The sequence below is a fragment of the Monodon monoceros genome, unplaced genomic scaffold (genome assembly GCF_005190385.1).
Source record: "Monodon monoceros isolate NGI ecotype Baffin Bay Population unplaced genomic scaffold, NGI_Narwhal_1 Super_Scaffold_7, whole genome shotgun sequence".
NCBI lineage: Eukaryota > Metazoa > Chordata > Mammalia > Artiodactyla > Monodontidae > Monodon > Monodon monoceros.
This window is the reverse complement of record NW_021703784.1, coordinates 98,827,754-98,891,867: the sequence shown is the minus strand read 5'-3', so window position 1 is coordinate 98,891,867 and position 64,114 is coordinate 98,827,754. Positions and strand designations below refer to the sequence as shown.

Sequence of the window (64,114 nt, the reverse complement as noted above, 5' to 3'; positions counted from 1 at the left end):
CGTCCCCTGATAACCACTATCCTAGTCTCTGTTCCATGAATTTTCTTTTCTTTTTTAGATCTGACATCTAAGTTACCTACAGAATCTGTCAATCTCTGTCTAACTTAATCTCACTGATCACAGTGTCCTCAAGGTCCATCCATGCTGTCACAAAGAGCAGCACTTCCATTTTTATCATGGCTGAATTATATTCCATTTTTTATACATATATCTTTTTCCATTCATCTGTGGATGGACACTTAGGTCGCTTCCATATCTTGGCTATTGTAAATAATGATGCAATAAACATGAGAGTGCAGGTAACTTTTCATTATCTTGCTTTCATTCCCTTTAGATATATGACAAGAAGTAGGATTGCTGGATTTTATGGTGTTTTAAAAAAAAAATTTTGTGGATCCTTCGTACTGTTTTCTGTAGTGGCTGTACCGATTTACATCAGCATCAACAGTGTACAAGTATTCCCTTTACTGAGCATAACTTATTATCTCTTGTTTTCGGATGATAGCTGCTGATGAAAATTAATCAATCTTCAATCAAAAGGGAGAAATAAAGAATTTTATTCGAGCCAAGCTGAGCATTATAACCCAGGAGAAAGCCTTCCAGAAAATTCTGAAGCCTATCCCGTTTGTTAGAAGTCAAAGGCACAGTCACATACATTTTTGAGACAAAGAATTTTGCATCAAAATGACACACTGACATTTTACACCAAGTTCACCAAAGATACATAGTCCAGTTCTGCACATACCAAGCAAGCAGCAGGTCACCATGACCTGTTAAATCAAGCATGCATTCCCTCCTTTCAGGAGGTCTGGTTAATGTATAATGCAGAAGCACATTGCCTACTAAGGAGAGCCCAATATGGGCAGAGAATATGCTATGCTTAAAATTTCTCATCCTGCCTTAAAACATAAATTTTTTTCCATCATAGTCATTCTAAGAGGTTGAGATGATTCCCCGTTGTATTTTTTTTTTTTTTTTTTGCGGTACACGGGCCTCTCACCATTGTGACCTCTCCCATTGTGGAGCACAGGCTCCGGACGCGTAGGCTCAGCGGCCATGGCTCACGGGCCCAGCCGCTCCACAGCATGTGGGATCTTCCCGGACCGGGGCACGAACCCGTGTCCCCTGCATCGGCAGGCGGACTCTCAACCACTACGCCACCAGGGAAGCCCCTCCGCCTTGTATTTTTGATTTGCATTTCCATGATGATTAGTGAATTTGAACAAGTTTCCATATACCTGCTGCCAATTTGTATGTCTTCTTTGGGGAAATGTCTATTTAGGTTCTTTGCCTATTTTTAAAGTAGTATTTTGGGTTTTGCTGTCGAGTTGTAGGAGTTCCTTAAGTATTTTGGATATTAAACTCTTATCAGATAATGTGGTTTGGGAATATTTCCAAGTCCGTTCTATGTAATACTACACAGCAATAAAAAGGAATAAAATATTGATACAAACAAAAACATACATTAATTTCATGTACAATATACTGAGAAAAAGCCAAATACAAAAAATATTAACCTGTAATTCTAATTATAGGTTAATAATAAACCTAATACCTAGTGAAATATATATTGGAAGAGAAGTGAGGGCTACGTGACAATTCTGACTGAGGAATGAGCACAAGAGCTTTCTGGATGATGGAATTAATCTGCCCCTTGAAAGGACTGTAGATGACACTAGTATATGAATTTATGCAAATACTAGGATTTGTACATTTGACCATGTGTAAATTTTATCTAATAAAGGAACCATAAACAACAACAAAATGATATGAATTGAAATGATTACTATAAACATTTAGAGGGTGATTACTAATAAAATGGTAAGAAGGAATATTACTTTGTACAGAATATGTGTATCATCTTATTTACTAGTATGTTATATTTTCTAATTTGGGTGGTGGTTAAACAGTTGTCTTTATAATAATTCTTAAAATCTACTTATATTTTAATATACCCTTCTGTATGTAAATTTCAGTGCTCACAAGGTTAAAAGTGTATATGGAATAAAGATGTCCTGCTGATAGCTATGCTAATTTTGAAAAAGGACAAAGGTAAGTGACTTTCTCACCCAGGTTTTAAAGATACATAAAACAAGTGAGTTACTAAAGTTAAAGAAACACTGAGTTATAGGAACAGGAGGAGACAAGCTGACCAATAAAACAGAATAGGTGTTTCTGAAAACAAAGAATCTGTTATATGATACAGAAAGCATAACATATAGAGAGGCTAGAAGATTTGTTTTAGAAGATTGTGATGGAAATATATCCCATTCTGAACACAAATATACGTGGATATCACAGCATTTGCTAGAGTTGAACCCCAATAGAACTTAAGATAATAACCAGGTTGGTGTCCTTGCAAACTACATTTCCAGATGGCCTTGCCAATTGGACTATGGTTCAGGCAGTAGGAGGTGATGGTAAAAGATTGGAGAGCAAGAGGAGAAGAGAAGCAGTGACTTCACCGGTGACAATATCTCCTCTGTTTCTCCAGCAACCACCATCTGGTACATTTCTTCCAGGCTCCTCTGGGTGACCCTGGAACCTGAACCTCCTCTGGTAGCACCAACTCCTCTATGTGTTGTCTAGACTTGTGGTAGCAGCTTCTTGTTACTGATGACCTAAATTGTCTTGCCACCCCTTGTTGGAAAATTTGCAACTTATTTCCCCATATTAAATCCTTCTTATTGAAATAAATGATATTTTATGGGTTATATGATTGGATCCCAATGCCTCGGGCTTTCTCATGTTCCTTTTATTCAGTATTCCACAGTCACTTAATATGTTCCCCAAACTCTTAATGTGCCAAGAATTCTTCAACGTGATACAACACAGAACAAAACATACCTCTTCTATTTGAATAATGAGGAAATAGACAATATTCAAATATATAGCTGGGAGTGCTAAGTGGTATGAAGAAGATGAAGCAGAACAAGGAAATATTAACATGTAAGGAGAATGCATAGGGAAATTCTCTCAAATGTGGTAACAGTTGGCTAGAGAACTGAAAGAACTAAAAAATTTTTGAAGTAAGTATTTTGTGGGCAAAAGAAAGGCAGTGGGAGTATGCCCGGTATCCTTTGAGACATAAAGGAAACTGGTGTGTCTATAACAAAGTTAGATAATATAAGAGAGGTAAAGAGACAGAGGGGAACTAAATCTAACATGGACTTGAGTGTAACAGTGTTGACTTTCATTCTGGATGAGTTGGAAGCCATAAGAGATATTTGAGCAGAGATTTGACATCACATGATTTGACATCACAAGATTTACATGAAGATTTATTTGGAGAAATTGGGGAGGGGATGATAGTCCAGATGAGAAATGAGAGCGACTTAGACTTGGGAAGTTATAGTGCAGTTAGGGTCAGCCAGATTCTGAATGTCATTTGAAGGTGGAGCAAGTTTTAAAACCTAGGGTTTACAGGAGAGGCTATGCTGGAGATGTAAATTTAGGAGCCATCAGTAAAGAGATGAAGAGAGTCAGTACACACAGAGAAGAGAAAATATTCAGGACCTGAGCCCTTCAGCACTCCAGTGTTGGAAGAGTCAGCACAGGAGAATGAGAAAGAGAAGCCTGCGATGAGTTTGTAAAACAAGAACAGAGTAGGGTTTGGTGGCCAAAAAAAAGTTTCTAGGAAGAGGAATTTACCAGCTACCACAAATAACCATTTGGATGTGAAAATATGGAAAACATTAGGATCTTAAGAAATTTGGTGGGGTTGAATATGTTATAGGAATGGGTAAAAATATAAATGGGAAAGAAAGAAATCAGAGAATAGGGCAGTAGCTGAAGGAGAAAGTGGGTTCATCAGAAGTTTATTTTATTCACTATTTAAGTTGGAATACTTCACTCCCTGTTTGTACTTCAGGGTCCTGGTGATTAGAGAAAGCTTATCTCATGCCACAGAATTCTTCTGTCTATGTCCTATTTTCTTGTCTCCCCCAAATTTGGGACAGCTCTGATCCCACTGGTATAGAAGAATATGTCTTTTGGTTGAGGGCAGCATCTTCCAGGGGCATCTTTCTTGGGAGGCCCCTTGAGAAGACCTCAGTTTTCAGCTCAGCCTTGCCTTACAGAAGTTTCTCATGTGGTCTAGGCACTGTATGTCTCCACTAAGCAAACATGGATATGAACCCTAATTTTGCCCCCTTGTAATATGGAAGGGTTTCAATGAGATCAAAGGAATGAACTGAATTCTGGAACAAATCAATGCAAATGTCTTTTTGTGTGTGTGGTAATATACTTTGATAATTTCCTCTTTATCATTTTGTATCTACTGTTAGGTTTTCCTTTCTGGTTACCATATTCTTGCATAAAGCTTTTTACAGTTTGGACAGTCTATTTTAAGCTGATAACAACTAACCTCGATTGCATACAAAAACTCTACAATTTTACTTGCCACAAAACACACATGGTATATGCTAATTGTGTCAGAATTTTCATTTCTTATCCTGTATTTATAAAAAAATATTTTATTTTTTAACATCTTTATTGGAGTATAATTGCTTTACAATGGTGTGTTAGTTTCTGCTCTATAACAAAATGAATCAGCTATACGTATACATACATCCCTATATCTCCTCCCTCTTGCGTCTCCCTCCCACCCTCCCTATCCCACCCCTCTAGGTGGACACAAAGCACTGAGCTGTTCTCCCTGTGCTACGCGGCTGCTTCCTAACTAGTATCTAATTTACATTTGGTAGTGTATATATGTCCATGCCACTCTTTCACTTCATCCCATCTTACCCTTCCCTCTTCCCGTGTCCTCAAGTCCATTCTCTATGTCTGAGTCTTTATTCCTGTCCCGCCCATAGGTTCTTCAGAACCTTGTTTTTTTTTTTTTTTAGATTCCATATATATCTGTTTGCATACGGTATTTGTTTTTCTATTTCTGACTTACTTCACTCTGTATGACAGTCTCTAGGTCCATCTGCCTCACTACAAATAACTCAATTTTTCTTTCTTTTTATGGCTGAGCACTATTCCATTGTATATATGTGCCACATCTTCTTTATCCATTCATCTGTCGATGGACACTTAGGTTGCTTCCATGTCCTGGCTACTGTAAATACACCTGCAATGAACATTGTGGTACATGACTCCTTTTTTTTTTTTTTTTTTTGCAGTATGCAGGCCTCTCACTGTTGTGGCCTCTCCCGTTGCGGAGCACAGGCTCCGGATGTGCAGGCTCAGCGGCCTTGGCTCACAGGCCCAGCCGCTCCGCGGCATGTTGAATCTTCCCGGACCGGGGCACGAACCCGTGTCCCCTGCATCAGCAGGGGGACTTTCAACCACTGCACCACCAAGGAAGCCCACATGACTCTTTTTGAATTATGGTTTTTTCAGGGTATATGCCCAGTAGTGGGATTGCTGGGTCATATGGTAGTTCTATTTTTAGTTTTTTAAGGAACTTCCATACTGTTCTCCATAGTGGGGGTATCAATTTACATTCCCACCAACAGTGCAAGAAGGTTCCCTTTTCTCCACACCCTCTCCAGCATTTATTGTTTGTAGATTTTTGATGACGGCCATTCTCACTAGTGTGAGGTGGTACCTCATTGTAGTTTTGATTTGCATTTCTCTAATGATTGGTGATGTTGAGCGTCCTTTCATTTGTTTGTTGGCAATCTGTATATCTTCTTTGGAGAAATGTCTGTTTAGGTCTTCTGCCCAGTTTTGGATTGGCTTGTTTGTTTTTTTGATATTGAGCTGCATGAGCTGCTTGTGAATTTTGGAGATTAATCCTTTGTCAGTTGCTTTATTTGCAAATATTTTCTCCCATTCTGAGGGTTGTCTTTTGGTCTTGTTTATGGTTTCCTTTGCTGTGCAAAAGCTTTTAAGTTTCATTAGGTCCCATTTGTTTATTTTTGTATTTATTTCCATTTCTCTAGGAGGTGGGTCAAAAAGGATCTTGCTGTGATTTATGTCATAGAGTGTTCTGCCTATGCTTTCCTCCAAGAGTTTGATGGTGTCTGGCCTTACATTTAGGTCTTTAATCCATTTTGAGTTTATTTTTGTGTATGGTGTTAGGAAGTGGTCTAATTTCATTCTTTTACATGTACCTGTCCAGTTTACCCAGCACCACTTATTGAAGAGACTCTCTTTTCTCCATTGTATATTCTTCCTTCCTTTATCAAAGATAAGGTGACCATTTGTGCATGGGTTTATCTCTCGACTTTCTACCCTGTTCCAAAGAACTATATTTCTGTTTTTGTGCCAATACCATAATGTCTTGATTACTGTAGCTTTGTAGTACAGTCTGAAGACAGGGAGCCTGATTCCTGCAGCTCCATTTTTCTCTGTCAACATTGTTTTAGCTATTCGGGGTCTTTTGTGTTTCCATACAAATTGTGAAATTTTTTATTCTAGTTCTATGAAAAATGTCATTGGCAGTTTGATAAGGTTTGCACTGAATATGTAGATTGCTTTGGGTAGTAGAGTCATTTTCACAATGTTGATTCTTCCAATCCAAGAACATGGTCTATCTCTCCATCTCTTTGGATCATCTTTAATTTCTTTCATCAGTGTCTTATAGTTTTCTGCATACAGGTCTTTGTCTCCTTAGGTAGGTTTATTCCTAGGTATTTGATTCTTATTGTTGCAATGGTAAATGGGAGTGTTTCCTTAATTTCTCTTTCAGATTTTTCATCATTAGTGTATAGGAATGCCAGAGATTCCTGTGCATTCATTTTGTATCATGCTACTTTACCAAATTCATTGATTAGCTCTAGTAGTTTTCTGCTAGCATCTTTAGGATTCTCTATGAATTGTATCATGTCATCTGCAAACAGTGACAGCTTTTCTTCTTCTTTTCCAAATTGGATTCCTTTTATTTCCTTTTTCTTCTCTGATTGCTGTGGCTGAAACTTCCAAAACTATGTTGAATAATATTGGTGAGAGTGAACAACCTTGTCTTGTTCCTGATCTTAGTGGAAATGGTTTCAGTTTTTCACCATTGAGAATGATGTTGGCTGTGGATTTGTCATATATGGCCTTTATTATGTTGAGGTAAGTTCCCTCTATGCCTACTTTCTGGAGGGTTTTTATCATAAATCGTTGTTGAATTTTGTCAAAAGCTTTTTCTGCACCTATTGAGATGATCATATGGTTTTTCTCCTTCAATTTTTTAATATGGTTTTTCACATTGATTGTTTTGCATATATTGAAGAATCTTTGCATCCCTGGGATAAATCCCACTTGATCATGGTGTATGATCCTTTTAATGTGCTGTTGGATTCTGTTTGCTAGTATTTTGTTGAGGATTTTTGCATCTACGTTCATCAGTGACATAGGCCTGTAGTTTTCTTTCTTTGTGACATCTTTGTCTGGTTTTGGTATCAGGGTGATGGTGGCCTCGTAGAATGAGTTTGGGAGTGTTCCTCCTTCTGGTATATTTTGGAAGAGTTGGAGAAGGATAGGTGTTACCTCTTCTCTAAATGTTTGATAGAATTCACCTGTGAAGCCATCTGCTCCTGGACTTTTGTTTGTTTGAAGATTTTTAATCACAGTCTCAATTTCAGTGCTTGTGATTGGTCTGTTTACACATTCTATTTCTTCCTGGTTCAGTCTCAGAAGGTAGTGCTTTTCTAAGAATTTATCCATTTCTTCTAGGTTATCCACTTTATGGGCATATATTTGCTTGTAGTAATCTCTCATGATCCTTTGTATTTCTGCAGTGTCAGTAGTTACTTCTCCTTTTTCATTTCTATTTCTATTGATTTGAGTCTTCTCCCTTTTTTTCTCGATGTGTCTGGCTAATGGCTTATCAATTTTATTTATCTTCTCAAAGAACCAGCTTTTAGTTTTATTGATCTTTGCTATCGTTTCCTTCATTTCTTTTTCATTTATTTCTGATCTGATCTTTATGATTTCTTTCCTTCTGCTAACTTTGGAGTTTTTTTGTTCTTCTTTCTCTAATTGCTTATGGTGTTAGGTTAGGTTGTTTATTTGAGATGTTTCTTGTTTCTTGAGGTAGGATTGTGTTGCTATAAACTTCTCTCTTAAAACTGCTTTTGCTACATCCCATAGGTTTTGGGTCGTGGTGTTTATTGTCATTTGTTTCTAGGTATTTTTTGATTTCCTCTTTGATTTCTTCAGTGATCTCTTGGTTATTTATTAGTGTACTCTTTAGTCTCCATGTGTTTGTATTTTTTACAGATTATTTCCTGTAATTGATATCTAGTCTCATAGCGTTATGGTTGGAAAAGATACTTGATATGATTTCAATTTTCTTAAATTTACCAAGGGTTGATTTGTGACCCAAGATATGATCTATCCTGGAGAATCTTTCATGAGCACTTGAGAAGAAAGTGTATTCTGTTGTTTTTGCATGGAATGTCCTATAAATATCTATTAAGTGCATCTTGTTTAATGTATCATTTAAAGCTTGTGTTTCCTTATTTATTTTCATTTTGGGTGACCTGTCCATTGGAGAAAGTGGGGTGTTAAATCCCCTACTATGATTGTGTTACTGTTGATTTACCCTTTTATGGCTGTTAACTATAAAACAAACTTTTATGGTCGTAATTGTTAACACGTTTTTTGGGTTTTTTTTTTTGTGGTACGCAGGCCTCTCACCATTGTGGCCTCTCCCGTTGCAGAGCACAGGCTCTGGACGCGCAGGCTCAGCGGCCATGGCTCACGGGCCCAGCTGCTCTGCGGCATGTGGGATCCTCCAGGACCGGGGCATGAACCCGTGTCCCCTGCATCGGCAGGCGGACTCTCAACCACTGTGCCACCAGGGAAGCCCTTATGCTAACTTTTTAATCTGGCTTTTTTCTTTTTTGATGTTGAGTTGTATAGGCTGTTTATATATTTTGGATAGTAATTCTTTATTGGTCATTATTTGCAAGTATTTTCTCCCATTCAGTAAGCTGTCTTTTCATTTAGTCGAAGGTTTCCTTTGCTGTGCAAAAGCTTGCAAGTTTAATTAGGTCCCATTAGTTTATTTTTGCTTTTATTTCCTTTGCTTTAGGAGACAGATTCAGAAAACACTGCTATGATATATGTCAAAGAATGTTCTGCCTATGTTTTCTTCTAGGAGTTTTACGGTTTCAGGTCTTACATTTAAGTCTTTAACCCATTTTGAGTTCATTTTTTATATGGTGTTAGGGAATGTTCTATTTTCATTCTTTTACATGTAGCTGTCCAATTTTCTCAGCACCTCTTATTGAAGAGACTATCTTTTCACTATTGTGTATTTTTACCTCCTTTGTCATAGATTAATTGACCATAACTGTGTGGGGTGTTTTTTTTTTACATCTTTATTGGAGTATAATTGCTTTACAATGGTGTGTTAGTTTCTGCTTTATAACAAAGTGAATCAGTTATACATATACATATGTTCCCATATCTCTTCCCTCTTGTGTCTCCCTCCCTCCCACCCTCCCTATCCCACCCCTCTAGGTGGTCACAAACCACCGAGCTGATCTCCCTGTGCTATGTGGCTGCTTCCCACTAGCTATCTATTTTACGTTTGGTGGTGTATATATGTCCATGCCACTCTCTCACTTTGTCACAGCTTACCTTTTCCCCTCCCCATATCCTCAAGTCCATTCTCTAGTAGGTCTGTGTCTTTATTCCTGTCTTACCCAAGCATCATTTCTTGAAGACTTCCTTCCTCCCACTGAATTTTCTGGTCCCCTTTGTTAAAAATCAATTGACTATAACTTTAGGGTTTATTTCTGTGCTCTCAATTTTATTCCTTTATGTTAAAGTCTATCCTAATGCCTGAATCACACTGTACTATAGATTTGCAATAACCTTTGAAATTGTAAAGTGAAAGTCCTCTAAGTTTATTTTTCTTTTCCAATATTGTTTTGGCAATCTGGGTCCTTGAGTCCATATCAATATTAATGACAATGATGTTATAAATTGACAATTAATGTCAATTCTGCCCAAAAGTAAGCCAGTTGAGATTTGGATAGAAATTTTGTTGAAACTATAGGTCAACTTGGGGGTATTGCTTTACTGACAACACTAAGCCTCCCAATGCAAGAATATGAGCTATCTTCCCATTTATGTAGATCTTCTTTATTTTCTCAGAACACTGTTTTTTGGTTTGCAGTGGACAATTCTTGCACTCCTATTAACTTTTTCTGTGTATTTTATTCCCTATGATACTATTGTAAATTGATTTTTATAAGATTTGTTTTTGGGGCTTCCCTGGTGGCGCAGTGGTTGAGAGTTCGCCTGCCGATGCAGGGGACATGGGTTCAAAAAAAAAAAAAAGATTTGTTTTTGGATTGTCTATTGCTAGTGTAAAGAAATACAATTGATTTTTGCAATTTATTTTGTATTTTGCAAAGTTCATAAACTCATTTATTACTGCTAACATATATTTAGTGGATCCTTGGGAATTTCTACATACAAAATCATGTCGTCTACAGATAAAGACCGTTTTGCTTTTTCTTTTCGAATATGGTTATCTTTTATTTATTTGTCTTCTCTAATTACCCTCATTAGAACTTCTAATATTTTGTTGAATATACATGATGATAGCTGACATCATTATATTTCCCCTGAATTTATGGTGAAGAAATCAGCCTTTCACCATTTAGGGTGAGAATTTCTGTAGGTTCTTTGTATTTGCTCCTTTTTAGTCTTGCTGGGGTGTAATTGATACACCAAATAACTTCACATTTTGTTGAGATTGTGCATATGCATACACTTATGACACCATCACTAAACTAAGGTACTAACCATATTGATCACCTGGAAAAATTCCCTTCTGTGCCTTTGTAATCTTTTTTTATTGAACACAACATAAGATCCACCCCTTTAACATATTATAAAATGCACAATGCCGTATTGTTAACTATAGCCTTATTCATCATGAATAAAAAAACTTTATACCCATTGGAAAACAATTTCCAACTTCTCTCTCCCCCCAGCCCCTGACAACTACCATTCATCCTACTCTCTGCTTCTATGACTTTGACTATTTTTAAAAACCTCATATAAGTGGAATCATGCCATATTTGTCATTCTGTAACTGGATTATTTCACTTATAATAATGTCTGTATGCTTATCCATGTTGTCCCAATGGCAGGATTTGCTTCTTTTTTATGGACAACAAATATTCCACTTTTAAGCAAGATGTAAACACTGACTTGGAACTCTAAAACTCCTCAGAGAAAAAGCTAGGGAAAAACTTTGACGTTGGTGGCAATGATTTCTTGGATTTGGCATGAAAATCACAGGCAACAATGTCAAAAATAGAAAAGTGGACTGCATAAAACTCAAAAGCTTCAAAAAGCAAAGGAAATAATCAACAAACTGAAAAGGCATATACACTGTTTACCAGGGTGAACTCCCTTTCTTTTGCTCACTTCCCATCTATTTTCTAAAAGAGTTTGTGAAGGATCCATGTTAATTCCTTTTAAATGTTTGGTAGAGTTCACCAGTGAAGGTAAATTAGACTGAGCTTCTCTTTGTAGGAAGTTTTAAAGTAGTAACTTAAGATCTTTAATTTTTATAGTCTTATTCAGATTTTCTATTCCTTCTTTGAGCCAGTTTTGGTAAATTTTGCCCTTCTAGGAATTTGTCCATTTCATCAAATTATCTCATTTCTTGGCATTCAGTTGTTCACAGGATTACCTATCTGCTCTTTTCTATTTATGATTTTAGAAACTTGAGTCTCTTCTAATTCTTTTCTTAGTTAAGGCACTTAAAGTTTATTCACCCTATTTTGTTCACCTTTTCAAAGAATCAATTTGGTTTCACTGATTGTTCTCCATTGTTTTTCTATTATCTCTCTCTTTTTTATCTTTGTACTAATGTTATTACCTTCCTTCTGCTTTCTTTGGATTTAGTTTTCTCTTCTTTTTCAAGTTCAAAGATTGAAGGTTAGATTACTGATTTGTGCTCTTTCTTTTTCTTTAATATAGTCATTTTCTTCCATGTCTTTTCCCCTAAGAATTGCTTTAGTGCATCCTATAAGTTTTGGTATGTTATGTTTTCTTGTTCATTCATCTTGAAAAGTTCTCTAATTTTCCATGTGATTTCTTCTTTAACTAATGGTTAGGTAGAAGTGTATAACTTAATTCCTCATATTTGTAAATTTCTCAAAATTTATATTGTTGATTTCTAATTTAATTTTATTGTGGTCAAAGAACATATTTTGCATTATTTCTGTCCTTTACTGTGTCTAAAGGCTTGTTTGATGGACTAATTTATGGTCTATTCTGGAGAATGTTCCATGAGCTCTTGAGAAGAATATGTACTGTGATGTTTTAGGTGAAGTGTTCTATACTTGTTAGGTCTTCTTTGTTTATAGCATTGTTCAAATCTTCTTTACACTTCCTGCCCTTCTAACAAAGGTTCTATCCATTATATTTAGCAGGATATTGATGCTTCCAACTATTATTGTTTGAATTTTCTATTTCTACCTTCAGTTCTGTCAGTTTTTGCTTCATCTATTTTAGGGTTCTGTTGTTACATTTATGCACATTTATAATTCTTATATCTTCTTGATTAATTGACCTATTTATCATCCTAAAATGTGCAGATTTTGCTTTAGTCACAGTTGTTGTCTGAAAGTCTATTTTGTATGATATTTATATAGTCACGCCAGCTATCTTGCAGTTGCGGTCTGAATGGTATTTCTTTTTCTATCCTTTTACTTTCAACCTATTGGTATCAGGTCTAAAGTACATTTCCTGTAGACAACATAGAGTTGGATATTTTTGTTTCTCATCCAGCCAATCTCTGCTTTTAATTAGATTGTAAATATTATTATTGATACAGTTGGAATCACATCAATTATTTTGATTTTATTTTTCTTTCTGTCTCATGACTATTTTATTCCTCTAGTCCTCTTTTGATACCACCTTTAAAGTAAATATTTTCTAGTGTATCATTTAATTTATTTAAGTATTTTAAACTCTTTTTTTTCTCAGTGGTTTCTCAGTAGTTGCTCCAGAGGTTATAATACACAGCATAAGCTATCAGAACCTACTTCATATTTATACTCACTGAATTCCATAATATATAGAAACTTTACTCCTATAGAGCTCTATTTCCTCCCCCATCCACTTTGTGCTATTATTTTTAAGACATGTTAATATATTACTATATATACTTTCACAGTCTAGAATAGTTGCCCCATGAGTTCTTTCATGGTGCATTTAGTCAAAAGAAACAGATTCAGTATGCTTACTCTATCTTCTTCAGGATCAGAACCCTCCTCCTTTTTGAAGGGAAGCTCTGTACCACAGCAAACTAGTCATATATGTTTAATTTTGGTATATATGGTGTATATATGTGTCTTTTAAAAACTATTTTCTGTAGATAATTAAGTTCTGTAATTAAAAATTTTTTAAAGAAAAAATAAAGAATAGGACAAAGGGGAAATTAACAGGAAGCAGAGAAACACATAAAGTTTGGTAGCAAGAGAGAGAAAGATGATGAAGAGGGAGAAATTATGAAACCATGCTCCATAGGATTAATGGAAGCTGGTGTTTAACAGAAATCATTGAATGCGTCTAACAGAGCAGCAGATAAGGGAACAGTTTCTTAGAAAACCCTCTGCTTGTAACCTGCCTTTACTGATTAAGCCTACTTCTTTTGTATTTTTTCCCCTTTCTCTAAATACAAACCCTCCAAACTTCATGAACCCTACATAATTTATCATCAGACTTCTAACCACCCCTATAGATAATACTTCTGATGTATGAATCACTATAGTAATGGGGGCTTCAGTTGTTTTCCAAAAATTTGGAGTCAGCTCCTGCCCAATACACCTGGCTAAGACTAGTTGAGCCCACTGACCCTAAAGCTGGGCCTGCACAGAAATGTGATACTTCATCTTTCCCCAATCTCCAATCACCTTTCCAAATGCCTGAGACCACTCTGCTTCTTTATATCATAAATACCTCAAGCCTCTGGCCTTTGGAGATGCATATCTGAGATTTATTCTCCTGTGTCCTCACTTGGCTACCTCACAAATAACACTGTCTCTGTTGCAAATGTCAGTGACTCAGTGTTTGGCTTGTTGTTCTACGGGCAAACAAACCTGGTTTGGTTACATATTTGGTGAGCAAGCCAGGAGATAACTCCAGACAGTCCTTTTGCCCATGGTTCTTCAGCCCCTTACCAGTATTGATAGCCTGTGGATGAGTCCAAACAGCTGCCTGGTAGACACTCCACAGGATTTCCCCCAGACCCAAAAAGATCAGTGTTTTCAAGTCACTTAGGCATATCCCAAACAACTCAATAATATTTTTAGGAATAAAAAGTATCTAGCATCCAAGAAGTTAAGACACAGTGCTTGGCATCCATCAAAAATTAGGTAAGTAAAGTTATAGGAAAATAAAATCCATGATAAGGAGAGAAACTATTAATGAAGAAAAAGATAAACTAAATAGTCCTATATCTATTACATGAAATAAATTTATAGTTAAACATTCTCCCACAAAGAAAACTACAGGTATCTTCACTGAAAATTTTACCAAATATTTAAGGAAAACATATTACCCATTTTACGCCAACTCCTTCAGGAATACAAGAGGAAAACATGTTTCCTAACATTCTACATGGGCACCATTTTTCTGATCATGGAATTACATGTTCCAAGAAATCATATGTTTAATTGCAAATTAATGCCATGATTGTAAATGAGATTCATGTTCCAGTATACTTTCTTGCTAGTATGTAAAGATAAAGGAAAACTCCCATTTTCTTCTTCATATTTTTATTTTCCTCACGAGTTATCTCATGAAATCCACTTAAAATGTTGTCACTTTAATGTAGAAATCTTTTTCATGTGCTTCTCTCAAGAATTTTTTGCTGGAAAAACAAAACAGAAAAAACCAAATCAACCAACGAGTTAGCAAATAAAAACACACATTAAAAAATAGAAAATAATAAAAGTAAGTTTGGATGCCATCCGTGCACAAGTACAAACTGATCCTTAACCATCAGCTTTTTACAATCCAATAAAATCCATGAGAGATTGACACTCATCCTGCAAAAGGCTCTGCTGACTGTGCAGACCCAAGAAAGCCGTTAGAAAGTGCTACTCTCACTTGGTCTTTTTAGACCTCTGACCAAAGACACCTTTGGAAAGTCAAGGGGTGAGTTGAAAATCTTAGCCCCATTTGTTATGCAGTGAAATATGTCCCTTCAAAAATTCATATGCTGAAGCCTTAACTCTCAGTATCTCAGAATATGAGATTGCCATATTTAGAAACATGGTTCTTGCAGATATAATTAATTAAGATGAAGTCATACTGGAGTAGGTTGGGCCCCTAAACCAATTTGACTGGTGTCATTATACAAAGGGGATATTTGGACGTAGAGACATGCCAGGGAGATGCCATGTGGAGACTGGAGTTAAGCTGCCACAAGCCAAGGAACTACCAGAAACCAGGAGAGACCTGGAACAGACCCTTCTCTAGAGCCTTCAGAGGGAGCATGGCCCTGCCAACAACTTCAGTTCAGACTTCCAGGCTCCAGAACTGTGAGACAATACATTTCTGTTGTTTAATTCACTCAGTTTGTGGAACTTTATTATTGAGGCCCTAGGTTACGAAGATAGCATATTTCTCATATTAAAAGACTTTTACTAGTTACTTTTTTCCCCTATCCTTGATACTTTCCATTACTTGTAGTGACAAAATTTGCCTGAATCTTACAAGCACCTACACAAGATTTATTTCTTTATTATCTTTTCAAAGAGAGTCTTTATATTTTTTCTTTAAAAAAATTTTTTAACATCATTAATGGAGTATAATTGCTTTACAATGGTGTGTTAGTTTCTGCTGTAGAACAAAGTGAATCAGCTATATATACACATATATCCCCATATCTCCTCCTTCTTGTGTCTCCCTCTCACCCTCCCTATCCCATCTCTCTAGGTGGTCACAAAGCACCGAGCTGATCTCCCTGTGCTGTGTGGCTACTTCCCACTAGCTATCTATTTAACATTTGGTAGTGTATACATGTCCATGCCACTCTCTCACTTCGTCCCAGCTTACCCTTCCCCCTTCCCGTGTCCTCAAGTCCATTCTCTACGTCTGCATCTTTGTTCCTGTCCTGCCCCTAGGTTCTTCAGAACCTTTTTTTTTTTTTAGATTCCATATATATGTGTTAGCATATGGTATTGGTTTTTCTCTTTCTGACTTACTTCAATCTGTATGACAGACTCTAGGTTTATCCACCTCACTACAAATAACTCAATTTCATTTCTTTTTATGGCTGAGTAATATTCCATTGTATATATGTGCCACATCTTCTTTATCCAGTCATCTGTTGATGGACACTTAGTTTGCTTCCATGTCCTGGCTATTGTAAATAGTGGTGCAATGAACATTGTGGTACATGACTCTTTTTGAATTATGGTTTTCTCAGAGTATATGCCCAGTAGTGGGATTGCTGGGTCATATGGTTGTTCTATTTTTAGTTTTTTAAGGAACCTCCATACTGTTTTCCATAGTGGCTGTATCAATTTACATTCCTACCAACAGTGCAAGAGGGTTCCCTTTTCTTCACACCTTCTCCAGTATTTATTGTTTGTAGATTTTCAGAATGGCCATCATCAAAGAGTCTTTAACTCAACATGATCTTCCTAACATTGTTCCTTCACTGGTCATCCCATTTCTTTTCCCTTTATATCCCCTGCTCTTATGGATCTGAGGATCATGAAATACTGTCATGAGGGCAGGTAGGATATGCCCTCACAGTAGAGCTAATTACTGTCTCTTCAGCACTAAAACTACCAATGAGAACAGGGCAGAGAGGAATCTCTGCAGTCTAGACTGGAACTCACAATGGTTAGAAATGACCTTGCCACTTGTGAAGGCCATGGCCCAAGATGGAAGTATCCCAGCAGGCTCAGCCTTTCCAGTGATCTAAGGGACCCACCCTGTGTTTTGTCTTTCTCACTCACAGATCCAAAGCACACAGTCTCTCCCAGGGGATGGCTAGAAGCATTACTCACTTATTTTCCACATCCTGGATGGTGTCAAGCAGAGGCAGATTTCTGGTTTCAGGTTGGAAAGGGACAACAAGACTCGCAATAATGGGACATACTCCATAGATGATCCAGGGCAGAGTGGGTAGATACACCACCAGGGTCATCAAGAGGGGAGCCAGTGCTGACCCACACCTACTGGCCATTACATCTAATCCCAAAGCTTTTGCCCTGAAAGATAAACAAGAATACATAATAATCCAGTAAAAATCCACACATGTAACTTATGATCTATTATTTTGATGTGATTATGGAACACGCTAAAACACAATTATTACATATGTGGGCTTTACGAAACACTCGTTTTTGTGATTTGCTCTGTGATTTTCTAGCTGTCTTTGAAAGGGTCAAAATGTGTTAAGACCCATTTTCATCATTTTAATAAAAACAGATGTATTGAAGTACTGCTTGGCACGGTACATGGCACCAAGTCAGCTTTTCTGATAAACTTTGGTGATAGTTGTTTTTTAGTATATTGTTACTATTACTGTTACAAATAATCGCTTTATAATTAACATTTCTTATTATGTTATTCCACAATAAGCATCAATTAGCTGGGAAAGTCCTATTTTTTGGCCCTGGAGGGATATTCAAAGTTCTTGGTTTTTGATTTTTCATTTTCTATTCTAGTAGTACAGTTTACAGTTATTAGATGATAAACAATAAAAAGTCACTTTTTAGAAAATCCATATCCAAAGCCAACCTCAAGTACACAGTAATTAAGGTTAAATCCACTTTTTTTGTTTGTTTTTATTTTCTAATATGTTTAGTGCTTTATATTTCTGTTTTACACTCATAATTGGAACTTACAAATGGGCAACTACTACCTTATTATTAGTGGAATTAGAACATTTTCCTGGTCCCTTTCCTAAATCACAAATTATATTAAACTACTGGACACTATATATCAATCTTTACTCAGGCTTTGGAAGGATATAAAAAATCCTTATACCTGAGGAGAGTGGGGATGAGTTCATTACAGTGGACAGAATAACTGGTGATAGAAGCGGCACCACAGCTGATTCCCACACTTGCCAAAGTCACACACAGGGTCTGCATTTCTAGAGAGAGGAAGACCAGTGAGATTAAGAAAGCTCTGTTAAAGGAATCAGCAACCACCAAATTTATTCAGGACAAACAACTCTACAGGTTATTTGTATGTTTGAAATAGATTGTAGAAAATATTACAGTAGCAGGATCATGGAGTCTTATAAACTGAGAAAGATAAAGTTATCAACATAGGTTGTAAAATGTACATAAAATTATCTCGGTTAATTGTAGCAAATCTCTCTGTATATCTGAGATTTGCCAGAGAAGAAGAAGGAAAGGTGAGTGTGGCAGAAATTTGCTTTTAGTTATTCTGTCCAGTACTTGCTGTATGCTTATTATAGAAGGTAGGACTGTCATGTGGACAATTACTGTGTCTAAGCCTCAGCTTTAACCTTGAGGACTTTACAATTAAAGTGCAGAATTTAAAGTGACCAGTCATCCTGGTTTTCCTGGGAATTAGGAGGTTTTAGCAATGTGAGATTTTCATTAATAAAACCTGGAAAGTCCCAGACAAACTTCAATGAGTCAGTCAACCTAGTGTAGATACAGCATTGCTGTGGGGTGAGTATGGTACAAGAGAGTAATAGAAGGACAGGGCTCTTCTGTTAGTGGACAGGCTGAAGAGAAGCTGGATCTACATCAATGTTAGACATGAGGAACCAAAAATGGAAACTTCTATTTGGAAAAAAAGAATTTGGGACCACTAAAAAAAATTTCAGAGAAACAGTTTTCTGCACAGTATAAAAAGAAATCTAATTATAGCTTTATAATATTGGAAAGAACTCTCGTGTAAGGGAGTAAGCCTGCATCATTAATGATATTCTAAAGAGCAGAGTCCACCCACCTGTAATGCTGTGAAGCATATTCTTGCATTGGGAGATGGTGAAGCATAGTGCTCACTAAGGTTCTACTAACCATTACATATCATTTTTCTATTAACTTGTAAAGTAATCTAACAGGGAATGGACAAGGATTTTTTTTAATACCTATTTTAATTAATTTATTTATTTTTGGCTGTGTTGGGTCTTCGTTTCTGTGCGAGGGCTTTCTCTAGTTGCGGCAAGCGGGGGCCACTCTTCATCGCGGTGCGCGGACCTCTCACTATCGCGGCCTCTCTTGTTGCGGAGCACAGGCTCCAGATGCGCAGGCTCAGTAGTTGTGGCTCACGGGCCTAGTTGCTCCACGGCATGTGGGATTTCCCAGACCAAGGCTCGAACCCGTGTCCCCTGCATTGGCAGGCAGATTCTCAACCACTGCGCCACCAGGGAAGCCCCAGACAAGGATTTTAATCTGCTTAAATTCTATTCCTACTGTTCACTCCTTCATTCCTTGAAAAAGGGGGATTTTTTTCATTTCCTGGGAGACTCTCATGAGCAAGAGCTGCAGTCATGGTGACTTAACACCACACTCATATGTGGGTATGTAGAGACGGGGAAGTGACTAGTCATCAAAGCTGGTAATGAAGAACCTAAACAGAGGGAGTGACCATGCTGTGTCCTCACCTGGGGGGTCATTGCAAGGCCTCACCCCTCTATGTTTGTTATTTGAAGTGTGAATGGACAAAAGGCAGGTAAACAATTGCTGTCCTAGAGAAATAATCTGGGATAAATTGTACCAGTTTAAGACACTTCACAATGTGATGAGATGAACATATGCCTGATTTGCCCCTCACTGACCTTTAGTTTTTTTCCCCAAAAAATTTTTAGCAGAATTTCTCATAAACCATCAGATTGGTTTGGGGGAATACTTAGCACATAACTGGTACCTCTTTTTTTTTTTTTTTTTTTTTTGGTATGCGGGCCTCTCACTGTTGTGGCCTCTCCCGCTGCGGAGCACAGGCTCCGGATGCGCAGGCTCAGTGGCCATGGCTCACGGGCGTAGCCACTCCGCGACATGTGGGATCTTCCCGGACCGGGGCACGAACCCGTGTCCCCTGCAGCAGCAGGCGGACTCTCAACCACTGCGCCACCAGGGAAGCCCCTGGTACCTCTTTTTAAACCTGACTTCAGACAAGTGTGACCAATACAATCCCTGAAGGGTGGGAAAAAGACACTTTTTTCCCCAAAGTCCAGTCTTCTCTCACCTTGGGGCACAAACGTGTTGGTCAAAATGGAAAATCCCACCAGGAACATGAAAAGCATCTGGGTTGGTCGACGGCCCATATAATTCAATACTAGAAGTGCAAGACATCGGGCTAAGGCAGTGAGAACTCCAAAGATTACCTGGAACAGGAAAATATTGCTCCCAAAGTGCTGTAGATTGATAAAGATGCCAAAAAAGGGTATTGTGCTTGCAAATCTGTCGTGAACAAAAGAGGAAAGACACAAGCTGTAAGATTTAGAACCAACATGTTGCAATCGATTATTATATTGACACAGGCAGCCAATGATCAATGTTTAACAATTAAGGTGTAGTCTGATTTGTATAACACTTCCTTTTAGGGTGATGAAGTTACCATTAAAATAACATGGTTATAAAGGAAAATGATATTCCTTTTGTCCTTCTTTTTTTTGAGTCCCTAAGCATAGAGTTAGCAGTGACGGGAAAACATAACCTGACTCAATCACCAAACTGGATGGTATAGAGAATTTGAATATATAAGCATTAAAACTTAAAATTTAGGGAAATCATTTCTTTTTGAGAGTTGTCTGTATGCTGTGAGTCCTCCCTCTATTCCGCCAACCCCAATACTGTAAAGCATTTCCCTTTTCTCAACTAGTGACTGAAACTGCAAAGAAACTACCTGTGTCCCCTTGACTGGGAGCATAGTATCCTGGTTCCAAACACAGTTCTGGGAAATTTAAAGTTCATATCAGAGTTCTTGGGGCTAAAAGAAAATGTAAGAATTCAGGAAAGCAAACATGTACCAACTGTACCATCAGAAATGGAATCAAAGATTCCCACTGAGGATCTACATTTTACCCAAAGAGCATCTAAAGGAAAGGAGTCCACATAAAAGAACTATTTCACCCAGAGAGAGACAGATTTAGGTATTGCAATAGAAGAAAACATCACACTAAACAGACATTTCTCCAAAGAAGATATACAGACTGCCAACAAACACATGAAAGAATGCTCAACATCGTTAATCATTAGAGAACTGCAAATCAAAACTACAATGAGATATCATCTCACACCAGTCAGAATGGCCATCATCAAAAAATCTAGAAACAATAAATGCTGGAGAGGGTGTGGAGAAAAGGGAACCCTCTTGCACTGTTGGTGGGAATGTAAATTGATACAGCCACTGTGGAGAACAGTATGGAGGTTCCTTAAAAAACTACAAACAGAACTACCATGCCACCCAGCAATCCCACTACTGGGCATATACCCTGAGAAAACCACAATTCAAAAATAGTCATGTACCAAAACGTTCACTGCAGTTCTATTTACAATATCCAGGACATGGAAGCAACCTAAGTGTCCATCAACAGATGAATGGATAAAGAAGATGTGGCACATATACACAATGGAATATTACCCAGCCATAAAAAGGAACAAAACTGAGTTATTTGTAGTGAGGTGGATGGATCTAGAGACTGTCATACAGAGTGAAGTAAGTCAGAAAGAGAGAAACAAATACCGTATGCTAACACATATATATGGAATGTAAAAAAAGAAAAAGAAAAAAAAAAGGTCAAAAGAACCTAGGGGCAAAACAGGAATAAAGATGCAGACCTACTAGAGAATGGACTTGAGGATATGGGGAGGGGAAAAGGTAAGCTGGGGCAAAGTGAAAGAGTGGCATGGACATATATTCACTACCAAACGTAAAATAGATAGCTAGTGGGAAGCAGTCGCATAGCACAGGGAGATCAGCTTGGTGCTTTGTGATCACCTAGAGGGGTGGGATAGGGAGGGTGGAAGGGAGGGAAATGCAAGAGGGAAGAGATATGGGAACATATGTATATGTATAACTGATTCACTTTGTTCTACAGCAGAAACTAACACACCATTGTAAAGCAATTATACTCCAATAAAGATGTTTAAAAAGAAAATAGAAGAAACCATCACAGAACACAGCAATTGCAAACAGGTCTTCTCTTTATCATTGTATGTACTTTTTCCTTCCACTCTGATTATCTAGAATTCAGAAACGTACGTCTGTGTCCTAGTGGATATGAAAAGGTCAAAAAGCACAATGTAGTTAAATGAATAAGCAGTCTACTAGGATATGTCCGGGAAAGATAAATTATACTCTTCAATAGCCACTTTCTTAAGCTTGGCAGTGGGTGTCTATCGTCCTGTGTGCTTTTTGTCCATGTGTGTGAATCTTCAAAAATTCACAATTTAAAATTCCTCCTCCTGACGATACCAAAGTAAATACTTATATCCCCTCAAGAGATAATGAGCAAGACTTTAACAGAAGCCCTTGTGCTAACACACAAAAAACTGTATCCAAATTGGAAACAAATAAAAGTCCATCAGTATTGAAGTACATAAAGAAGTTGTCGTGTATTCATCCAATGGAGACTCAAGCACTAGGGAGGAGAACAACCTACTGTCACCTGCAACAGAATGGATGAATCTTCATGAATGAGCATGAGGAGGGACGGCCTGTCACAGAACCCTTCTATCATTTATATTATGTGACGGTCAAGGTCAGGCGACACTCATCTCCAGTGAAGGAGATCAGAACCACTGTTAGGTTTTATTTGGCACAGGAGAGGGTGGTGAGCAGAGAAGAGAGTCGGGCAATGGTGTGGAGGCGGTGAATATTGCTGAACCAGAGAGCTGAGGGAAGTCTTGGGGAATTAGGATTCTCTATCTTGATCTGTATGTTGGCTACCTTTTTACATACTGACATATTCATTGATTTGTAGATATTTCTGACCTCTTCATGTTTCTGTTTGCAATGTTTGCTGCAATTAAAATTGAAAGAAAAAAGCAGAAAATTAAGTGCCCAAATCTGTACTGTGATGGAAGTCCTCAACATCAATCTCCAGAGAAAAGACTGAGAGTGTGATAATGACCTTACTAACTTTTCATCATATAAGCAGTTCCGTGTGAGTGTTATTTGGTGTGATTTCCTCATTTTTTCTCCAAATCAGCGCCTCCCTCTCACAGCACTGTTAAAACCTATGAAATACATAGATTCATGTCCCCACTCTTTGAATGTTGTCATGCACTGCGTGGCGCCCACCTCACACAGAGCAGGAGACAGATCCTCTTACGCAGGTTGGGTGTGCGGAACAAGTCAAATACAGTGGTTTTGGTCTGTGCGGCCTCCAGCTCCTCCTGCATGGTTGCTCTCAAACCCTTCAAGAAGGACAAATGTGTCATTTGCCAACACAGTGCCAGGTATTGTGATGAGCACTGGCACCCAATAGGAGAGGAGAGATGTGTTCCCTTTCTTTATAACGTAACATATTACACATGCAATCACAGGAGTGAACATGGTATGAAGAAGGATGCAGGGAGTTAAGGGAGACTCCAGGAGATTAAATGGCAACAATGATATTTTGAAAATGAGGCCACAGAGGTGGGCAGGGCACCCAGGAGAGTACATAGGGTACAGAGTCAGATCAGGAATTGAGCTATAGGAAGAAGCTCTGTACAGTGCTCACAGCTTCTTTTCTATGAGATGGCCATGAAAGACCAGGGAATTTGCATTCTCAACTAGCTGCCCTTGTTAGAAAAGCAGTTTGTCTATAATAAGGAGAAGGCACGTGTCAACTTGTATCTTCTCTCCAACCCAATAACCACCTTCCCCTTCCTGCTCACCTCCATGTTCAGGGCTGCTTCAGCATTCTTTATTCCATTTCTGTGTGCAACTTTTTTAAGTTCCTTTAAGCCCTCATCTGGTTTATTGGTGATAATCAGCCACCGAGCAGATTCCACCAGCCACCTGATGAAAGAAGGGCACACTAGTGCAGTCAGCTCTCTCTTGCTTATTCGTCCTATGGTTAATTACAACATATGCTTTTTGCCTTCCATCCAATATCCACCACCAACTGAAGTGGTGGATATTAGACGGAAGGCAAAAAATGTACTACATGCATAGGATCACAGACTTTGTTTTCAAATTGCCTCTCTGCTTATTCACCAGGAGATTTTCCAAGAGGCTTATGAAGCTTAAGTTTGAGAGTCCCTCGCTTGCATAATTCCCTTCCAAAGCTTAGCATGAGATCTGGCAAATTTGTGCCATAGTATATATTCTATATATAGTATATATAATGTATATTATATATATATTATTATATATAGTGTATATAATGTATATTATTTTGAAAAAAGAAGTCCCCAAATTATGTAAACTTTTAGGCCAACAAATATTGTGAATACTCCTGCCACTACCAGAAGTGTTGGTAACTAACTACATAAATGAGTCACTTATTTACATCTGCTTTAGTTTTCTTATAACTAAATGGAAACAATAAGCACATCTTCCTTGTTATGAGAACAGAATGACTTAGCAGATGAGTTGGACATGGATTACACTCTTCTTTCTCTCTGTACTCATCTCACTATATTAATCCTGTAGTCATCTTTCTGCGATCTACTAAAGCTAATTCTCCCTAGAGTGGTTTTAAGTGTAGGGATGGAATTATCCATAAATAAATATTTGTTAAAATTATTTAAGGGAAGAGGGAGTGTTGAACACGTAATGTAAGTCATCCAATCTGCATGTCATTTTCACTTCTGGAGAAATTCTGTTGCTATTTTGTTAAATTGCTCTATGAATAAATTTTCTGCCTCTTCCTTTATCCAATTTCATCTGCAACATAGAAAATCATGGAAAATTTTATTGTAACTTATTCATTCCAAAGCCAAAAAATTGAAGGTATATCTTCAAGTCTATAAGAAAAATAATATTGGAATAACTCAATGACCACAATACTGGGTAAGACTTAGGAAGAAAATGGCAGAAAATACCTCGAGCTCCCTGGAAGGAAGATCACTGTTACTCCCTATTCTACTTCTCAAATCTCAAATTGATCAGAGTGAACAGATGAGAAATGCTGGTTTAGGTCAAAACAACAGGAAATGGTCCAGGGAATAAGAAAATCAGTACATCCCAATTCAATATGCATTTTCATCCTAGGTTCCCTTAAGTGGAGTGAGAGAGAGGCTCATACCTTGAGGAGAAAAAGAAGACAAAGAATGGTATAGACACCACCAGCTGCAGGGTATGCCAGTCTCGAAAGACAAAAGCCAGTCCTCCCAGCATTATCTGTCCAATACTAATGGCACAGGTTATCAGTGTTATTACCATGGCTTTTGACTGGGACCTTGTCCACTCTACAACTGAAAGAAAACCCAGTTGGGATATTAATGTCACATAAGGGTGAAATTTCAAGGTTAAATTCAAGGCTTGGAAAATCAAGAAAATCAAAACTGTTGACTTACTGAGCATCCAGTTATTTGTTATGATGACCACAGCAGAACAACCTGACCAGAAGCGTAGTGAGCAGTAAATGAGGAAGGTGGGAGCAAAGGCTGCACAGGTCCCAGAGATGGCGAGCTGGAGCAAACACCACCTGAGAATCAACTTTCTCCCAAACCTAAGAAACAGAGAGGCAGGTTAGATTATGGGAGCAATGATAATTTGTGGTAAAAAAAAATTAAGAAAACAAAGCATACATTGAAATTTAGACAATGTTTTAGCAAGTGATTCTTTGTACCTGAAACCTTGAGTAAACAAGAGCTAAATCAACAACGGAAATCGCTTCATATTAACACTCTGGTTTACAGACTAACATGACTAAAACTTCATCATCCAATCCCCAGGAGGACTCTGACAGGAAGTGATACCATACAAAAGAAACTACAATGTTGGAAATTGGAATATACCATGAGCATTCATTGTACTAACATATGTATTTACCATAGTGGGGAGTCTGTATAGTGTGTAGAACACAAGAGAGCTAAAAGTGTACTTTGGTCTCTAGCACCAGACAGGTGAAGATGCAACTGATGTAAATGATCAGTGAAGCAATGCATCAAAGTTGTTGAAGATTTATGTAAGAGTCACTCTTTGTTGAATCTGTATTTATAAACCTCAAGTAATGTGCTTTCCTAGAATAGAATATAGGAACGCCATAACCCAGACAGTGACTATTATATCAACCTCTCACAGGAAAGAATTATGTAAAATGGAGAATGAAGAGAAAAAGAATGTGAAAGACAAATAAGGAAAAGTGAATTTTGTCTTTCATTGGGCATCAAGAAAAGAGGGTCTTAGTAGAGACAACGTGGACTAAACGAGATGTGGTAATGTAAATATAAGCCCATTGTCTGTAATAAAAACAGACAGACAGTGTTTGGTATTAGGAATTCCTCTGCAATATTTTAAAATAGAATCAAATAATTTCCCCCCAAACAGAAAATGGGATACATAAGAACAAACACAACAACAAATAATCATGTTCATAATCACTATCATCATCAAGAAAATAATTTAGAAAACAAAAAATGAAATGGTAGATGGAAAGAAAATCCCAAAACAATCACATCAAACTAATTGCTAATGACCTAAACACTCCATCGAACAATAGAGATTACCAGAGTGAGTTAAAAAACAGATGTACTGGGCTTCCCTGGTGGCGCACTGGTTGAGAGTCCGCCTGCCGATGCAGGGGACACGGGTTCGTGCCCCGGTCCGGGAAGATCCCACGTCCCGCGGAGCAGCTGGGCCCGTGAGCCATGGCCGCTGAGCCTGTGCGTCCGGAGCCTGTGCTCCACAATGGGAGAGGCCACAACAGTGAGAGGCCCGCGTACCGCAAAAAAAAAAAAAAAAAAAAAATTTCATTCTTTTACATGTAGCTGTACAGTTTTCCCAGCACTTCTTATTGAAGAGGCTGTCTTTTCTGCATTGTATATTCTTGCCTCCTTTATCAAATATAAGGTGGCCATATGTGCATGGGTTTATCTCTGGGCTTTCTATCGTGTTCCATTGATCTATATTTCTGTTTTTGTGCCAGTACCATACTGTCCTGTTTAGTGTAGCTTTGTAGTATAGTCTGAAGCCAGGCAGCATGATTCCTCCAGCTCCGTTTTTCTTCTCAAGATTGCTTTGGTGATTTGGGGTCTTTTGTGTTTCCATACAAATTGTGAAATTTTTTGTTCTAGTTCAGTGAAAAATACCATTGGTAGTTTGATAGGGATTGCATTGAATCTGTAGATTGCTTTGCATAGTATAATCATTTTCACAATGTTGATTCTTCCAATCCAAGAACGTGGTACATCTCTCCATCTGTTTGTATCATCTTTAATTTCTTTCATCAGTGTCTTATGGTTTTCTGCATAGAGGTCTATTGTCTCCGTAGGTAGGTTTATTCCTCGGTATTTTATTCTTTTTGTTGGAATGGTAAATAGTAGTTTTTCCTTAACTTCTCTTTCAGACTTTTCATCATTAGTGTATAGGAATGCAAGAGATTTCTGTGCATTAATTTTGTATCCTGCTACTTTACCAAATTCATTGATTAGCTCTGGTAGTTTTCTGGTAGCATCTTTAGGATTTTCTATGTATAGTATCAGGTCATCTGCAAACAGTGAGTTTGCTTCTTCTTTTCCGATTTGGATTCCTTTTATTTCTTTGTCGTCTCTGATTGCTGTGGCTAAAACTTCCAAAACTATGTTGAATAATAGTGGTGAGAGTGAGCATCCTTGTCTTGTTCCTGATTTTAGGGGAAATGGTTTCAGTTTTTCACCATTGAGAATGATGTTGGCTGTGGGTTTTTCATATATGACCTTTATTATGTTGAGATAAGTTCCCTCCCTGCTTACTTTCTGGAGGTTTTTTTAAATCATAAATCAGTGTTGAATTTTGTCAAAAACTTTTTCTGCATCTATTGAGATGATCATATGGTTTTTCTCCTTCAATTTGTTAATATGGTGTATCACATTGATTGATTTGCGTATATTGAAGAATCCTTACATTCCTGGGGTAAACCCCACTTGATCATGGTGTATGGTCCTTTTAATGTGCTGTTGGATTCTGCTTGCTAATATTTTGTTGAGGATTTTTGCATGTTTGTTCATCAGTGATATTGGCCTGTAGTGGCCTTTCTTTGTGACATCTTTGTCTGGTTTTCATATCAGGGTGATTGTGGCCTCGTTGAATAAGTTTGGGAGTGTTCCTCTCTTTGCTATATTTTGGAAGATTTTGAGAGGGATACGTGTTAGCTCTTCTCTAAATGTTTGATAGAATTCACCTGTGAACCCATCTTGTCATGGGCTTTTATTTGTTGGAAGATTTTAAATCACAGTTTCAATTTCAGTGCTCATCATTGGTCTGTTTATATTTTCTATTTCTTCCTGGTTCAGTCTCTGAAGGTTGTGCTTTTCTAAGAATTTTTCTATTTCTTCCAGGTTTTCCATTTTATTGGCATATGGTTTCTTGTAGTGAACAAAAAAGTGATGTACTTTTATACTGCCCACTGTAGTAACTAAAATATTGTCAGTTGAAAGATGGACCTACAGTCTGTCATACAGAGTGAAGTAAGTCAGAATGAGAAAAAAAAATACCGTATGCTAACACACTTATATGGAATCTAAAATAAAACAAAAAACGGTACTGATGAACCTAGTGGCAGAGCAGGAATAAAGATGCAAACGTACAGAAAGGACTTGAGGACACAGACGGGTGAAGGGAAAGCTGGGACAAAGCGAGAGAGTAGCATTGACATAAATACACTGCCAAATGTAAAATGGATAGCTAGTGGGAAACTGCTGCATAGCACGGGGAGATCAGCTCGATGCTTTGTGAGGACCTAGAGGGGTGGGATAGGGAGGGTGGGAGGGAGGGGATATGGGGTTATATGTATACATATAGCTGATTCACCCTGTTATACAGCAGAAACTAACACAACATTGTAAAGCAATTATACTCCAATAAAGAGGTAAAAAAAATGTAAATTGACAGAAAAAGATATAGAATTAAAATAGTAATAATAATGTGGGAGTCTTTATATTAATATCAAATAAAATAAATTTCAAAACAAAATACATTTCCAGAAAAGATAAGGCTGGAAATGTCAAATGTACCTTAACTTAAAAAAAGTTTGAAATACATGAAACAATATTGACAGAATTAGACACATAATTCACAATGATATTTGGAGATATATTTGAATGTTTTTAATGTCATATGATAGATACAGTACTTGTCATTTTAATCTTTTTTAGATGTACAAACCTGTGATTAATTACATTCGTCATGTTGTGCTACCATCATTGTCTTTTTTCTGAGACATTTACATCAACACAAAGAGAAATTCTATCACCATCAAGCAGTAATTTCCCATTCACTCCTGCCCTCTTATTCTTCTGATATCACTAATCTACTTTCTGTCACCATTAATTTGCCTATTCTAGATATATTTCATATAAGTGGATGCCTACAACATTTGTTCTTTTGTGTTGGGTTTATTTCATTTAGCATAATTTTTTCAAGGTTCATTCATGTTGTACCATGTACCAGAACTTCATTCTTTTTTGCTGTATTTGATATACAGCTGTCTAAGTCCCTGTGTTTAGAGTATACACCTAGGAGTGGAATTGCTGGTTCAGATGGCAATTACATGTTTAGATTTTTGAGGATCTGTCAAACTGCTTTCCACAGTGGTTTCACCAATTTATATTCCCACCATCAATGGACAAGAGTTTCAATTTCTCCACATGCTCACCAACACTTGAAATTTCTAATTTTTTTGAAGTACTGTTGATTTACAATATTATATTAGTTTCTGGTGTACAGCACAGTGATTCAGTATTTTTGCAGATTATATTCCATTATAAGTTATTATAAGATAATGGATATAATTCCCTGTGCTTTAAAATATATCCTTGTTGCTCTTCTGTTCTATGCACAATAGTCTTATCTATCTCTTAATACCATACCTCTAATATCTTCCTCCCCACTTCCTGTCCCCTTTTGTAACCACTAGTTTGTTTTCTGTATCTGTAAGCCTGTTTTTTTTTTTGCATACATTCATTGGTATTATTTTTTAAGATTCCACATATAAGTGATGTTATAGAATATTTGTCTTTCTCTCTCTGACTTATTTCACTAGCACAATATTTTCTAGGTCCATCCACATTGCTGCAAGAATTTCATTCTTATCATGGCTGAGTAATATTCCATTTTAAATATATACTACATCTTCTTTATTAGTCTGTTAATTGCTCCCATGTCTCAGCTATTATAAATAGTGCTGCTATGAATATTAGGGTGCATGTATCTTTTTGGATTAGTGTTTTCATTTTTTTCTAGATATTATCCCAGGAATGGAATTGCTGGGTCATATGGTAGCTCTATTTTTAGTTTTTTGAGAACCTTCCATACTGTCTTCCACATGGGTTGCATCAATTTACATTCTCACCAATAGTGTACAAGTGTTCCCTTTTGTCCACATTCTCACCAATATTTGTTATTTGTATTCTTGTTGATAGCCATTTTGACAGGTATGAGGTGATATCGCATTGTCTTTTTAATTAACATTTCTCTAATGATTAAAGATGTTGAGCATCTGTTCATGTGCCTATTGATCATCTGTATGTATTCTTTGGAGAAATGTCTATTTAGATCTTCCTATTTTTTTATCTAGTTGTTTGGTTTTTTTGATGTTGGTGTGTATGAGTTATTTACATGTTTGATTATTAACCCCTTATCAGTCATATCATCTGCAAATATTTTCTCCCATTCAGCAGGTTGTCATTTCATTTTGTTGATGATTTCCTTTACTGTGTGAAAGCTGTTAAGTTTAATTTTGTCCCAACTGTTTATTTTTGGGTTTATTTACTTTACTTTAGGAGACAGATCCAATAAAAACATTGCTTTGATTTATGTCAGAGTGTTCCACATATATTTACTTCTAGAAGTTTTATGGTTTCTAGTCGTACATTTAGGTCTTTGATCCATTTTCTTTTTTTATTTAAGTGTATATGGTTTTAGAGAATGTTCTAATTTCCTTCTTTTACATGAAGCTGTCCAGTTTTCTGAGCACCACTTATTGAAGTGACTGTCTTTCCCCCACTCTATATTCTTGCTTCCTTTGTTGATCATAAGTGTATGCGTTTATTTCTTGGCTCTCTATTCTGGTCCATTGATCTATATGTCTGTTCTTGTGCCAGTACCACATTGTTTTGATTACTGTAGTTTTGTAGTATACTCTGAAGTCAGGGATCATGATTCCTCCAGCTCCGTTCTTTCTCAAGATCATTTTGGCTATTGATGGTCTTTTCTGATTCCGTTCAAAAGTTAAAATTATTTGCTCTAATTCTGTGAAAAAATGTTCTTGGTATTTTTATAGGGATTACTTTGAATCTGTAGATTCCCTTGGGTAGTATGGTCATTTTAACATTAATTCTTCCAGTCCATGAACACAGTATATCCTTGCATCTGTTTGAGTCCTCTTCAATTTCTTTCATCAGTGTCTTGTAGTTTTCCAAGAACAGGTCTTTCATCTCCTTAGGTAGGTTTATTCCTAGGTATTTTATTCATTTTGATTGATTGGAAATTGAATTTTGTGTTTGATTTCTCTTTCCGATAGTTTTGTGTTAGTGTATAGAAATGCAACAGATTTCTGTATGTTAATTTTGTATCCTGCAGCATTGGTGAATTCATTGGTGAGCTCTGGTAGTTTTCTGGTGGCATCATCGGATTTTCTATGACTAGTATGACATCTGCAAACAATGACAGTTTTTTTAAAAAATTGTTTTTTTATTTCTTTTTATTGTATTTACATGGCTAGGACTTCCAATACTATTTTGAATAAATGTGGCAAGAATGAGCACCCTTTTCTTGTTCCTGAACTTATAAGAAATGCTTTCAGTTTTTCACAGTGATTATGATGTTAGCTATGTGCTTGTCATATATGGCTATTATGATGTTGAGGTATCGTTCCTCTATGCCCACCTTCTGAAGATTTTTTACTGTAAATGAATGTTGAATTTTATCAAAATCTTTTTCTCCATCTATTTAGATGACCATATGTTTTTTCTTAATTCTTCAGTTTCTTAATGTGGTATATCACATTGATTTGTTTGCAGAAACTGAAAAATACTTGCATCCATGCAATAAAACACACTTGATTATTGTGTATGATCCTTCTGATATATTGTTGGATTCAGTTTCCTAATAACAACATATTATTCAGGATTTTTGCAACTATGTTCTTCAGTGATATTTGCCTCTAATTCCTTTTTTTGTGACAGCTTTGTCTGGTTTTGGTATCAGGGTGATGATGGCCTCATAGAATATGTTCAGAAGTGCTCCTTCCTCTGAAATTTTTTGGAATAGTTTGAGAAGTATAGATGTTTTTGTTTTTTATTTTATTTTATTGAGGTATAGTTGTTTTACAATGTAGTGTTAATTTCTGCTGTACAGCAAAGTGATTAGTCTCATATATACATGACTATATATATGAATATATATATATATTCATTCTTTTTCATATTCTTGTCTTTTTTTGTTTATTACAGGACATTGAATATAGTTCCCTGTGCTATATTGTAGGAACTTGTTTGTCCATTCAGTATATAATAGTTTGGATCTGCTAATCCCAAATTCCCAATCTATCCCTCCCCCACCACTCCTCCTGCTTGGCAACCACAAGTCTGTTCTCTGTATCTATGAATCTGTTTCTGTTTTGTAGATAAGTTCTTTTGCATCTTATTCTAGATTCCATATATAAGTGATATCATATGCTGTTTGTCTTTCTCTTTCTGACTTACTTCACTTAGTATGATAATCTCTAGGTCCATCCAAGTTGCTGCAAATGGCATTATTTCATTCTTTTTGTTGGCTTAATAGTATTCCACTGTATATATGTACCACTGTATATATTTACCTTCTTTAGAGAAGGATAGATATGAACTGTTCTCTACATGTTTGGTAGAATTCCCCTTTGAAGCCATTTGACCCTGGACTTTTGTTTGCAGGAAGTTTTTAAATTAAAGATTCTATCTCACTTCTACTGATCAGTCTGTTCAAATTGTCTGTTTCTTCTTGACTCAGTATTGGCAGGCTGCATGCTTTTAGAAATTTGTTAATTTCTTCTAGGTTGTCCAATATTTTGATGTATAACTAGTCATAGTATTCTTTTATGATTTTTTTGTTTCTCTGTGGTATCAGTTGTTATTTCCTCTCTTTCATTTCTCATATTGTTTATTTGGGTCCTCTCTCTTTTCTTCTTAGTGAGCCTGGCTACAGGTTTATCAATTTTGTTTCTATTTTCAAAAAACCAACTCTTGGTTCCATTGATCTTTTCTATTTTTTTAAATCTATATTTATTTATTTTATTTCTGAACTTTATTACTTCCCTCCTTCTAGTGACTTGTGTTTTGTTTGTCTTTCTTTTTCTAATTATGTTTAGGTGATTTATTTGAGAATTTTCTTGTTTTGGGGGGAAGACCTGTATTGCTATAAACTTCCCTCTTAGAACTGCTTTTGATGCATCTCACAGTTTATGGAAAGTGTGCTTCATTTTCACTTGTCTCAGGGTATATTCTGATTTCCTGTTTGATTTTGTCATTGACCCAGTGGTTTCTTAGTAGCATGTTATTTAGTCTCCACATGTTTGTTCTTTTCCCATTTTTCTTCCTGTGGTTGATTTCTGGATTCATACTGCTGTGGTAGGAAAAAATGTTTTATATTATTTCTATTTTAACTTTGTTGAGACTTGTTTTGTGGTCCAATATGTGATCTATCCTGGAGAACATTCCATGTGCACTTGAAGAGAATGTGTATTCTGATTTTGGGGGGAGGGGGATGTAATGTCCTGTAGATATCAACCAAGTCCAACTGGTCTATTGTGTCTTTAAGACCACTTTTGCCTTACTGATTTTCTGTCTGGATGATCTGTCCACTGATGTCAGTGGAATGTTAAATTTTCCTACTATTATTGTATTATTGTCAATTTCTCCCTTTATGTTTGCTAGTGTTTGCTTTATATATTTAGGTGTTCCTCTATTGAGTGCATATATGTTAGCTAGTGTAATATCCTGTTCTTGTATTTATCCCTGTGTTATTATATAAAGCCTTCTTTGTCTTTTTCTATAGGCTTTGTTATAAAATCTATTATGTTTCATATGAGTACTGTTACTTCTGATTTCTTGTCGTTTCCCTTTGAAATATCTTTTTCTATCCCTTCACTTTCAGACTCACTCTCAAGTTGTCTCATGTGGGCAGCATACTGAATGTCTTGGTTTCTTTTCCCAATTAGCTACTCTATATCTTTTGATTGGAGCAGTTAGTTAATTGATATTTAAAGTAATTATTGATAGTGGTGTACTTTTGCAATTTTATTACATATTTTCTGGTTGTTTTTATAGATCTGCTTTCTTCATTTTATCTTCTTTTAGTTCCTACTATTGTGATTTGATAATTTTCTTTTTTAAATATTTTTCTTAATTTTTATTGGAGTATAGTTGATGTACAATGTTGTGTTGGTTTCAGGTGTACACACTACTATATATAAAATGATGATTTTCTTTAGTAGTGTGCTTGGCTTTCTCTCTTTTTGATTTTTGTGTATTCTTTTTATAAATTTATTTATTATTTATTTTTGGCTGCATTGGGTATTCCTTGTTGCACGCAGGCTTTCTCTAGTTGCAGCGAGCAGGGGCTGCTCTTCCTTGCACTGCATGTGTTTCTTATCGCGGTGGCTTCTCTTGTTGTGGAGCATGGGCTCCAGTCACACGGGCTTCAGTAGTTGTGGTGCATGGGCTTAGTTGGTCCGTGGCATGTGGGATCTTCCCCGACCAGGGCTCGAACCTGTGTCCCCTGCCTTGGCAGACGGATTCTTAACTGCTGTGCCACCAGGGAAGCCCTAAAAATATTTATTTATTTATTTATTTATTTGGTTGCACCCTGTCAGTTGCAGCAGACGGGTTCCTTAGTTGTGGCAGGCGTGTGGGATCTAGCTCCCTGACCAGGGATTGAACCCAGGCCCCCTGCATTGGGAGCATGGAATCTTAACCACTGCACCACCAGGGAAGTCCTGATTTTTGTGTATTTACTATAGGCTTCTGATTTATTTTTACCATGGGGTTCATGTATGTTGACTCATAATTATACCCACTTGTTTTAAACTGGCTGTTATTTAAGTTCAAACACATTCTAAGACATACACATTTTTATTCCCCTCCCCCACATTTGTGGTTTTGCTGTCATATTTTACATATTCATGTTTGTCTCTTAACTGTTTATCTCATAGTAGTTATGGTTGTTTTTACAATTTTTTGACTTTTAATGTACAGCTGGCACATTTAGTGATCTTAAATTCTTTCTATATATTTGTGTTTCCTAATGGGATTTTCCCTTTCTTATAGATCCTTACTTCTTTTCTATTTGGAGAAGAATATTCAACATTTCTTTTACGATATGTTTAGTACTGATTAATTCTTTCAGTTTTGCTTTACTAAGAAGTTCTTTATTTCTCTTTCTATCCTAAATGGTACTCTTGCTTGGTAGAGTATCCTGGGTTGCTGTTTTTTTCCTTTCAGCACTTTGAATATGTCATGACACTCCATTCTGGCTTGCAAATTTTCTGCAGAAAAATCAGTTGATAGCCTTATGGGAATTCTCTTGTATATAACTCATTGTTTTTCTCTTGCTGCCTTTAGAATCCTTTCTTTATCTTTCACTTTTATCATTTTAATTATGATATGTCTTGTTGTGGGTCTGTTTGGTTTAATCTTTTCTAGGACCCTCTGTGCTTCCTGTGCCTGGATATCTGTTTCTATCTCCAGGTTTGGAAATTTTCAGACATAATTTCCTTATATCCATTTTCAATCTACTTATCTTTCTCTTCTCCCTCTGGAACCCCAATAATGCAAATGTTGTCATGCTTCATGTTATCTCAGAGATCTTGTAGATTGTGATCATTTTTTTTATGTGTCCGGAGCCTGTGCTCCGCAACGGGAGAGGCCACAACAGTGAGAGGCCCGCGTACCGCCAAAAAAAAAAACAAAAAAGACAGTTGGCTATAAATGTATGGGTTTATTTCTGAACTCTCAGTTCTATTACATTTGTCTGTATGTCAGTCCTTATACCAGTACCATAACATTTGGTAACTGTAGCTTTATTGTAGTTCTGAAACCGAGATGCATGAGTCCCCTGAATTTACTCTTCTTTTTCAAAATTGTTTGGCTATTTGGAGCCCTGATTTCATATGAATATAAGTTTCAGCTTTTCTGTTTCTAGAAAAACATTACATTGGAGTTTTGATTGTGACTTCATTGAAACTGTAGCTGCATTAAATATGATTGACTTCATTGATAATATTAGGTCTTCCTACCTCATTAACATGGGATACTTTCCATTTATTTAGGTCTTCTCTAATTTCTTTCAACAACGCTGTATAGTTTTCAATGTGCAAGTCTTTCACATCCTAGGTTAAATTTATTTCTAAGTATTTTATTCCTTTAGAAGATGATGTATGGGTAATAAATTTCCTAATTTCTTTTCAAATTGTTCACTTCAAATATATAGAAAAACAACTGATTTTTGTGTGTTCGTTTTGTACTCTGCAACTTTCTTAAATTCGTTTATTAGTTCTAATGAATTTCTTGGGCATTCTTTGGAATTTTCTATATCTATATGATCATGTCATCTATATATATATATATATATTATTATTATTCCTTTTTACTTTGGGTAAATTTTATTTCTCTTTCTCTCTAATTGCTCTACATAGGTTTACAGTATGATGTCAAATAGCAGCAGTGAAAGCAGACATCTTTATCTTTCTCCTTACCTTAGTGTGAAAGTTAATATTCTTTCACCATTGACTGTAGTGATAGTTGTAGCTTTATTCCTAAACACCCTTTAAAATATTGAGGAAGTTACATTTAATTCCTATATTATTTTCACCAAGAAAATTGTTTGATTTTATAAAATGTCTCCTAAGCATCAGTTGACATTATATAGGTTTTTTTCCTTCATTGTATTGATGTGGTATATTATATTGGATGATTATCTTATGATGAACCACTTTGCATTTCTGTGATAAATCCTATTTTTTTACAGTATATAAACATTTTAATATGCAGTTGGACTCAGTTTGCTTGCATTTTGTTGAATATTTTTAGGTCTATATTCAGAGGGGATATGGCTCTGTAATTTTCATTTTTCTGAAGTCATTATCTAGCTTTGATATCATAAGAACACTGGTCTTATAGTATGAGTTAGGAAGTTTTCCTACTCTTCTGCTTTATGGAAGAGTTCAAGAAGTATTGGCATTGGATTTGAGATAGTGGAGTAAAAGGATGTGCACTCACTCCCTCTTGCAAGAGCACTGGAATCACAACTAACTGCTGAACAATCATCAACAGGGATACACTGAAACTCATCAAAAAATATACCTCACATCCAAAGACAAAGGAGAAGCTGCAATGAGATGGTAGGAGGGGCACAATCACAATAAAATCAAATCCCATAACCACAGGGTGCATGACTCGCAAACTGGAGAACAATTATATCACAGAAGTCCATGCACTGGAGTGAAGGTTCTGAGCCCCATGTCAGGCTTCCCAACCTGGGGGTCTGGCAATGGGAGGAGGAATGCTCAGAGAATCAAACTTTGAAAGCTAGCAGGATTTGATTGCAGGACTTTGACAGGACTTGGGGAAACAGAGACTCCACTCTTGGAGGTCACACACAAAGTAGTGTGCACATCAGGACCCAGGGGGAAGGAGCTGTGACCCCATAGGAAATTGAACCAGACATACCTGCTAGTGTTGGAGGGTCTCCTGCAGAGGACAGGGCTGTGGCTTACAGCAGGGACAAGGACACTGGCAGCAGAAATTCTGGGAAGTACTCCTTGGCATGAGCCCTCCCAGTGTCTGCCATTAGCCCCACCAAAGAGCCTGTAGCCTCCAATGCTATGTCATCACAGGCCAAACAACCAACAGGGAGGGGACTCAGCCCCACTGATCAGCAGACAAGCAGATTAAAGTTTTACTGAGCTCTGCCCAAAAGAGCAACATCCAGCTCTACCCACACTAGCCCCTACCATCGGGAAGCTTCCACAAGCCTCTTAGATAGCCTCATCCACCAGAGGGCAGACAGCAGAAGCAAGAAGAACTAAAATCCTGCATCATGTAGAAGGAAAACCACATTCACAGAAGAACAGACAAAATGAAAATGCAGAGGGCTACGTACCAGATGAAGGAACAAGGTAAAACCCCTGAAAAACAATTAAATGAAGTGGAGATAGGCAACCTTCCAGAAAAAGAATTCAAAATAACAATAGTGAAGATGATCCAGGACCTCAGAAAAAGAATGGAGGCAAAGATCGAGAAGATGTAAGAAATGTTTAACAAAGACCTAGAAGAATTAAAGAACAAACAAACAGAGATGAACAATACAATAACTGAAATAAAAAAATACACTAGAAGGAATCAATAGCAGAATAACTGAGGCAGAAGGACGGACAAGTGACCTGGAAGATAGAATGGTGGAAATCACTGCCATGGAAAGAATAAAGAAAAAAGAATGAAAAGAAATGAAGACAGCCTAAGAGACGTCTGGGACAACATTAATAAACCAGCATTCACATTATAGGGGTCCCCAAAGGAGAAGAGAAAGAGAAAGGATGCAAGAAAATATTTGAAGAGATTATAGTTGAAAACTTCCCTAACATGGGAAAGGAAATAGCCATCCAAGTCCAGAAAGCACTTGGATGATTGTTCATCCAAGCCAGAGACTCCCAGGCGGGATAAACCCAAGGAGAAACATGCCAAGACACACAGTAATCAAATCGAAAAAATTAAAGACAAAGAAAAGTTATTGAAAGCAACAAGGGAAAAATGACAAATAACATACAAGGGAACTCCTATAAGGTAATGGCTGATTTCTTAGCAGAAAATCTACAAGGTAGAAGGGAGTGGCATGATATATTTAAAGTGATGAAAGGGAAGAACCTACAACTAAGATTACTCTAGCCAGCAAGGATCTCATTCAGATTCAACAGAGTAATCGAAAGGTTTACAGACAAACAAAAACTAAAAGAACTCAGCACAGCCAAACCAGCTCTACAACAAATGTTAAAGGAACTTCTTTAAGTGGGAAACACAAGAGAAGAAACAGACCTACAAAAACAAAACCAAAATAATTTTTAACATGGTAATAGGAACATACATATGATAATTACTTTCATTGTGAATGGATTAAATGATCCAGCCAAAAGACACAGGCTGCCTGAATGGATACATAAAGAAGACCCATATATATGCTGTCTACAAGAGACCCACTTCAGACCTAGGGACACATACAGTCTGAAAGTGAGGGGATGGAAAAAGGTATTCCATGCAAATGGAAATCAAAAGAAAGCTGGAGTAGCAATACTCATATCAGACATAATACTCTTTAAAATAAAGAATGTTATAAGAAACAAGGAAGGACACTACTTAATGGTCAAGAGATTAATCCAACAAGAAGATATAACAATTTTAAATATATATGCATCCAACATAGGAGCACCTCAATACATAAGGCAAATGCTAACTGCTATAAAAGAGGAAATCTACAGTAACAAAATAATAGTTGGGGACTTTAACACCTCACGTAAAACAAAGGACAGATCATCCAAACAGAAAATTAATAAGGAAACAAAAGCTTTAAATGACACAATAGACCAGATAGATTTCACTGATATCTATAGGACATTCCATCCGAAAACAACAGATTTCACTTTCTTCTCAGGTGCACACGGAACATTCTCCAGGTGAGGTGACATCTTGGGTCACAAATCAAGCTTCAGTAAATTTAAGAAAGTTGAAATCATATCAAGCATCTTTCTGACCAAAACTCTATGAAATTAGAAATAAATTGCAGGGGGAAAAAAGTAAAATACACAAACACATGGAGGGTAAACCATACGTTACTAAATAACCAAGAGATCACTGAAGAAATCAAAGAGGAAATCAAAAAATACCTAGAGACAAATTACAAAGAAAACACGATGATCCAAAACCTATGGGAAGCAGCAAAAGCAGTTCTAAGAGGGAAGTTTATAGCAAATATAATCCTACCTCAAGAAACAAGAAAAGTCTCAGATAAACAATCTAACCTTACACCTAAAGGAACTAGAGAAAGAACAAACAAAACCCAAAGTTAGTAGAAGGAAAGAAATCAAAAAGATCAGAACAGAAATAAATGAAATAGAAACAAAGAAACCAATAGCAGAGATCAATAAAACTAAAAGCTGGTTCTGTGAGAAGATAAACAAAATTGATAAATATTTAGCCAGACTCATCAAGAAAAAGAGGCAGAGGACTCAAATCAATAAAATTACAAATGAAAAAGGAGAAGTTACAACAGACACTGCAGAAATACAAAGCATCATAAGAAACTACAACAATCAATTCTATGCCAATAAACTGGACAACCAGGAAGAAATGGACTAACTCTTAGAAAGGTATCACCTTCCAAGACTGAACCAGGAAGAAATAGAAAATATAAACAGGCAAACACTACAAAAAAAGAAAATTGCAGACCAATATCACTGATGAATATAGATGCAAAAATCCTCAACAAAATACTTGCAAACAGAATCCAACAACACATTAAAAGCATCATAGACCATGATCAAGTGGGATTCATCCCAGTGATGCAAGTATTCTTCAATATACACAAATAAATCAGTGTGATTCACCGTATTAACAAATTGAAAAATAAAAACCATATGATCATCTCAATAGATGCAGAAAAAGCTTTTGACAAAATTCAACAACAATTTATGATAAAAGCTCTCCAGAAACTGGGTATAGAGGGAACCTACCTCAACATGATAAAGGCCATATGTGACAAACCCATAGCAAACATCATTCTCAATGGTGAAAAATTGAAAGCATTTCCTCTAAGACCAGGAACAAGACAAGGATGTGTACTCTCGCCACTATTATTCAACATAGTTTTGGAAGTCCTAGCCACGACAACCAGAGAAGAAAAAGAAATAAAAGGAATACAAATTGGAAAAGAAGAAGTAAAACTGTCACTGTTTGCAGTTGACATGATACTATACATAGAGAATCCTAAGATGCTACCAGAAAACTACTAGAGCTAATCAATGAATTTGGTAAAATTGCAGGATACAAAATTAATGCACAGAAATCTCTTGCATTACTATACACTAACAATGAAAGATCAGAAAGAGAAATTAAGGAAACAATCCCATTCACCTCTGCAACAATAAGGATAAAATACCTAGGAATAAACCTAGCTAAGGAGGTAAAAGACATGTACTCAGGAAACTGTAGGACACTGATGAAAGAAATCAAAGATGATACAGATGGAGAGATATACCATGTTCTTGCAATGGAATAACCAATATTGTGAAAATGACTCTACTACCCAAAGCAATCTACAGATTCAATGCAATCCCTATCAAATTACCAACGGAATTCTTTACAGAACTAGAACAAAAAAATCTTAAAATTTGTATGGAGACACAAAGGCCCCATATAGCCAAAGCAATCTTCAGGGAAAAAAACGGAGCCAGAGGAATAATACTCCCTGGCCTCAGACTATACTACAAAGCTACAGTAATTATGACAATTTAGTACTGGCACAAAAACAGAAATATAGATCAATGGTACAGGATAGAAAGCCCAGAGATAAACTCACGCACATATGGTCAACTAATCTATGACAAAGGAGGCAAGGATATACAATGGAGAAAAGACACACTCCTCAATAAGTGATGCTGGGAAAACTGGACAGCTACATGTAAAATGATGAAATTAGAACACTCCCTAACACCATACACACACACAAAAAAAAAACTCAAAGTGGATTAAAGACTTAAATGTAACACCAGACACTATAAAACTCTTACAGGAAAACATAGGAAGAACACTGTTTGACATAAATCACAGCAAGATCTTTTTTGACCCACATCCTAGAGTAATGGAAATAAAAACAAAAATAAACAAATGGACCTAACAAAACTTAAAAGCTTTTGCACAGCAAAGCAAACTATAAACAGGACAAAAAGACAACCCTCAGAATGGGAGAAAATATTTGCAAAAGAAGCAACAGACAATGGATTAATCTCCAAAATATATATACAGCTCATGCAGCTCAATATTAAAAAAACAAACAACCCAATCCAAAAATGGGCAGAAGACCTAAACAGACATTTATCCAAAGAAGACATACAGATGGCCAAGAGACATATGAAAACCTGCTCAACATCACTAATTATTAGAGAAATGCAATACAAAAACAATGAGGTATCACTTCACTCCAGTTAGAATGGACATCATTAGAAAGTCTACAAACCACAAATACTGGAGAGGGTGTGGAGAAAAGGGAACCCTCTTGCATCTATTGGTGGGAATGTAAATTGATACAGCCACTATGGAGAATAGCATGGAGGTTCCTTAAAAAACTAAAAATAGAATTACCATATGATCCAGCAATCCCACTACTGGGCACATACCCAGAGAAAAACCTAATTCAAAAAGTCATATGCACTCCAATGTTCATTGCAGCACTATTTAAAATAGCCAGATCATGGAAGCAACCTACATGCCCATCGACAGATGAGTGGATAAAGAAGTTGTGGTACATATACACAATGGAATATTACTCAGCCTTAAAAAGGAACGAAATTGGGTCATTTATAAAGACGTGGATGGACCTAGCAACTGTCATACAGATTTAAGTAAGTCAGAATGTGAAAAACAAAAATAGTATATTAACACATATATGTGGAATCTAGAAAAATGGTACAGATGAACCGGTTTGCAAAGCAGAAATAAAGACACAGATGTAGAGAACAAATGTATGGACACCAACGGGGGAAAGTGGATGGGTGTGTGGTGGGATGAATTGGGAGATTGGGATTGACATGTATACACTGATATGTATAAAATAGATAACTAGAGGGGGACCTTCAAGAAGGCAGACTAGTAAGAGGTGGAGATCACCTTCTTCCCAACAAATACATCAAAAATGCATCTACATGTGGAACAACTCCTACAGAACACCTACTGAGCGCTGGAAGAAGACCTCAGATTTCCCAACAGGCAAGAAAATCCACTCGTACCTGGGTAGGGCATAAGAAAAAGAAAAAACAGAGACAAAATAATAGGGATGGAACCTGCACCCCTGGGAGGGAGCTGTGAAGGAGGAAAAGTTTCCAACACTAAGAAGCCTCTTCACTGGCAGAGACAGGGAGTGGGTGGGGGAGAAGCTTCAGAGACCCAGAGGAGAGCTTAGCAACAAGGGTGCAGAGGGCAAAGCAGAGAGATTCCCACACAGAGGATCAGCGTTGACCAGCACTCATCAGCCTGAGAGGATTGTCTGCTCACCCCCCAGGGCGGGTGGGGGCTGGGAACTGAGGCTTGGGCTTCAGAGGTCAGATCCCAGGGAGAGGACTGGGGTTGGCTGCATGAACACAGCTTGAAGAGGGCTAGTGCACCACAGCTAGCCGGGAGGGAGTCCGGGAAAAAGTCTGGACCTGCCAAAGAGGCAAGAGACCATTGTTTCAGGGTGCGTGAGGAGAGGGGATCCCTTCCCTGTCTGCCCACAGAAGGCAGAGCACTGCCTAAACGAGCTCCCGAGACAGGAAAGAAATGCTAACACTGCTGCTGCAGCCACAAAGAATCCTGTGTGCAAGCACAGGTCACTATCCACACACACTCCCCCAGGAACATGTGCAGCACGCCACTGCCAGGTCTCGTGATCCAGGGACAACTTCCCAAGGAGAAAACACTACACACCTCAGGCTGTTGCAACATCACGGTGACCTCTGCCACCACCGGCTCGCCCCGCATTCCACTTAAAACTACCGTACCCCTCTCTGTTCCTGGCACGAGTAAGCAAGAGCCCCCAATCAGCCACTGCTTTAACCCCTTCCTTCCTGTGGGGAACAGATGCCTGAGAGCGACCTACATCCAGAGGTGTGGCCAAAACCAAAGCTGAACCCCAGGAGCTGTGCGAACAAAGAAGAGAAAGGGAAATTTCTCTGTGCAGGCTCAGGAGCAGTAGACTAAATCCCCACAATCGAGTTGATGAACCCTGCATCAATCAATAGCAGAAAAATTGAGGCAGAAGAACGGATAAGTGACCTGGAAGATAAAATAGTGGAAATAACTACCACAGAGCAGAATAAAGAAAAAACAATGAAAAGAATTGAGGACAGTATCAGAGACCTCTGGGGCAACATTAAATGCACTACCATTTGAATTATAGGGGTCCCAGAAGTAGTAAACAAAAAGAAAGGGTCTGAGAAAATATTTGAAGAGATTATAGTTGAAAATTTCCCTAATATGGAAAAGGAACTAGTCAATCAAGTCCAGGAAGTGCAGAGACTCCATACAGGATAATTCCAAGGAGAAACATGCCAAGACACATATTAATCTAACTATCAAAAATTAAATACCAAGAAAAAATATTAAAAGCAGCAAGGGAAAAGCAACAAATAACATACAAGGGAATCCCCATAAGTTGAACAGGTGATCTTTCAGCAGAAATTCTGCAAGCCAGGAGGAAGTGGTAGGATATACTTAACGTGATGAAAGGGGAAAATCTACAACCAAGATTAATCTACCCAGCAAGGATCTCATTCAGATTCAACAGAGAAATTAAACCTTTAGAGACAAGCAAAAAATTAACAGAATTTGGCACCACCAAACCAGCTGTACAAATGCTAAAGGAATTTCTCTAGGCAGGAAACAAAAGGGAAGGAAAAGACCTACAAGGAAAAATGCAAAACAATTAAGAAAATGGTAATAGGAACATACATATCGATAATTACTTAAAATGTAAAAGGATTAAATGCTCCAATCAAAAGATATAAACTGGCTGAATGGATATGAAAATAAGACCCATATATATGCAGTCTACAAGAGACCCACTTCAGACCTAGGGACACATTCAGACTGAAAGTGAGGGGATAGAAAAAGATATTTCATGCAAATGGAAATCAAAAGAAAGCTGGAGTAGCCATTCTCATATCAGACAAAATAGATTTTAAAGTAAAGAGTATTATAAGAGACAAAGAAGGACAGTACATAATGATCAAGGGATCAATCAAAGAAGAAGATATATCAATTGTAAATATTTATGCACCCAACATAGCAGCACCTCAATACATAAGGCAAATGCTAACAGCCATGAAAGGGGAAATCAACAGTAACACAATCATAGTAGGGGACTTTAACACCCCACTATCACCAATGGACAGATCATCCAAAATGAAAACAAGTAAGGAAACACAAGCTTTAGATGATACATTAAACAAGATGGACTTAATAGATATTTATAGGACATGCCATGCAAAAACAACAGAATACACTTTCTTCTCAAGTGCTAATGGAACATTCTCCAGGATAGATCATATCTTGGGTGCAAATCAAGCCTTAGTAAATTTAAGAAAATTGAAATTGTATCAAGTATCTTTTCCAACCACAATGCTATGAGACAAGATATCAATTACATGAAAAAAATCCATAAAAAGTACAAACACATGGAGGGTAAACAATACACTACTAAACAACCAAGAGATCACTGAAGAAATCAAAGAGGAAATCAAAAAATACCTAGAAAAAATGGGCCCGCATACTCCCCCCCCAAAAAAAAAAAACTACAATGAGATATCATCTCACACCAATCAGCATGGCCATCATCAAAAAATCTAGAAACAATAAATGCTGGAGAGAGTGTGGAGAAAAGGGAACCCTCTTGCACTGTTGGTGGGAATGTAAATTGATACAGCCACTATGGAAAACAGTATGGAGGTTCCTTAAAAAACTACAAATAGAACTACCATACGACCCAGCAATCCCACTACTGAGCATATACCCTGAGAAAACCATAATTCAAAAAGAGTCATGCACCAAAATGTTCACTGCAGCTCTATTTACAATAGCCAGGACATGGAAGCAACCTAAGTGTCCATCGACAGATGAATGGATAAGGAAGATGTGGCACATATATACAATGGAATATTACTCAGCCATAAAAATAAATGAAATTGAGATATTTGTAATGGGGTGGATGGACCTAGAATCTGTCATACAGAGTGAATTAAGTCAGAAAGAGAAAAACAAATACCGTATGCTAACACATATATATACGGAATCTAAGAAAAAAAAATGGTCAGAAGAACCTAGGGGCAAGACAGGAATAAAGATGCAGACCTACTAGAGAATTGACTTGAGGATACGGGGAGGGGGAAGGGTAAGCTGGGACAAAGTGAGAGAGTGGCATGAACCTATATACACCACCAAATGTAAAACAAATAGCTAGTGGGAAGCAGCCACATAGCACAGGCAGATCAGCTCGGTGCTTTGTGACCACCTAGAGGGGTGGGATAGGTAGAGTGGGAGGGAGGGAGATGCAAGAGGGAAGAGATATGGGGACATATGTATATGTATAACTGACTCACTTTGTTATAAAGCAGAAAGTGAACACACCATTGTAAAGCAATTATACTCCAATAAAGATGTTAAAAAAAAAAGAAGTTATACAGATTGCCAACAAACACATGAAAGGATACTCAACATCACTAATCATTATAGAAATGCAAATCAAAACTACAATGATGTATCACCTCACACCAGTCAGGTGTGAGGCCAACATCAAAAAATCTACAAACAATGTTGGAGAAGGTGTGGAGACAAGGAAACCCTCTTGCACTGTTGGTGGGAATGTAAATTGATACAGCCACTATGGAAAACAGTATGGAGGTTCCTTAAAAAACTAAAAATAAAAAAAAAATTTTTAAATAAACTAAAAATAAAACTACCATATGATCCAGCAATCCCACTATTGGGGATACACTATGAGAAAACCATAATTCAATGAGTCATGTACTACAATGTTCATTGCAGCACTACTTACAGTGGCCAGGACATGGAAGCAACCTAAGTGTCCATTGACAGAGGAATGGATAAATGGGATGTGGCACATATATAAAATGGAATATTACTCAGCCATCAAAAGAAATGAAAATGAGTTATTTGTTGTGATGTGGATGGACCTAGAATCTGTCATACAGAGTGAAGTAAATCAGAAAGAGAAAAACAAATACCGTAGGCTAACACATATGTTTGGAATCTAAAAAAAACCAAATGGTTCTGAAGAACCTGGGGGCAGGACAGGAATAAAGATGGAGATGTAGAGAATGAACTTGAGGACATGGTGAGGGGGAAGGGTAAGCTGGGAAGAAGTGACAGAGTAGCATTGACATATATACACTATCAAATGTTAAACAGATAGCTAGTGGGAAGCAGCCGCATAGCACAGGGAGATCAGCTCAGTGCTTTGTGTCCACCTAAAGGGGTGGGATAGGGAGGGTGGGAGGGAGACGAAGAGGGAGGGGATTTGGGGATATATGTATATGTATAGCTGATTCACTTTTTTATACAGCAGAAACTAACACAACAATGTAAAGCAATTATAGTCCAATAAAGATGTTTTAAAAAAAAGAACGCTCTCAAATAACATTAATTTACACCTGAAGGAACGGGCAAAGAGGAGCAACTAAGCCCAATGTTAGCAGAAGGAAAGAAATAACTAATAGCAGTTCAGAAATAAATAAAATAGAAACTAGGAAAACAATAGAAACCATCAACAAAACCAAGTCGCGATTTTTTGAAAAAGCAAACAAAATTGAGAAACTTATTTGACTAAGAAAATGAGAGAATATTTAAATGAAAAAATTTTAAATGGAAGCAGGTAGATTACAGCTGATACTACAGAGATACAAGGAGGCTACTGCAGATATGTATAAGTGACAACGCGGATAACCTAGAATAAAGGGGAAAATTTCTAGAAACATACAATCTACCAAGACAGAAACAGTAGCAAGTTCAGTATCTGAACACACCAATAGTGATGAAAGACATTGAATCACTAATCAAAACCTCACCCATCCTCAAAAGAAAATGTCCAAAATATTTAAACAACATATATAACTCAATATCAAGAAAAGTAAACAACCCTATATAAAAATGGGCAGCAGAACTGATTAGACATTTTTCCAAATACAAAAACAGATGACCAACTGGCACATGAAAAGATACTCAACACTAGGAATCATCAGATAATGCAAATCCAAATCACAATGAGATATCACTTCAAAGCTATCAAATACTTATCGTGAAACAGACCACAAACAACAACTCTTGGTGAGAATACGGAGAAAAGGGAACTTTTATACATTGTTGGTGGGAATGTGAATTGGTGCAGAAACTATGTAAAACAGTATGGAGTTTCCTCAAAAAACTAGAAATAGACTACTGTATGATCCAGCAATACCACTTCTGGATACATATCTGAAAAGAAAAAATACACCATTCAAAAAGATAAGTGCATACAAATGTTCATAGCAGCATTATTTACAATAGAAAAGATATGAAAGCAACCTAAGTGTCCATCAACAGACGAATGAATGAAGAAGATATTACATATATTTATATATATATATATATATATATATATACACATATATCTACATACAATGGAATATTACTCAATGATAAAAAAGAAGGAGGGGCTTCCCTGGTGGCGCAGTGGTAGAGAGTCTGCCTGCCGATGCAGGGGACACGGGTTCGTGCCCCAGTCCGGGAGGATCCCACATGTCGCTGAGCGGCTGGGCCCGTGAGCCATGGCCACTGAGCCTGCGCATCTGGAGCCTGTGCTCTGCAAAGGGAGAGGCCACAACAGTGAGAGGCCTGCATACCGCAAAAAAAAAAAAGAAGGAAATTCTAAAATTTGCAACACTGTGGATGGGCCTACAGAGTATTATGCTTAGAGAAAAAAGTCAGACAGAAAAAGACAAATACTCTGTGCTTTCATTTATATGTGGAATCTAAAAAATAATACAAATGAATTATGTAATTATACAGAAACAGACTCACAAACTAGGGGTTACCAATGGGGAAAGGGAAGGGCAGGGGAGGCAAGATAGGGGATGAGATTAAGAGACATAAACTACTATGAATGAAATAGATAAGCCACAAGGATAAATTGTAGAGCACAGGTAAATGTAGCTCTTAATTTGTAATAACTTTAAATGGAATATAATCTATAAAAATATTGAATCACAATTTTATGTACTTGAAACTAATACAATACTATAAATTGACTATATTTAAACGTTTTTTAAAAGACCTGATAATTTCACAGGTGAATTCTTACAAATATTTGAAGAATAAACACCAACTCTTCTCAAACATTTCCAAAACACTAAAGAGGAGAATACAGTCTCAAACTCATTTTTTTAATTTATTTATTTAATATCTTTATTGAAGTATAATTACTGTACAATGTTGTGTTAGTTTCTGCTGTACAACAAAGTGAATCAGCTATATGTATACATATCCCCCATCCCTTCCCTCTTGAGCCTCCCTCCCACCCTCCCTATCCCACCTCTCTAGGTCATCACCAAGCACCGAGCTGATCTCCCTGTGCTCTGCAGCAGCTTCCCATTAGCCATCCATCTTCCATTTGGTCGTGTATATATGTCAGTGCCACTCTCTCACTTCGTCCCAGCTTCCCCTTCCCCCTGTGTCCTCAAGTCCATTCTCTACGTCTGCGTCTTTATTCCTGCCCTGCCACTAGGTTCATCAGTACCATTTTTTTAGTTTCCATACATGTGTGCTAGCATACATTTTCCTGTTGTTTTTCTGACTTACTTTACTGTGTATGACAGACTCTAGGTCCATCCACCTTACAAATAACTCAATTTCGTTCCTTTTCATGGCTGAGTAATATTTCATTGTATATATGTGCCACATATTCTTCATCCATTCATCTGTCAATGGACATTTAGGTTGCTGCCATGTCCTGGCTATTGTAAATAGTGCTTCAGTGAACTTTGTGGTACATGTATCTTTTTGAATTATGGTCAAACTCATTTTAGAAGACCACCATTTTCAAGATATCAAAATCAGATAAGGACACAACAAGAAAACTACAGTCCAACATCTCTGATGAATATAGATGCAAAAAATTTCTCATCAAAATAATAGCAAACCAAATTTAACAGCACATTAAAAGGGTCATACAATATGATGAAGTGTGCTTCATCCCTAAGATGCAAGGAGTTCAACATATGGAAATCAATATACGTGATACACTATATTAATGGAATGAAAGTTAAAAATCATATGATCATTTCAAAAGATAAAGAAAAATCCATTTATATAATACAATATCCTTTCGTGATAAAAATGCTCGATTAATTGGGTGTAGAAGGAACATACCTCAACACAATAAAAGTGATATATGACAAGCCTTCAGATAACATCGTACTCAGTAGTGACAGTTTGCAAGATTTTCCTCTAAGTTCAAGGGAATAAAGGGAGCCCACTCACACCACTCCTATCAGCATAATCCTGGAAGTCCTAATCAGAGCTATCAGACAAGAAAAAGAAGTAAAATATATTCAAATGGGAAAGAAGGAATTACATTCTTTTTGTTACAGATGATATGAACTTGTATATAGAAAACCCGGAAGACTCAACCAAAAACTTTGTTAGAACTTATCTACAAATTCAGTACAGTTGCAGGAAACAAAATCAAACACATTTCTATATACCAACAATGAAATATCTGAAAAGGGTAATAAAAGAAACAATCCCATTTACTATAGCATCAAAAACAATAAAATGATTAAGGAGATGAAAGATCTGGACACTGAAAAAAACAAGATGATGAAAGAAATTGAAGTGGACAAAAATAAATGGAAAGAACTCATGTTCATGGATGGGAAAAATTAATATTTTTAAAATGTTCACACTACGCAGAGCCATCTATAGATTCAGTGCAATATCTATCAAAATTCCAGTGGCATCTTTCACAGAAACAGAAAAAAACTGTCCAAAAATTTATATGAAATCACAAATGAACCAAAATAGCCAAAGCAATCCTGACAAAGAAGATCCAAGCTAGAAGCAGAACACTGTCTATTTCAAGCTATATTACAAAGCTATAATAATCAAAAGAGTATGGTACTGGCATATAAAGAGACAGATAAACCAATAGAACAGAATCATGATTCAAGAGGTGACACATTCAGAGTCCACAATTTTCAGCCGTAAGATTAAAGGACGTTAGGCTTACAGATGACAAGGGGTACTTTAAGCCTCCCATTTCCCCTATGGGAGACTTGAGTATGTGGCAGCCATGCTGGTCCTCTTACTTTTGGATGACCCCTGCCAGGCACAGGATAACCCAAACTTCTGACTCCAAAAATTATGACTCCTGAGTTCTATAGATTAGTTACCTTATATGGTTGAAAGTATTACCTCTAATGAGGCTTTTTTTCTCTTACAAAATTAAACATACAGGTTATAGCCACAATTATTTCTAATTCAACTTCAGTACCATCTCACTGAGCACATAAATTTTATAGAAATCAATACTAATTACAGTGGGTAACCATGATATGAGGACTAATGTGAGAACTCACAAACATTTAGCTCACTGAATCCTTGGGAAAGGCCTACAATGTTGTTTCTTCAAACAGGCAGAACCTCCTATCTTGAAGCACCTTCCTCTCACTTCCCATTGGTAACTCCTTCTCACCTTTATAAATGAAGTTTATGGTAACTCACCTCAAACTACTATTCTGAAATGCACCTAGATCTTATGAAGAGGTCGTTTCTGTGTCCAGTACAGAGAGCTCTGTGGCAACAAAATGACATTCATCACAATGATTCTAATTCTGCATTTCCATCTATAGCTCCCTTGGAACCAAGGCAACCCACAACAGTATAAATTGTATATTGGTACTCAATAAAGAATCTTTATGAAGCAATTAATCATAAACTGTGAAAACACCACAGAGGAATGGCAGCAGTGATCTGGAGACACTCACCTGTCTGAGAGATGGCCATATATGAGGCCCCCCACCAGCATTCCAGCCATGAATAGGGATTGAACCACTGGTTTCTGTGACTGATAATCACATACGAGGTCCCACTGGAAGAGAAGGAAACCAGCACAGAGGAGCTTCACAGCATCTTTTACCATTCGATGCGCACTCACTCCAGTAGCCCTCAGTGAACACGCCCTCTGGTTTCCTTTACTACATCTACTCATCTGTATCATTCATGTCTCAGCTTAAGCATGGCTTTCACTAGATCCTCAGCTCACTCTCCCAGGTTATACCAGGGACAATCTTCATATTGACTGAGCACTGCATACCTCAGTGGTTCTCAATCTTTGTCACACATTGGAAAAATTGAGGTTTGTTTATTTTTTTTTAATCACTGATGCCTGGATCACACCTATAGTGAAATACATTCTGATTTGTTTCTCTGACAATTAGTCAGGAAATGGAATTTTTTTAAGTTAATACAAATATTTCCAACTGCAACTAGACTGAGAACAAGTGACCAAGAATAATTTTTCAGGGCTTCCCTGGTGGCGCAGTGGTTGGGAGTCCGCCTGCCGATGCAGGGGACGCGGGTTCGTGCCCCGGTCCGGGAGGATCCCTCATGCCACGGAGAGGCTGGGCCCGTGAGCCATGGCCACTGGGCCTGTGCGTCCAGAGCCTGTGCTCCGCAACGGGAGAGGCCACAACAGTGAGAGGCCCGCGTACCACAAAAAAAAAAAGAATAATTTTTCACACATTATATCAAGTATGTCCTTGTCTAAACGTCAATCTTCACATTAAATTTTAAGCTTTGCGATAGCAAAATTCATAACCAGTTTGTTGATTTCATCATCCTCAGTTGTAATGTAAGTGTTTGGCAATTAAAAAGATAAACAGGGCTTCCTTGGTGGCGCAGTGGTTGAGAGTCCGCCTGCCGATGCAGGGGACACGGGTTCGTGCCCCGGTCCCGGAGGATCCCACATGCCACGGAGCGGCTGGGCCCGTGAGCCATGGCAGCTGAGACTGCCGTCCGGAGCCTGTGCTCCGTGGCGGGAGAGGCCGTAGCGGTGAGAGGCCCGCGTACCGCAAAGAAAAAAAAAAAAAAAAGATAAACAATCACCGAAAGAATAAAAGAGAGCTGGTTATACTAGCTACTCAGTAACTGAATATCTGAACAGTACCTATTTATGTTATTCTAAACACCCACACCATGTACTCAGAAGAGGTAAATGGGGCCTTTACCTCAGTCACGATGGTGGAGGAGAAGGAGCTTCGGTCATACACCCAGCCGTCCACACAGGGCTCCGTGTCCAGGTCACTCATGTTGGGGAAGGTCCCGTTCAGTTGAAGGAGCTGCCACTGGGGGAGGAGGAAGCGATGACATTTCTCTGGTTTCAAGTTAGAATCCAACGGGATGAAGATTCTCAGGAGGACATCAGGGCTGAAGATCCCAGTGTCATTATCAGAGACAGTGTCATTATCAAGGATGGGGACCCAGCAGCGATGACCAGGAATGGCTGCAGTGAAGTTTTCCAGCAGTATGTGACAGGCTGCTATCATGACCGGAGGAAGAACGAAAACCATCTGAAGGATCTGGAATTTTCCCAGGCCACCAACTTCATTCAGAAGCTCCTCAAAAGCCATTGTGAAGAGGCAATTTTCAAGAAAACTCACAATGAATTTGTAGAGGTAAGTTCAAAGGGAGAAAAAATGTTTCTTTTCATTAACTCACACTAAATCTATGTGACCTCACATCAGTTTCTCATCAATGGTTCTCGCCGCTTCGCTGCTGCACCAGAACGTTGGAAGCAGTTTCCCCAATCTGTCTGGAATCACGAGGTATTCGTTTTTTAAGTAAAGTCATAGAGAAAATTATTTACCAAAGATACTTCTATCTGATGAACATTAAATCTGTTTAAAGGTTTACTCACTCAACGTGCTTCTTCTCAGTGATTCTGTAAAATCAACATTGGACTTTGGCATGTACATGGTCTCTAAATAATCTAAAATATGCCTGCTACAGTCTTTAGACATTTCCAGAAAATGGAATTTGAGAGACACAGAAGTGAATGCTTTATGATTTTTCTGGGGAAAGAACAGAAAGCAAGTGTTTTTCTTGTTTATACTGACTTTAAGTTACAATAATTAACAAAATATAATCCTTTGTTTCTAATTGAAGCATAGTGGAATATGGTGCAATTACTACCTTTTAGCAACTGACATGTGCTTCAGTTTCAGTCACACCCAGAACTCAAAATAATTTTAAATTCCTTCAAATAAAGACAGTGGAGAAAGAGAGGTGAGCTCACCTAAGGATTTATCTTCTGAGGTTTTCCCTTACAGAATATATTAAGGATCTTTTATGCACTACTGGTCAGAATCCTGATGAATTGGTCACTTCATCAAGATGCTCCTGGCCTCTTTACGTCTAGTAATGCTTCTCGATTTCCGGTATGTATTTTACTTATATTAATATAACATTCCAGGTTTCTTATACTTACAGTTTACATGCTACAACTTCCAATCTGGTATACTTTTAATTGAAGTGTTTATTGGTATTATTGAAGATTCACATGCAGTAGCAAGAAAAAATATAATGAGAATCTGCGTGCACTTCACTCGGTTTCCCCCAATAATAATATTTATGAAATTATAGTATAATAATCACAGCGAAGATATTGAGAGTGACACAGTCTACTGATCTTATTCAGATTTCCCCAGTCAGGTTTTCCTGTACTTGTGTTTGTGTGTGCATGTAATTAGAACTGTGTAGTGTTATCGCCCGTAGCTTCCTGTGCCCACCGCCATAGCCCAGATACTAAATAATTCCCTCTCCACAGGAAATCCTGTTTTAGTACTCTTATAAATGTACCACCAACCCTTGCTCCTGTCATTCCCTTTCCTACCTTTGGCATCTAGTGATCTGTTTTCCATTATTTAAAAGTTGCTATATAGAGGGGAGGGATCAAAAGGGTGCAGTGGGAGGATGTGGAGCTCACCAATCCTTACACACATGAAAAATACATCAACATGTGGAATAATTCTCACAGAATACTGAATGCAAATTGTCAGAAGAACTCCTAAACAAACAAAGCTTCAAGAAAGATTTCCACATAACAGAGGAGGACAGAAAAAAATGCCTATGGTCAGGATCCCAGCCCTGGAAAGGGATCTTCAAGTAAGAGAGAAATTTTGCAGGGGCAGACCCTCACCCTGAGGAGCTATCTGGTTGAGTCACAGCCTAGACATCCCAATCTGGGTTCCTGCGTAGATGAGACAAGACCTCTTGGTGGCTGGGAGAACCTCTGGGACAGATAGATGAGCTGGAGGAGCCTTGACCCTACACACAAGGAGAGCACACATTTTGGGTCCAATAATCAGGGTGGACAGAACTTTGAACTGGCAGCTACCGCCTCGCTGCACTCCCCAATCTGAGGGGGCAAACACCCCACCCCCACTCACTCCACAGCACATCTTACTGCTGCATCTGGCTGGGGCAGAGAGGTCCTGGGAGAATACTGCCAGTGAGGCAGCCTGTATACCTGACAGAAGTGCAGCCACCTCAATTCCTGCAGCCATAGCGCCCTGACCCCAAGCCCCAGTCTAGCGAACGCACCAGCCTGGCCACTCCACACCACAGCCTTGCACTAGATCTGGGATGAACACATCAGGGAAAAGGATGGGGTGCCTCTGAGTGGAGCTGTGGACACCAACACAGGCAGCGCTTCAGTTCTCTGCGAGCACACGGACCTCTATTGCTTCCATACTCCCCTCTTTTTGGGCAGGGCATGCACTCAAGGGGAAAGAAACCAGATGGAACCTGACTTTCAGAGCTTCTACTCCAAAAACTGGGGACCAGACCTGCCCATGAGAGCATGGTGATAGGCATGGAGCAGAGAGGAATTCCTGCCTCACTCTGGACTGGCGTTAGATCCCCCAAAACCAACCGCACCAACCTGAGAGAAGACATGGCTAGCATCCATTACAAACCAGCCTTTGAACCAAAGATATTGGACACACAGGGTCTACACCAGTATGCTCCCATCTAAAACACCTCTTCAACAGCACAACATATAACTGTTTCCCCTAAATTCATAGAGATAGAGAAAGTTAAGTAAAATGAAAATTCAGAGGAACTACTCCTAATTAAAGGAACATGAGAGATCCTCTGAAAGAACAAATAACAAAGCAGACCTCACCAGTCTATTACAACCCCAGTTCTAAAAGGAGGTAATAAAGATGCTAAAGGAATTAAGAAAATATATCAGTAGAAACACAGATCACTGTAACAAGGGACTAGAAACTATATAATAACACTTATCTGTTATTACAGAATATTGAATATAGTTCCCGGTGCTATAGAGTAGGTCCTTGTTTGTTATCTATTTCATATATAGTAGTGTGTATATGTTAATCCCAACCTCCTAATTTATCTCTCCCCCCACCCCCTTTCCCCTTTGGTAACCATAAGTTTGTGTTCTATGTCTGTGAGTCTCTTTCCGTTTTGGAAATAAGTTCATTTGTATCTCTTTTTTTAGATTACACAGATAAACGATGTCATATGATATTTATCTTTCTCTGTCCAGTTTACTGCACTTAGTATGACAATTTCTAGGTCCATCCATTTTGCTGCAAATGGTATTATTTCATTCTTTTTTATGGTTGAGTAATATTCCATTACATATATGTTTATATACATACATATACATATATGTTTATACACATACATATCCATTCATATGTTGATGGACATTTAGGTTGCTTCCATGTCTTGCCTATTGTAAATAGTACTGCTATTTACATGGGGTGCATGTATTTTTTCAAATTATGATTTTCTCCAGATATATGCCCAGGAGTGGGATCGCAGGATAATATCGTAGCTCTATATTAGTTTCTTGCAGAACCTCCATACTGTTCTCCATAGTGGCTGTACTAATTTACAATCCCACCCACAGTGTAGGAGGGTTTCTTTTCCTCAACACTCTTTTCAGCATTTGCTACTTGTAGACTTTTTTGATGATGGCCATTCTGAACGGTGTGAGGTGATACCTCATTGTACTTTTGATTTGCATTTCTCTAATAATTATTGATGTGGAGCATCACTTCATGTGCCTTTTGGCCATCTGTATGTCTTCTTTGGAGAAATGTCCATTTAGATCATGTGCTCATTCTTTTGATTGGGTTGTTTGTTTTTTGATATTGAGCTATGTGTGTTGTTTGTATATTTTGGAGATTAATCCCTTGTTGGTTGCATCATTTGCAAAAATTTTCTCCCACTATGTATGTTGTCTTTTTATTTTGTTTATGTTTTCCTTTGCTGTGCAAAACCTTTTAAGTTTAATTTGGTCCCATTTGTTTATTTTTGTTTTTAAATCCATTACTCTAGGAGGTGGACCCAAAAAGATATTGCTGCAATTTATGTCAAAGGGTGTCCTACCTATATTTTCCTCTAGGAGTTTTGTGGTATCCTGTTTTACATTTAGGTCTTCAATCCATTTTGAGTTTACCTTTGTGTATGGTGTTAGAGAATGTTCTAATTTCATTCTTTTACATGTAGCTGTCCAGTTTTCCCAGCACCACTTATTGTAGAGACTGTCTTTCCACGATGGTATAGTCTTGCCTCCTTTGTCTTAGATTAATTGACCATAGGTACGTGGATTTATCTCTGGGCTTTCTATCCTGTTCCATTGATCTATATTTCTGTTTTGGTGTGCATGCCATACTGTTTTGATTGCTGTATCTTTGTAGTATAGTCTGAAGTCAGGGAGCCTGATTCCTCCAGCTCTGTTTTTCTTTCTCAAGATTGCTTTGTTGGTGGTCTCTTGTGTTTCCATATAAATTTTAAAATATTTTGTTCTTGTTCTGTGAAAAATGCCATTGGTAGTTTGATAAGTGTTGCATTGAGTCTGTAGATTGCTTTGGGTAGTATAGTCATTCTGACAATATTGATTCTTTCGATCCAAGAACACCATATATCTTTCCATCTTTTTGTGTCATCTTTGATTTCCTTCATCACTGTCTTATAGTTTTCAGAGTACAGGTCTTTTGCCTCCTTAGGTGGGTTTATTCCTAGGTATTTTATTCTTTTTGATGTGATGGTAAATGGGATTGTTTCCTTAATTTCTATTTCTAATCTTTCATAGTTAGTGTATAAAAATGCAACAGATTTCTCTGCATTAATTTTGTATCCTGCTGCATTACCGAATTCATTGATGAGCTCTAGTGGTTTTACGGTACATCTTTAGGATTGTCTATGTATAGTACCATGTCATTTGCAAACAGTGACAGTTTTACTTCTTCTTTTCCAGTCTGAATCCCTTTTATTTCTTTTCCTTCTCTGATTGCTGTGGTTAGGACTTCCAAAACTATGTTGAATAATATTGGCAAGAGTGGACATCCTTTTCTTGTTCCTGATCGTAGAGGTAATGCTTTCAGCTTTTCACCATTGAGTATGATGTTAGCTGTGGGTTTGTCATATATGGCCTTTATTATGTTGAGGTTGGTTCTCTCTATGCCCACTTTCTGGAGAGTTTTTTATCATAAATGGACGTTGAATTTTATCAAGAGCTTTTTCTGCCTCTATTGAGATGATCATATGGTTTTTATTCTTCAGTTTGTTAATGTAGAGTATCACACTGATTGATTTGTGGATATTGAAAAATCCTTGCGTCCCTAGGATAAATCCCACTTGATTATGGTGTATGATCCTTATATTGTATTGTTGAATTTGATTTGCTAGTATTTTGTGGAGGATTTGTATATCTATATTAATCAGTGATATCGGACTGTCATTTCCTTTTTTGTGTGGTACCTTTGTCTGATTTTGGTATCAGTGTGATGGGGACCTCATAGAATGAGTTTAAAAGTGTTCCTCCCTCTGCAATTTTTAAAAATAATTTCAGAAGGATAGGTGTTAATTCTGCCCCAAATGTTTGATAGAATTCACCTGTGAAGCCAGCTGGTCCTGGACTTCTGTTTATTGGGAGTTTTTAAATCACAGATTCAATTTCAATACTTGTAATTTGCCTATTCATATTTTCTATTTCTTCCTAGTTCTGTCTTGGGAGAGTGTACCTTTCTAAGAATTGGTCCATTTCTTCTAGGTTTTCAATTTTATTGGCATGTAATTGCCTGTAGTACTCTCTTATGGTCTTTTGTATTTCTGTGGTGTCTGTTGTAAGTTCTCATTTCTCATTTCTAATTTTACTGATTTGGGCTGTCTTTCTTTTTTTTCTTGATGTGTCTGGCTAAAGGTTTTTCAATTTTGTTTATCTTTTCAAAGAACCAGCTTTTGGTTTCATTGATCTTTTCTATTGTTTTCTTAGTCTTTCATTTATTTCTGCTCTGATTTTTATGATTTCTTTCCTTCTACTAACACTGGGTTTTGTTTTCATTTCTCTATTTGCTTTAGGTGTAAGGTTAGGATGGTTATTTGAGATTTTTCTTTTTTCCTAAGGTAAACTTGTATCACTATAAAGTTCCCTCTTAGAACTGCTTTTGCTGTGTCCCATAGGTGGTAGATTGTCATGTTTTTGTTTTCATTTGTCTCTAGGTATTTTTTAATTTCCTCTTTGATTTCCAAGTGATCCATTTGTTGTTTAGTAGCATATTGTTTAGGCTACATGTGTTTGTGTTTTTCACAATTTTTTTCTTGTAGTTGACTCCTAACCTCATAGCCTTGTGGTTGGAGAAGTTGCTTAATATGATTTCAATTTTCTTAAATTTACCAAGACTTCCTTTGTGGCCCAGCATGTGACCAATTCTGAAGAATGTTCTATTTGCACTTGAAAAGAATGTGTATTCTGCTGCTTTTGGATGGAATGCTCTATAAATATCAAGTCTATCTGGCCTAATGTGTCACTTAAGGCCTGTTTCCTTATTGATTTTTTGTTTTTTGTCTAGATGAACTTCCATTGATGTAAGTAGGGTGTTAAAGTCCCCCACTATTATTGTGTTACTGTCAATGTCTCCTTTTATGACTGTTTGTGTTTGCCTTATATGTTGAGGTGCTCCTATGTTGGGTGCATATATATTTACAATTGTTATATCCTCTTCTTGTACTGATCCCTTGATCATTTTGTCATGTCTTCCTTTGTCTTTAGTTTTAACAGTCTTCATTTTAAAGTCTATTTCGTCTGATATAAGTATTGCTACTCCACCTTACTTTTGATTTCCAATTGCATGGAATACCATTTTCCATCCCCTTACTTTCAGTCCATTTGTGTCTCTAGATCTGAAGTGGGTCTCTTGTAGACAACATATATATGGGTCTTGTTTTGTATCCATTCAGCCAGTCTATCTCTTTCATTTGGAGCATTTCATCTGTTTACATTTAAGGTAATTATCCATATATATATTCTTATTGCTGTTTTGTTACTTGTTTCAGATTTGTTTTTGTATGCCTTTTTTTTTCCTTTCCTCTTGTGTTCTCTTCTCTTGTGATTTGCTTGGATTCACTTTTCTTTTTTGCATGTATATTATAGATTTTTCATTTGCAGTTACCATGAGGTTTTGATATAGCAGTCTATATGTATACAAGATTGTTTTACATTGCTGATCTCTTCATTTGAAATGCATTTCCAATATCCTGCATTTGTACTCTCCTCCTCTCATGTTTACTGGTTTTGATATCATATTTGTGTGTGGATGATTGCCTGCCTTTACTGTATGTTTGCCTTTATTGGTGAGCTTCCCCATTTTGTAATTTCCTTGTTTCGAACTGTGGCCTTTTGTATTTCACTTAGACAAGTTCCTTTAGGATTTGTTGTAAAACTGGTCTGGTGGTACCGAATTCTCTTAGCTTTTCTTTATCTGTAAAGCTTTTGATTTCTCTGTCAAATCCGAATGAGAGCCATGCTGGGTAGAGTATTCTTGGTTGTAGTTTCTTCCCTTTCATTACTTTAACTGAATTGTGCAACCTCCTTCTGGCCTGCAGAGTTCCTGCTGAAAAATCAGCTGATCGTCTTATGAGTATTCTGTTGGGTGTTATTTCTTGCTTTTCCCTTATTGCTTTTAATATTTTCTCTTTGTCTTTCATTTTTGTCAGTTTAATTGCTATGTGTCTTGATGTGTTGCTCCTTGGGTTAATCCTGTATGGGACTCTGTGCTTTCTGGACTTGGGTGACTGTTTCTTTTCCCATGTTAGGGAAGTTTCCAGCTATTATCTCTTCAAATATTTTCTCAGGCCCTTCTCTCTCTCTTCTCCTTCTGTGACCCCTATAATTCTAATGTTGTTGTGTTTGACATTGTACCAGAGGTCTCTTAAACTATCCTCATTTCTTTTCAACTTTTTTCTTTATTCTGTTCTGTGGCAGTCTTTCCACCACTCAATCTTCCAGCTCATTGATTTGGTCTTCTGCCTCATTTATTCTGCTATTGATTCCTTCTAGTGTATTCTAAATTTCAGTTATTGTATTCTTCATCTCTGGTTATTCTTTGTATTTTCTAACTCTTTGCTAAAAACTTCTTGTAACTTCTCACTCTTTGCATTCATTCTTTTCCTGAGTTCTTGGATCATCTTTGATCGTTATTCTGAACTCTTTCTCAGGTAGATTGCCTATCTGCACTTCACTTAGTTGTTCTTCTGGTGTTTTATCTTGTTCCTTAATCTGGAACATATCCTTTAGGTGTCTCATTTTGTTTAAAATTGTATTTGCATTTTGTGTATGTAGTAGCTTAGTTACATTTCTCGACCTGGAGAAGTGGCCCTCTCTAGTGGATGTCCTATATGTCCCAGGAGTGCACTCCTTTCTCGTCAACCTAGGGCCAGGGACCAGCTGGCCCCAGGGTCATCTCTGACCTGTGTTTGCAAACTCAGTGCTATAGGCTGAAGGATTGTAGTTTTCTTGCTTCTGGTGTTTGCCTCCTGGTGGGTGAGACTGGTATAGAGGCTTGTACAAGCTTCCTGGTGGGAGGGGCTGGTACCTACCCACTGGTGGGTGGAGCTGGGTCTTGGCCCTCTGGTGGACAGGGCTGTGTCAAGTGGCGTGTTTAGAAGTGGCTGTGGGCTCAGGAAGTCTTTAAGCAGCCTATTTGCTGATGGGTGAGGCCTTGTGCTGACCCTGTGATTTGTTTAGACTGGGGCATTCCTGCACTACTTTCTTTCAGGTTTCAAGGTGCATTTAGTGAAAGAGACCAGAGCCAGTATGCTTAGTCTATCATCCCCAGCATCAGAGCCTTCCTCCTTCCTCCTTTCTTAAGGAAAGCTCTGTACTATGAACTAGTAATACCTGTTTAATTTTTGTGTATATGGTGTATATATGAGTGTCTTTTTAAAAATTGTTTTCTGTAGATAAGTAAGTTCTATAATTAAATTTTTAAAAAAAGAAAAGCAAAAACTTGGACAAGATGGAGATGAACAAAACTCATAAAGTTTAGTAACCAGGGAAAGAGGGATGTTGAAGAGAGAACAGAGATATTCATAGAAGCCAAGTCTCTGAGTAGATGTGGGGAAATGAGATTCCTTTAAAAATGAAATGTTTGGCTTTGGTCAGGAGAAGGTCATGCTGTGCAAATGAAAAAATGCAGAGTTTGTGGGTAAAGATATGAGTAAAAATGAGGTCTCCTCTGTTATTTTTCCCCTTATTGAGATAACTAACTGGATGCCCATCAGGTAGTACAACTGTAGGAGAAGCAGTGTTGTAAGTCTGAGGAGAGAGGACTGGGTACATAAACTGGAAGACTGGTCCTGCTCTAAAGTTAGGGTTAAATCATCCTGCAAATATAGTAGAATTGCCAGGGAATTCCAAGGATTTACTTTGTAGTTACAGTCTCACATTTACTGGGAAAAGTGAGCAACCACATTCAGTGACTTGAGTCCAAAGTGCAAAATGGAGAGAAGTTACCTCAAACCACATACCTAAGTTCACTGAGTTGTGTAGGTGACACGTGGCAGTTTCAAGGAGCACAGATGGGATGGGATTGACATCTTTATCAGCAACCTCTTCCCCTGCCTGCACAACTCCATGCACTTCCCAGTCTCACAGAGAAGGGTCCTGTGTAGGGAAAGGCCAGTCTATTCAGAATTTTTTTTCAGGGAGGGGGGATATTCAGGGAGCCTTTGGGTGATCCCTGGCCTTAGAGTAGATGTCCCCAGAAGGGCACCTTGGCAGGATAAGGAATGGGAGCTTGATTCAAAGGGGGGGGGTCTGATGAGTGCCTAAGGAAGAGGGGTCAGGGTTAGGAGGGGCTGCTGAGCCTCCACAAGCTGAAATGAGTAGTTGTTGGAAGAATTGTGTCTATTGGCCAGCTTGGCCAGGACTTGCCATAAATTGGGTTCTGGAAGGTCCCAGCTTTAGATTCATAGAGGCAGGAAAGGGTGGTGAGATGGGGCTCCTGTAAGTCGCACAGCCCCATTATAGAAAACTACGACTTCTTTCCCCAAGGACAAGGAAATTGGCAAATATACACAAATAATCTTTTCTTTCCACTATGGAAAATAGTTCTTTTATTTTCTATCACTATAGAATTAAAAATTCTTCACAGAAAAAGTTGGAAATAAAATTTTACTTCACAAAAGATCTAGGCTGTATTAACACACATAGATACTAATGTTAATATTTTGGCTAAATATATAGAACTTTATTTCTGGCCATAAGAATAGTGTCCTGTTATACATTTTGGGTTTTTCCTCATTTCCTAACTTAACATATTGTTTTTTCCCCCTCTTCAATGCATACAGTTATCCTTTGTAATGACAGAAGTGAAAGCAGTTTGGATGGGTATATTTGAATTTATTAAATCAGAAAATTAAGGTTGTTTTCAGTTTTACTTTGAAACTTTCATTTATGAGCAGCCTAGTACATGCATTCTATTCCTTTTCATTAATTACTTCTTTAAGGTTAAGTTCTTCCCATTCAGTTTCTAAAATAAAGGTTATGCCCTTTTAATTTAGTTGTATTTTTAAAATAGCCTCATAAAGATTGTGCCTAATAATACTACTGCAAGTACCCCCAGAAATTTTGGTTTTCCCACATCCTCTATAATACTGTTCCACTTTAATCTGATGAACCTCATAAGTTTTAAGTGACATAAAAATTTTAATTTTCTAATTTTGTTATTCTTGAGCTTGACCATCTTTTCATATTTTTTAGTCTCTCGCATTTCTCTCAGTAACCGTTCAGTGTCCCTTGAGCAATTTCTTTAAAAATCCAGTGTTTATTATACTTCTTTCCTTAAAAGGACTCATAATATTAGAATAAAAACTAGACTCTAAAAATGTTACAAAGAGTTTTAAAATTGTTTGCTTTTTTCTTTTTTTTTGCGGTATGCGGGCCTCTCACTGTTGTGGCCTCTCCCGTTGCG

General features: G+C 37.5%; 1 protein-coding gene across 1 annotated transcript; it reads right to left on the bottom strand.

The window, feature by feature from the left end:
* Positions 1–14,685: 14,685 nt before the first annotated feature.
* LOC114887281 (solute carrier family 22 member 10-like) lies at positions 14,686–53,455 on the bottom strand. Its single transcript, XM_029208833.1, has 10 exons — positions 53,054–53,455; positions 51,812–51,915; positions 25,377–25,531; positions 25,106–25,274; positions 23,751–23,874; positions 23,170–23,285; positions 20,110–20,324; positions 17,929–18,037; positions 16,944–17,147; positions 14,686–14,791 (listed from the first exon to the last, which is right to left on the bottom strand). Exons 1-10 carry the CDS (start codon positions 53,453–53,455, stop codon positions 14,731–14,733), a joined length of 1,659 nt encoding a protein of 552 aa, XP_029064666.1. The 3' UTR covers positions 14,686–14,730.
* Positions 53,456–64,114: the final 10,659 nt, after the last annotated feature.

Excerpts from the sequence above, each read along its gene's own strand:
- LOC114887281 (XM_029208833.1), bottom strand. The coding sequence starts at position 53,455 with ATGGCTTTTGAGGAGCTTCTGAATGAAGTTGGTGGCCTGGGAAAATTC. Across the intron at positions 23,286-23,750 it reads AAGCAGCCCTGAACATGGAG|GGTTTGAGAGCAACCATGCA; the intron begins GTGAGCAGGAAG and ends TCCTTCTTGAAG. Across the intron at positions 18,038-20,109 it reads CAACACGTTTGTGCCCCAAG|AAATGCAGACCCTGTGTGTG; the intron begins GTGAGAGAAGAC and ends TCCTCTCTCTAG.